At 38.9% G+C, this 72,089-nt stretch overlaps 1 pseudogene; it reads right to left on the reverse strand.

Annotated features, from left to right (window-relative positions):
• Positions 1–5,534: 5,534 nt before the first annotated feature.
• Positions 5,535–60,494, reverse strand: LOC149250914 (patatin-like protein 2; annotated as a pseudogene).
• Between the last annotated feature and the right edge of the window lie 11,595 nt (positions 60,495–72,089).

Consider the following 72,089-nt stretch of genomic DNA (forward strand, 5'->3'; position numbering starts at 1 on the left):
GCTTCCACCTACATCATGTATATTTCATATTGGAAAGTTATTGGATCTCCACCTCTCAACTAGTCCCCAAACACCTTGAAGGCATTTGATGGCATAGGCTCTTGTCCTTATGGTATTCTCACCAGTTTTCCCATCACTTTGGAAGGGAAGATTGTCGATCTAGAAGCAGAGGTTGTAGATGTGAACCTAAACTATAACCTTCTACTTGGGCGAAGTTGGACCCATGCCATGTTTTGTGTGGTTTCCTCTTTGTTCAAGGTGCTCCATTTCCCTCATGAAGGAAATATCATCACCATCGATCAATTGTCCTTTTTCTCTTCTGGTGCTTCAAATGGAAAATTTCCATATGTAGGAAATACTGATATTCTATATGAGAGCATGGGGGCAGGTCTTTTCAAATATTTTTCTTTAATGGGAACCTTTTCTCTCCCACCTCCGCATGTCACCTCAATCAACATGATCTCTGTTTCTACATACCCATGGATCATTCCTTCCTTGGTGACATTATGCCACTAAATCCTTTGGAACAATCTTATTATGAAATTGTCTTGGCTTCAGCAGCAACTTCAGAAAGTCATGATGTTCTCAATATGTACCTAGATACTTATTCCCAATCTCCTTGGCTTGGTTCTTGGGATTCTTTGGATCTCTTGAACGAGATATTACCCACAGACGAGAGTATTGTTGATGTTATGTCTCTTGATGAAACTCCTTGGAATTTCTTCCATCATAGATCTTCGTTTCTTCCAAGTCTAAGTGTGATTACTTCAGTCTCGAATCTTTTGTTTCTCATAACCCGGTGCACCCACTTCAAAAACCTATTCTGGTGCACGAAGTTTTTTCCGAAGGTAATATGGGAAATATTACTGCAGCCATGCTAATCGACATTTCCATTAAACCTAGAATTGTTGAGAAAATTCACATTAGGGTTTCCTATTCTTCTAATGAGATCAGGGTTTACGCTAACCTTTTCAAATAATTTTGAGATGTCTTCGCTTGGTCATATGAGGAAATGCCTGGTATTGATCCATCTATTGTGGTGCATGAAATACCTATGTATCCTGATGCGGAGCCCATTCATCAATAGCTCTGTCCCGTGCATCCTAGGAAGGTTGTTGCTATTAAGGGAGAAGTTGAAAAACTTCTAAAGGCTGGTTTTATTTACACTATCCCGTTGACAGATTGGGTCTCTAATATCGTACTCGTTACTAAAAAACAGGGAACCATTTGATTTTGTGTTGATTATCGCAACATCAATCGCACATGTCCTAAAGATAACTATCCTACTCCCTTTATTGATCAAATCATTGATGAGTGCGATGGGAGTGAGATATTCTCTTTTATGGATGGTTTTTCTGGTTACAACCAGATTAACTTATTACATGTTGATCAACAAGAGATGGCTTTCATCTATCCATGGGGGACTTTTGCTTATAAGAAGCTCCCTTTCGGTCTTAAAAATGTTGGTGCTACCTTCCAAAGAGCAATGTCATATGCTTTTCATGATATTAAACATATTGTTCAACATTATCTAGACGAATTACCAGATCATTCTGCTAAGTGTCGTCACCATCCAGACCACCTTCGAGCAATATTTTTGTGTTGTCGACACTATAATATCCGTCTCAATCCACATAAATGTGTCTTCTACGTAGAATCTAGTCAGTTCTTAGGTTTTTTTGTGTCCAAATAAGGTATCTAAATCAATCCTCTGAAAGTTGAGGCAATTGTAAATCTACCCTCTCTTTCATCGTTGCACCAATTACAGAGTTTGCAAGGAAAGGCTAATTTTATTCTTCACTTTATCCTGAATTACATTGAGCTTGCCAAGGGATTTACTCGCTTGCTCAAAAATGGGATCTCATTCGTGTGGGATGAAATTTACCAAAATTCTTTCGATTCTCTAAAGAAGATGCTCATCAATGCTCCTTTATTGCATCCCCCTAACTATCATCGCAGTTATTTCATATACTTGGTCGCGGCTGACAGTACCATTGATATGGTGCTGGTCCAAGATTACGAAGATGGAAATGAACATGTGGTTTATTATTTGAGTTGAAATCTCATTGACACTGAAACTTGATATGCTCATGTCGAGAAACTTTCCTTGGCAATAGTCCATGTTGTTCAAATATTTCACCATTACATTCTTCTCCGGAAGACCACACTGATTTCTGATTATAACCCCATGACTTATATTTTGACTCGTAAATTTCTTGGGGGGGAATAATATAAATGGATTGTTATCCTGTAAGAGTTTGATTTGGAGTTTACTGCCACCAAATCAAATAAATCACCCGTCTTTTCCGAATTAATATGCGCCCTTCCTTCCGTAAACACCTCCATTGATTTTACTAAGTAGATTCCTAATGAAACTTTGTTTCTTATCATCACTCTCGACCCATGGTATGGAGATATCATTTTTTATCTTCATAACCAAACCTTCTGATATGAGTTGTCTCAATCTGACTGACACGACATCCGACATCAATTTCAACCCTATCAGATTATTGGCGATACGTTGTACCGAGTCAGTGTTGATTTTGTCCTTTGCAGATGTCTAACACTTGAAGAGGTTGAATGAGTCTTGAATGACTGCCACTTTGGGGCATGTGGTGGTCACATGTTAGGCTATGCCACTGCTCAGAATATCCTTCACGCTGTTTATTTATGGCCTTCCATCTTCAAATATTGTATTCTAGCCATCCAAAAGTGCCATGAATGTCAGATTTCTAATAGCAAACAATGCACCCCGCCAGCACACTTACACCCAGTCATTACCATTCACCCATTTGCTAAATGGGGCATGGATTTCATGACATGTAACCCTCGCTCGACCGAGGGGCATGGATATATCATCGTCATCGTCAACTACTTCATTAAATGGGTCGAGGTGATGCCTACATATAATGCTGACAGTATCACTGCTGATCAGTTCCTCTTTAACCATATCATAGCCCATTTTGACATCCCTTAAGCCACTATTACGGATCACGAATCACATTTTCGTCAATACATGATGGCAAAGCTAACTAGTCAATTAGGTCTTCACCATGATAGCTTGACTCCTTACTACCCACAGGCCAATGGCCAAGTTGAAGCAATTAACAAATTTTTGATTACTATGCTTCAACGAACCATTGGGAAACATAAAAAGGATTGGCATCTCATGCTATTCTCATCTCTTTGGGCTTACTGGACATCAGATATGACAGCCACTCTATTCGCTCCATTCCGACTAGTTTATGGTTTATAGGCGTCATCCCGATCGAATGTGAAATTACTTCGTTAAAATTAGCTATCGAGCTACTCCCCGATACCTCACCTAAAGAGTAACAGTTACTTTATCTTGAGAGACTTGATGAGACCCATTGTATTGCTGCGATGCTGATCAAGGCATAGAAAAAACGAGTTAAAGCTCATTTTGATCAAACTATTTCTCCACACATTTTCATTGAAGGTGACTTGGTCTTGTTGTATGACCAAGCCAACAATAAGTTGGGAGCTGGTAAGTTCGAACCTATTTGGCATGGGCCATATATCATTAAACTTGTCTTGCAAAAGGGTGCATATGAGCTAGTTGATTACGAAGGTAATGCATTATCACAACCCCGTAACGGGCTTTATCTTAAAAAGTATTATGTGTGAATTTTGTGTAATTACTTTTGTACATTAGTGTGTGAATTCATTGCTGTGCATTTTTTATTTTTTGTGGGATTTTTTGCTTTGCATACATGTTCCTTATGCTTACCTTGTGTTCCACCCGATTTGCTGACATCGTCAAACCATTATGTTGGTTTTGTTGATGGTGCTTGTCATAATACACAGAACTAATCTTCCGTAGCTTGGGCACTTTATGCCCCTGATGGCAAGTTGATCGATTTACAAGGTATTTTCTTGGGACGAACAACTAATAATATTTATGAGTACAGTGTAGTTATTGAACTGCTAACAGAAGCAGTTGCTCTTGGCATTAGAAATTTAGTTGTTAAGTTGGATTCACAACTCGTTGTATTACAATTAAATAATCATTATTCAGTAAGAAATCCACAAATTTTCCGTATGTATCTACATGTTCGATTACTGGAAAGAAATTTTAATTATATCACATATCAACACATTCCATAGAATTTGAATACATTATCATATGCATAAGAAAATTATGTTCTTGATAGACATTTGTGTAACTTATAAAACTGATCACATCATCATCATACACGAACACATAAGTAGAAGATAAAACATGCATATGTATATATATGTATATATATATATATATAGATAGATAGATATCTCATGTCTGTCAAAGTATGTTCATCAAAATCTCAAAAAATAAGTGTTATGGGACACATGGCTTTCAAATCCTACAACAATGTAAAAAACATGACTATAAAAGGCTATTCACCCGCATGATGGTATCAATAGCATGAGAATGCTATGATCACTCTGCCTAAAAGCTGACGCAGTCTCACAGACACTCCTATTGTATGCCTCTGGTATCATAGTGGCACGTCATCTATAGTCGTGTATTTTGGAATCCCTCGAGTGATCACTTCCATATTTAGTTCCATATCCACAATAGGATCTACTCCTTCCTCATAAGGGGCATCTTCTCTCTGACGTGCTACCCATCGTGCTATTGGAAACATTCCAGGAGGCCTTTCAGTTCCCACATCTGCACATTTATCACAAGTAAAATCTCATATTCACTTTAATAAAAACTCATAAAACTTGAAAAAAATCCAAAAAACAAGTTTTACCTGCATCAATCCACTGTTCACCTGGTGGTAGAGGTAGATTTGGATCCCATCTGAAGTCTGTGCCTACATAGGCATAGTCATCTACAATGATTAGTTGTCGATGCAACCAACTGAAGAACTGTGGAGGAAAATGCATCCGCTGACCCCCTCCTCCACGAGGCATGAACTCACTCCATCTAACCAGCCTCGAATCTTGTGGAGCTGGATATGGCACCTCTGTCCACTAATACCAAAATAGGGGCATGTGCTCCAAAAAGAAAGTGACCAAAATCAAACCAAAGTCGAATTGCTTTAAGTTTCCCCGCTTGCCTTTGGTTAGTTGCTTCTTCATGTTGGCCAACAGTCCCTCGCACTAGTTGAACACTCTTGGAGTAAGGTAGTCTACTGCATACTGGAATTGATATTTTGAAACCTCATGCAAAGCCTACGAACTAGCTATACAGGCCATGGTGTTCAGAGCTTTCCTCAAGGGAAGATTGTCAACGGTCAATATCTTCACCTTCTCACTCATTTTTGTCTCTGCACCTAGGCAATGGCTTTCTATTACGGCATGGGTGCTCTCACCTCTAGCACAAATTCTGAAGAGTTGAATCCTTTCCCCTCTTCTAGACAATCCAGTAATGAAGTAAATTTTTGTCGTTTCTAGCTCCAATTCTTGGTCTCCAATGAGGAAGACCTCTCGATCAACATCCCATAAACTGATCAGATAGTGTAGAAGCTCATTTTGGGCTCTGAGTCTTCTGGTTCAAAATAATTTTAGTAGCCCGAAGTTCCTCAAAGAATTGATGCATTCAGGATCTTGGGCAACTTGGTGATCTTCTGCCTCATGGCCTCTTTCCTTCCATTCGATGACCATGTTGTCGAAATTTCCTGCAAAATAACCATTAACAATGATTAAATGCTTTTTTCATGGGATAAAAACTCAGAAATCTCACTCAAGAGTGAAGATTTCTCTTCAATTTTTCGCCCTATGGCTAGTGCGACTTTTTTAATTAATCGCGCGCTAGCAGTGTGGGAGCCTTTTAGGCTCAGGGGCGATCAGTGCGAACCCGATGAGCAAAACCATGTTGATCGCCCCCAATTTAAAATTTTGAAATCCTCCCTTCTAGATGATAAAAACCCTCAGAAATGGCATGAAATTAGAATGAAAAGCAGGGAAAAAGGAAGATCTCTTACCTGCAGCTGATGGTTCGCTAAATAATGACCTGGGTCTCCCACACTGCTTGCCTGAAGAAACAAGGAAAATAGGGCAAAATGTGCTCTCCAATTTACTCCAAGTGAAAATGGTAAAAATGTTTTTACTTTTAGTCTATTTATAAGTTTTAAATAAATTTTTACCAATATTTTATTATTTTCCTCGATATCAGTGATGTGTGGTTGTCATTGTGCAGTTATAGGTCCTTTCTGGTAATTATAGTGATTATTTTTTACTGATTCAACGAGTTTTTGTTTTATCTCTTTTTCAGACTCGTTAAAATAAACAAAAAAGGAACCCTCTGGAGTCATCTTTAAGCTCTTTTTTGACTCTCTAAATATGAAAATATTGTCAGGCACTTGTCTTTTTGAACTCATTAAATTAAATGAATTGATGTCAACTCAGTATATGTTTACCCCTTTTTTGAGCTGGGATTGGCTGTTTACGATTAAGATACACCTTGATCGACATGGTCTAGAGGTTATCTCGAATATTGTTTTCTACCTTTTCGTATTCGAGAGACAAATTACGAAAAGGGACATGATGGAGTTTTCTCTTTTGTCTCTTTTTCAGACTCTCTAAATATGAAAAAGATACCGAGTTATTCTTCCGTTGGACTTGTTAAAAATTAAACGGCGGAAGACTTGTCACCACGACGAGTTTGACTTTCTCCTTCCTAGGACTCGTAAAACTTAGTAGGATGGATTCATTCGAAGAATGAACTTATACGACAAGCATTTGTTATCCCCTTCAAGCTTGTGATTAAAAATAATTGGGGTAATCGCTAGAAATAGTGGGGAAAAATGAAACTGAAACATCCTTGTATAGGCAACATGTCGCTCTTGAACATGACACTCATTTGCATCTCATGTCAGGCTTGGGATATCCTCACTTAGTCACTTGTCTTTCTGGGTTTTGGTGATACAATGTGCCTCTCATCTTACTATTCTACTTCGTCATCATGACCCATGGTCCTATGTTGAGTCAAATGCTTCCACATTCCGGAGTCGTGTCACCGATATGTTCAAGAAAAGTCCTATTTGCAGTTTGTTACCTATACATTCTCTGACCTTTTTCTACAGTCTTGATAATACTCATTCATTTCAATTTATTCCTTGTTTCTTATCGATGATGGGGGAATCATCATGGCACTCCTTCGACGGTTCACTTCCTGCTGACTTCAGCTCATTATCTAGGAAGATGACTTAGAAACTCCCTTTCAGTACCTTAGAGCTTGCATGCCTTAATGGTAGGTTCTTTGCATCCGATAACAGGTTTCCATTATTGACCTTCAATTCGGTGATTCCATGAGTGTTCGACATCAACTTCATTTTCACATTCACAGATTGTATTGTCGTACCTTGAGGACCATTGTCATTATTGGTGGTTCCTCTCATGCCTAATAATGGTCCACATCATTGGCTGGTAATCAAGTGGTTTTATAGCATGTTCAACTTCGACACATTCATTTGCATGTTAGAATTTGTACTTTTATCGGGTTGGGATGGAGCGCAAGACCCTGAGTTTTGTCTGATATGACTGAGGCTGCGTGGAGTTATGCATTGTTCATTATTGTACGCATGTTTCTTCTATACGGATGGTTGTGACCATACCATGGGACTTTATATTTATGATGATGATCCTTCTATACTGGATGGTTGTGTCCATGCCTTGGATCTTAGATTTACAGATGATCCTTTTCATTTTGGATGGTTGTGCCCATACCATGAATCTTTTCGCATAGTCCTTTCTATTTGGATGGCTTCATCCATACCGTGGATTCATGTTTTTATATCATACATGTATATGTATATGTGTCCTTGATTTGCCGGTCTCCTAATAGTGTTCTTTCTCTTCCTTGAAAAAGCTCATAAAGCATCTTAGCCATCACTCCCTGTTTTGCCTTCATGCTTTAAGGGGCATCTGTTACACAGTATTTTGTCATGCCTCCTACACTTTCCTGTGTCATACCTCGAAGTGATTGAAACTTGGAAATCATGTAGTGTACCCATCCTGCTATATAGATCAAATCCTCCCTTAAACATTATTGGAAACATGCCTTGATCCTTCCCTGAAGAAGCAAGCTCTAAAACCCTAATTTCAAGACCAGTGTGACCCTGTCACTCGAAACTAGTGTTGATTGCTAGTTGCACTATATTAGCCTTGCGCTACCAGTGCACTTTTTGTTTGGATACCTGCATTGATCCCTAAAAGGCAAGTTTTCCGAAAGAGGACAAGAAGCTTCGTGATCTAGAGGTTTCCAGAACGACGTGTTGGAGGTTGTTCGGTGTGGATGTGGTCAAATTATCTCAATATTTCCCTTTGATCTTATCCCTATGAGCTACCTTCTTGAGATGAGGGCCTTCTCCTATATTTGGAGAGATCCTAATTCCCTTTCCCTATCTATATTTTCATCCTCTCGCATTCCCAAATGGTTGGTCTTTGGCTATTTGCACCCTTATGCTGAGATAGTGCCTACATGCTACTCATTTGGCTTGGAGGAGTGCTTGGAGAGGTTGAGCTTGGACTTGGACATTCACTGAAGGAGAGCTTATTGACATCAAGGCTTGGTTGTATGCTTCCTCCTTTATTTTATTAATATATACAATTGTTGGTTCACTTTCCATAAATATTTGTATTAATGCATCATTTATCTTAATGCTCCTTGATCTGTTAATTGGATTACTTTCAATTATGTTATGTGTACTTGTATGATTTGTTGTCTTTGATCCCTTGTGCAAGTATCTAAATGTTGTGCACAGTAAAGATGAGCTTGAGGCATAGGTGATTCGAGGTCTTCAACGAAGGAGTACATTATAACATCTGAACGAGGTAGGCCATCTTCCTTTTCTCTCATTTCGATTGTAATTTAGGAAAGTGTCCTTGTAGATTGTCACATGGTTTCTAGTCCCAATCATTGGGCTAGAGGGATCGTCTTTATCCACAGAGAGGATTTCCTAGACAGCAGGTTCGGCTTAGGTTCAGTGTGTGCAGTACTATTTGGGGCTACCCAACCTATCTAGTGCTCAGTACTGGTAACTAACTACCAAGAAGCTAAAGACTTGACTACTCACATGGGATGAAGGTATCTTAGTGGCCCAAATTAGGCCATCCAACTACTAAAGACTCAACTGATCACATAGGACGAAGGTATCATAGTGGCCCAAACTAGGCTCCTTCATGCATCATTTCCCAATTAAATATGGGTTGATCCTCTTGGGAATTGCGTAAGGAAATAGGGGCTTGGAGAGCAACAAAAGAGGCTAAGGTTTGGCTTGAGCTAGCTCTTGAGCAGAGATTTGATTATACTTGTGCAGGGATTGTTCTAGTGAGAACAAACATTGTATTTTAATCTTGGATTTATGATTAATGGAATATAGATAGTAGGGGTTTTGAGTTGTGGATTTCCCCGAATAAATATTGTGTTATGTGTCATTGATTATCTTCCTCTTTTTTATTATTGTTTTCATCAATCTCTATGTGCTTCCACTGTAAAGAGTAGATTAGATTCTTGTCTTGTGTTTTAGGAAATTACATGAGATGTGAATCTACAGGAAAATGTACATGGTGTCAGAGATGATTACAGTATAGTAGAGGAGATTTCCAGTTTGGGGTTACTGGTTTCGAATTTGAAATTCACTCTTCAGGGTCGAAAAGGGATTTCTATGGTTTGAGACTTGAGTATGCCTTGGATGGAAGCTTGAATTACATAGCCTAGAAGGAAAAGATGGAGGTAGTTTTGAAGGATAATGGCCTCAAGGAATTCATTGATCAAGACATTCCTAAGACACCAGCATCGGATGCAAAATATCTCGCTGAATTGAAGAAGTGAGTGGCAAGGGCAAGGTTAATTATCCTTGAGAGAGTTCGAGACAACATTGTCTCAAGTCTCCATGGTAAGGAAACTCTATATGCTATGTGGAAAGCATTAGCGGACCTGTTTCAAAATAGCAGTGACCATAGGAAGTTTGCACTGAAGGACAAACTTTGAAAAATCAAGATGGAGGCAGGTGACTCAATTCCAAATTACTTGAACAAGTTCACCCATTGTCGAGATGAGCTTGGAAATGTTGGAATCATTACTTCCGATGATGATATAGTGAGCCTAGCTCTTATAGGACTTCCCAAGAGTTGGCATAGTTGTCAGGACTCTATCAATGGGAGGGAGAAGCTACCAGATTAGGAACGACTGTGGTCGGATTTGGTACAAGAGGAGTTTCGATAGAACACCAGAGATAGGACCTTGTGGTGCAAGTAAATTATTAGTGTGGACACAAACAATTTCTCTAGCCCGAGAGAGCAGGTCTAGCCACAAACAAACAATCTATGGAAAATATCCTTAATCTAGAATCAATTAAGAGGGCCTACCTCTTAGAACGATATTCTGCTTGGTGATGATCCTGCTTCCTTACTAGCTATATTTCATTTTCTTCTTTCGAATACCTAAAACAAGTAAACAACAACAACAACAAATGTGATAATATACAATATTGTATTCAGTGTACTTAACAAGTCAAGGAACATTAAGCCATAAAGATGTAAAATAACGCTTCATGTAGGAAATCAATCAATAGTTGTATTCATATAAATCAGAAAGAGATTACAACCGATGCCTTGACATTGTCAGTCTCCTCTGACGTAACTGGGTTCCCACACTTCTACTAGCACTTCATGGATGTCCCCAACAATAGAAATTTTAATGCCTCTTCCCTCTAGTCTCAAACCAAACCAAAACACAATATTCTCCCTCAAACATACACTAGAAAGCTACAAGCTATAGATGACTTGTTGATCATTCAAACTCACTCTAAAACTAGTTTAGCTTGGGAAAAGAGAGGTTTATATAACCTGGATGGATGGGAGATGGTTCCTCTCATCATGGGAGAAGGTCTTATCTCTTGAGTTTGTTCCATCCTAACAAGGAGCCCAAACTCACTTCCTCGGCTCCATTTGGCCCAACCATCTACCAGCCTTCCGTTACAAAGCTTCTAGACATGGAAGCTTTGGCTCCATATTTAAAAAACCTTCCAAAATAGGATCGACGCGACTGGAAAAGGGCTCAGTCACTCCATATGGCACGAGGGCTAATTTTAATCCCTGAAAATCGGCACGAGGAGGAAATTGGTTAGTAGTTCCAGTCTTGTAAACTAGGATAAAAGGAAGATTCTTGGGAAATGATGCAAAGGGGAATTATTCTACTCATGAAGAGGGACATACTGGGAGTTTCTTCATGATGGGAAAGCATGTCAGGTTCATTGTAGAGGTCCTCCAGGATCATGGGTAGGGAGTACAGGGATAGTGGAAAAATGTTGTGTAACAGACCTCTTCCAAAGAAGTGGAAGAGGACTTTTCCATAGCGAGTAAGGAAAATAAGGTGAAGGGAAATAAGTCCCAAGGAAAGGTGGGTGGCAAGAAGATGGACTTATCCAAAGTCAAGTGTTTTCACTATCACAAGCACGGGTTCTATGCCACGAATTTCCCACATAATAAAGAAAGTAGTTGCAGCAGGTGAAGTTCTAGCTTCACAATTCGAACTTGATTTCACTCTCATTACATACATGGCCAACACTATCATCGGAGGCATGTGGTATCTTGACAGTGGTGTCTCATTCCATATGACGGAGAACATAGATCTCTTTAGTGATTTTGAGGAGAAAGACCTCAAGCAGAGCATATAGTTGGAGATGACGGGAGGTATAGAGCTAGTGGGATCAGCACAGTTACCTTTCATAGGGAGTCTGGCTCCCCTCTCATAATAAAAAATGTGATGTATGTTCCAGGACTAAAGAAGACTTTTGTTTTAGACGTGGTGTTGGAATTGTGACTATGAAGTGATTTTTAGTAAGGGAAAGTTTTTCGTTAGACACATCACCACGGGATAGGTCAAACATATAGATGCACGAGTCAAGAACCTGTATACTCTTGAGGTACAAGATGAACATAAAGCCTTGAGGAGAAAGGAAAAGGTTAGAGACTTGGTGGCTGAGAGGGAGAATAAATTACCTATCAACATGCAGCCCCAGAAGAAGCCTAAGAAGCAGCTTCAGGAAATTTTGGAGCAGCCATAATTGGAGAAGCAGAGAGGAGACCGAGTGGAGGCATCTACTCAAGCAGAGACCTCTAGTAGGGGGGAATTTTGAGCCAAGTGGGCAGAGGGAGCACATGCAGCCATACCTCTAGGTGTGAGGTGGGGTGATGTGAAGTGAAAGTCCCAAGAGGGAAGAAATTGGGCAAGGTCCATTGAGAGTTTTTGTCTCATGAATCGTACCTTGCTACAGGAGCCCAAAATACATAGTAGTAGGAGGAATCAGTGGTGGTTGATGCAGTCAGAGATCAGAGTGATATAAGCTAGAGCATCTAGATATTGAAGAGCCTAGAGAAGATTTGACAATAATGCATAAAGGCGGAGTCAGCAAAAGTGATGATCTTTCAGTCAACAGAGGCAGTAGCAGTCAGAGACTTTGATGACAGATGCATCATACTGATTCAGGTTGGATGTTTTTTTTGTTCAGTTTCAAAAGTTTTTGTAGCAAAAACACTAGAGAGAATTGTTTCATGTAGAACATTCCAAAGTGTTAGGATCAAGATAGAGTTGAATTCCTTTCTTGTTGAGAGAGAGTGTTGAAAATAGCAACAAGAAATGTTAAAAATGGCATGTAGAAATTCCAATTTAATTTGTCCTTGAATTAAATTGTAATTATTTTCTCATAGCAGCTTGTAATAGTTTACTAAGTTAAGTTGACTTAGTTAACTTAGGAATTTTGAGTTGGAAGTCTTTTTGTAGTCATGTTGTTGGAGAGGTAAATCCCCTCTGCGGACAGAGGCGATCCCACTAGCCCAAAATGGGTCTAGCAACAATCAATCCCGCTATTATGCAAGTTCCTAGTTGTAAATCGAAAGTGGATAAGAAGAACCAACCTGGAATCCAACGCTATTGTCGTAGATGAGTCGATATCTCCATTCTCCAGCTCCGGCAGGTCACAATCCTAGCGATCTCCGCGTATGGACACCTGCACATGCAAAGAACGAAGCGAATACAAGCATAAAATCCACGATATACAACTATATATCAGTCAGAAAGAACATAAATCAAACATCATCATCATGAACAGTAAGATTGGAACCATAATAATAGTCGTTTATTAACGAACAAACAGAGAAAATTACAACCAATTTTCTAACGTTGAATCTCTCCTCTGGCTGGGCAAGCAGCTACATATGCCTTGCAATAGATCCTTCTCTCTCTCTTTACTTGTGGATACACAGTTCAGACTTCTGGCAGCATAACCTCACTATAATCAATACTAGCACCAATACATCAGAACTCAAGAACTCCAGCACTTCGGAACTAGCTTGTCAAGTGCATGAGGATGGGCTTTTATAGATGGAGAAGGGAAGAAGATACAATGCATCCAGACACTCATTGTGGATTGACATTATCCCCAAAAAGCTGCTGTGGATAGATGATGAGTCTCGACATCTTTAAAGCCAGCTTTATTCCAAAAAGACTGATGACAATAAAAGGAAAAAAACATCCGGTGCGCGTTTGTCAAAAATCTTTCCCAAATTTGGTTGGCGCGAGTGTTGTTCTAAAACAGAGCGCCAATGGTCGCACCCTCTTTTGAGGATCTCACTTATTGGCGCGGGTAAGACATTGTGAACCCGCGCTAATGGAAAAAGGGCACTTTTCAGGGATATTTTGCAGAAAGTGTCTTCAGGGAACATGAAGTACATACTCAGGGGAACATAATGCAAGTGTTTTTAGGTTATGTCACTGCTCACAGGTCCCGGAATGCGTCCTCCAACGTGCGGAAACAGGGGTAACAGGGATGGTGACAAATTACTGTGTAACACATGTATATGTTCTCCCTAAATTTTAGGGGTCCAGGATGAGTTTATTTGAGTTGTAATTAGATAAATCAGTTTGACTAAGTTATAGATAGTTAAACTAGTTGTAACTATTTGTGGAAATAGTTGAGGATTAGTAGTGAATTCATGCATTGGTGCATCCTTGGGTGCTACTCTAGCTAACTAAAGATTCGCTCATGTGAAATTCATTCATGTTAGTTCAGAGGAAGACCAAGTTGAGACTAGAGTGCAGGGGCAGTGTACTATCAGTTGTATGATTTTCCGAGTTGTACAGATCATGCATGCAATCAGTTATGGACCTTAGTTTGGATTGCATAGTTTTGGAAGCATGACTTCCCAATTAAATATGGGTTGATCCTCTTTGGAATTTCACAAGGAAATAGGGGCTTGGACAGAAGAAACAGAGGCTAAGGTTTGGCTTGAGCTAGCTTGTGAGAAGAGAGTTGACTATAGTTGTGCGGGGATTGTTCTAGTGAGAACAATCATTGTATTTTCATCTTGGATTTATGATTAACAGAATTTAGATAGTAGGGTTTTTGAGTTGTAGCTTTCCCTAGATAAATATTTTGTTATGTTCCATTGATTATATTCCCCTTGTAAATTATTTTTTTAATCGATCTTTATGTGCTTCCGTTGTAAAGAGTAGAGTAGATTCTTATCTTGTGTTTTAGGAAATTACATGAGTTGTGAATCTACAGGAAATTCTACATTGCACATGGATAGAATTGGCCACCCATGCCCACCGAGCTCCCTTTAGACATTCCAAAATTCAAAGGGAAATAAGGAGAATACCCAGAAAAAACAATGTCATGACCTTTCACCTTTGGTGTTCATCCAATAATATTACAGAAGATATTATTTATCTACGGTTGTTTCAACACACCCTTACAGGGCCTGCAACAAAGTGGTACATAGACCAACCTTTTGGGTCACATGGAAACTTCAATTCCCTAGCCACAACATTCCTTACATTCTTCCAACTCTCAATCCACTGAGACTCGACACTGAACTCCTAACTCATTTCAAAAAAAAATCTGCTAGGCACATATCAAACCATATCCATGAGTGGCAGAAACATCGTAGTTTTTGAAAATCTCATCTAGAGGCCAAACTCCTCCTAGACCTCTTTCTGAGATCTCTTACGTTAGAAATCTCAAAAGATGTGGCAAACTCCTCCCAAAAAAACTAGGAAGAGGCCATCACCAAAGCTCAATAATTAAAGCTCATATACATGCAATATGGATATCTCTACCATGTGCTTCCAAATGCACCTTGCCTACAAACCTTTAAATATAAGTTACTAGGTGCATCTAATGTTGTAGAAGGATTAATTTGGACCATAAACCCAAAATCAACCAGGAAACACCTTGCGTTACTCTGGGAATACACACAACGGCCAACCATATGGCTCCATGCATGCTGCAACCCCACCTAAAAACATAGGATATTACCCCAACCAACCTACCCATCTACAAAACCGAGTTATGCGGGTAGGGCCATACCCTCCCACACAGGATAGCCAATATCCCCCTACACAAGGTATCCAATACTCTCCCCCACAGGGAAACACATATCCCCCTAATACCATGGAAGCAGTTTCCACTTACCAAAGCACATATGCTAACCAAGGACAAGGGAACCTAAAGTTCCTTTTTCCACCACCTCAACAGAATAACCCACCAACATAAAATAATGCAGCGGTTAATTTTGTGCAACCTTCTCTCCCTCAACAACAACAATCATTTAAACAGCTAAACTTGAATAATTCCCCTAAAGATGCTAAGAAGAATGGAAAGAACAAGCCCAAGGTTGAGCTTACATGGGGGGCAATAATCAACAATAACCCCAGAAGGCACCAGCTAGGGGCAACCCAAACTGAAACCAAAATCAAGGACAAACCAATAACAACCCACCAAGGAAAAACAAGAACTTGAGTCTATGGACTAATCATGCTTGTGCCATTTGTGGGGAATACAGTCATTATACCCATCATTGCCCACAACTCCCTGAGTTGAAGAGGATGAAAGATAGTGGGGGCAAAGGGGGGAAAACCTAAGAAACTGCAATAATGTAGCATCCCTTCCTCCATCAAAGATTTTTCAATACCCAGCATGAACCCTCCCAACAACACTATAAAAATCCTCCTGGAGGAAGTTCCCAAAGTAGCTCAAGCCATGACATTTTCATGGCAAGGGAATAAGTTCTCTTACAAATGCGCAACCGAGAGTACGAAACTCCACCAAAAACCAACCCTTCCACCTCAACTACTGCAGCACCTACAACACCTTTGATAATCCCTCAATATGCCATAGAGTCCATCGCAAAGATGGTTAAAGGACCTTTACGGCGAACTAGACAAAACTCAAAGGTTGCTCACAGCTATAACATAATTGATGACTTAGCTCAAATTCCTTTAGTGATGTCAACATTAGAAGCTTTCTAATCATGCCTGTCCAATTAAAAAGCCTTACTTTCAACATTAGGAGCAATCGACCGTGTTGATTCTCGTTCAATGGTCTCTGATTTGGATAAAGCTACCCCACATCTACCATTGGCCGTCGCTTTTAAAATTCTAATCTCAATCTAGAATATCACCATCCACCACTACATAGTCGATGAGGGAGCATCCACATGTATTATGTCCAAAACAGTTTGGAAAAAAATTGGATCTCCTAAACTCAAACCATCTGACATCACTCTTAGAGCAAATGACAGTTGCCCTTCTGCTCCCATAGACCCATACCAAGGTGTTCCAGTACAACATGTCGGTAAAATGGTACTCATTGACATGGAAGTCCTAGATGCAAAGTTGGATTACAATATCCTTCTTCGTCGAAGTTACATGTATGAGATGAAAGCAGTGGCATCCTCCATATTCAGAGTAATGATGTTCCCTCATGACAGGAAAATTGTTACAATTTACCAACTCATATACTATGAGAAGAAGACATTAACTTCCCCTAATGGTGTGCTACCTTTTAATGGATTTTCTCCCGAGTTGATCACAACCTATACTGAATTCATACATGGACAACTTAAACCATCAATTCTCCACTGGACATACCCAAGAGACCCACCTGTGTTGGAGGATACTCCTCCAGCCACAGGAGCCCCGGTGTGCATGATGAGTTCATCAAGCACCCATCAAGATCAGGAACCAGTTCCAGAGACCAATAGCAATGCAATTGCTTATTCTACATTCTTACTATATGTTATCACCCAAACACCCTTCTTATTCCCTCCACCTTATTTTGTCTCACACCAAGTCATCTCAATACTCACATTTCCCAATATGGATTTGGTGATACTAGTATGTTATCTAGCCCCTCAAGCCATGTCGTCAAACTCAAGTATCACCTCAACGTGCATCACTCTTGTAACCCCTCAGGATAACACCCCACAATAAGCAATGTTTGCGTCAACACCAGCCGGTGCCGAAAAAAGGGATAAGAAAAAAGGAAACAGGGTGGAAGCTCCAAACGCTTCCTCCTTCAGGGAACCTCCACCATGTTCTTTGTGTGAAGTAGTTGGGCACCCTACCAATATGTGCCATGACTTAGACTAGTTAAAATCTCTTATGCATGCCCCAAAAGCACCAGTGAACCCTCCTCCACCTGCTGGAGAAAATACCACACCTACACATAATAAGGCATTGTGCACCAACTATGCATTCACCATATGCATGGAATATGGGCATTACACTTATCATTTCACCAAAATCCCTCAATATTGAGATGCTTTAGGTGCACTTTCCCAAGCCAATACCATGACCCCATCACTACCAGCCACACCAATGGCAGATGATGGATCTAAAAGAATTTTTTATGTTATGAGGGAAGAATCTTCATGCTCATATCCCTCTTCTAGTCACTCAACATCCTGCCATATGCAAAGACAACCAAAATCAGTGACAACCCAACATACCTCCTTTTCTGCTTTATGTGACAAACTAGACCATTTCATAAACTAATGTCCCGAGTTACGGGCATTTAGGAGTTATTTCCCTACTTTACACATCACCCTGAGAAAACAACCCAGATGCGGGTGTCATAGTTGTCAAATTTATGCAGGGAACCATCATACTTGGTGTTTCCCACACCTCCCCCAATTCTGTGAAACATTGGATTTCATGTGATGATTCATCATTAAGAACTCAACATTAGTCGAACTAGATACCCAATCCCCTTATAACACCACACCAATGGGGGATGATGGATCTAGGTCCATCTTGTGTGTATTTGAGAATAAAACATCGCCTGAGACACAGCCAAGCACCAACAAACATGTTAACTCCCACCACCATCAGTCAAGATCTAGAAAAAAGACAAAATGGCCTCAAGCCGCATTATCAAAATCACCCCACACGTGCACCATATGCGATAGACCCAACCACCTGGTAAACCAATGTTGGGAAAGATTTGAGATGTCTTTCGCTTTTTGGTCCATATTCCATGACCTAACCGCGATAGACACTTGCACCATCAGTGTCACATCTGATCTCAAGCACACCATATGCGGAATTGTTAGTACCTTCCACATTTTCGAACAATGAGAGAAGCATTGAGGCAACCTAACATTGGAAAGACACCTCACGATGATACTAAGATCAAGAGGCTGCCAGCACCCAGGAATCCCCCACCTCATGACACTAACCAGGAATTATTGTCTCACACTATGGATGATATTGACACAGACACCATTTATTGTGTTAGCACTAGTTCTATGTGCAGTATTTGCACGAGTAACTCTCATAGTTTTGAGACATGTCCTATGTTACAAACATTTTGACATCTTAGAATTTAGCACTAGTCTCACATAGAGGAAGATATGTTGGCTCCTAGGACACTAATAGTATTGCAAGAACCTACTCCCACTCACCATCAGTCCACCGTTATGGAAATTTTACCACCACGTAATTCTGACGACATGAAACATCACATACGATTCATTTCCTCTTATGTAGGAACTGTGATTCGTGCTGTTTACTCATCATTTTTTGGTGTCGAGACTGCTAAACCCACCAAAACGAGGTACCATCACCAACTGTGTAGCCCCATCCCATCTGCACCTTTTCAACATCGCTAGGTTCTATGGAATCAACCACTGAATCATCGCATTGCTCATCCTTCAGTACAGCAAAGATGGAACTCCTCCCTCATGACCTCACACAGCCTGTTTCAACATTAGATTATCTTTTTCACTCAGAAGAAGACATTCTAGAGGCCATGATGAATCTTGAGTGTCCTTGGGATGCCATGCATCACTACTCTTTCTTCCTACCTGAAAAAACCTTTGTGCCTCTCGATGCACAAACACACGATGTTTGCACCATAAAGTCAAAGGATTTGTTTCCACTAGGACAGGTAGATTGATTTAAAAATCCCATCCCTACACCAAGCACATTTGAGGAAGGGAACATGTATAATATCTCACCTACCACTAAGGTCAATATTTAATTGAAACCTAGTATTGTTGAAGAAATCTCATTGTGGGCATCATACTCCCCAAACGAGGTAACCTCATACAAAGCCCTATTTCAATAATATAGGGATATCTTCACATGGACCTATTCTGAGATGCCAGGCATCAATCCCACCATAATGGGGCACCATATTGACACATGGCTTGATGTTCACCCCATCCAAAAAAAAAACGTCAGCTCCACCCTTCTAAAGCCAAAGCGATTAAGCAAGAAATTGATAAGCTACATAAAGTTGGTTTCATCTATCCTATCGCTTACACCTCTTGGGTTTCTAACCCTATACCCATCAGAAAAAATACGGAACCATTCACATTTGTACTAATTTTAGATATCTAAACAAAGCTTGTCCCAAGGAAAATTATGCTACACCATTCATTGACCAAGTGATTGATACTTGTGCCAATCACGAGGCCCTATCCTTCATGGATAGGTTCCCTGGGTATAATCAAATGCATATTCACAATACATATCAATATAAAACTGCCTTCACAACCCCATGGGGCACATTCACATACTAATTCATGCCCTTTGGTCTTAAAAATGTTGGCACCACCTTCCAGTGGGCCATGAATTGTAACTTCCATGATTTGTCTCACCTCACCTATTTGGACGACCTTATTGTATGATCCAAAAAGTGTGACGATCATTTGGAGGACCTTCGCCTAGTCTTTTAGATATGTCGACAATACAACCAACACTTGAATCCTCTCACTTGTGTCTTCTATGTCAACCATGAAGACAACTGAGATTCATTATTTCCCAACAAGGTATTACATTTGACCCTCTCAAAGTCTAAGCCATCCAGGAAGTACCTCCTCCAAAAAAATTAAAGTAGTTACAAAGCTTGTAAGGTAAGGCCAATTTCCTATGTCACTTTGTACTCAACTACACCACTTGTGCGCATGGCTTCTTGCACCTCCTTTATTTGGACATTCCCTTCCACTAGGATGAATAGGCACAAAAATCATTCGAAGCCCTAAAAGATGCATTATCCCAAGCTTTATTGATTAGCCCACCTGACCACAATCAGGACTACACTCTTTACCTCTCTGCATATGGTGTTGCCATTGTTGGGGTATTAGTTCAAGAAGGACCTAATAATAGAGAACATGTAATTTATTACATCAACAAGAACCTCTCTGGGCATGCCTTAAAGTAAGAGTTAGCCAAAAAAATGCCTTATCCCTAGTACACTTGGTACAAAAGCTTCGGCATTACATTATCCTACAGACACCCACCATACTAGAAAATATCAATCCCATGCAATACTTGCTCACGCATCGTATGATGAACCACAAATATGTCCAATGGGCAGTTATTTTGTGGTGAGCTCCAGTATTGCAGCAATGATGCTGCAACTCCTGGGACTCCCTACTTTACTTTTATCAAACCGGTAGTTCGTAACAAACTTGGAAGCGACGGTGCTATATGCACAAGTACTAGCTCTTACTACAGGTTGTCACTTCATCAGCTGGCATAAGTTCACTAGGAGCTTAAGCCAACTTCTATGAGTTCTTAGAAGAAGCTTTTAACTATGATGGATGAAATCTAACTCAGAAGAGGCTAGTCTACTTGTAGAAAGAAGATGAAAGCTGAAAGGAAATGCAAACCCTAGATGGATGAAATCTAACTCAAAAGAGGCTAGTCTACTTGTAGAAAGAAGATGAAAGCTGAAAGGAAATGCAAACCCTAGTTTTACCGACTAACCCTACTTGTGCAAGAAAATAGATGTACAACTACTTAAATGGATGCCATGGACTATTTTAGAGGTAAAATACAGGTGTTTAAGCTACTTCTAAAGGAAAATATGGAAAAATCATCTTTTTTGTATTTTTGAGCAATTTTATGCAGAATTATTATGCATGTGTTTTAACTATTTTTGAATGTGCAAAGGTTTATTGGCGAAAGGAAATGGAGTGGGGGTTTGTAGGAGGTTGGGAAGGTATGGAGAGGACATAAGGGATCCATAGCACCCTTTTGGAGATTTCCACCACGCTCAGATCTCGAAAAATCTCTCGCATTATCTTCTACAGGCAGCTGCAGGGGATCTATAGGAAATTCTACAGGAAGTTCTACAGGAACAGGCCGAAAGTGGTTTTTAGAGGATTTATGGTGGAAAAACGGTGGGAAAGTGGAAATGAAGGGTGGACAAGGGTGTTAAGAGGTGTAGGACCTGGTAAGTGAAGCTCAGGAGTGATGAAGATGGTTGGATTTGTTCAAGGATGAAGAAAGCAATGTTGCACAAAAATGTAGAAATTAGAGCAAGTTGGGAAAGTGTGGCGAATGAAGGAAAGAAATCTTGAGTGAGGGGCTGGAGCAAGTTGTATGAAGGAGGAAGGGTAGGTAGGAATTTCTTACAGGTGCTCTGCACGCTACTTTCCAAAACTGATCCAAACAAAGACTAAAAAAACCAGAGATTTATCTATTTTGACCTAATCTACCCTAAAAACTAGAAATATGATGAACAGAAGTTTATAGATAGAAAATCATGCAAGAGAGCTATGGAAACTGAGCAAGAATAGATCTAAACATGAAAACACAACTGATATCAACTTTTCCAACTCAAAATCTAACACTAGCAATTGCATTGGAAGGCAAAAACAGTGTTTTTGTGGCAACAAGTGTGCCTTGGTCTCAATTCATGGTCCCAAGGAGGGAGAAATGAGATCAAGGACTGCTTGGTAGCCTTTTTGTGGATATTTTCTATTACCAAACTGTCAAATCAACCTGAAGCATGAACAACTATCTTAATCATCAAAAACAACCTAAGTAATAAAGCAAGATTTTAACCTAAATAACAGAAATTATTCTATGAATGCAAGAAAAACACATAAAAGTACATAAAGGAGGTACTGGGCACTTGGGTTGGGCCCAACCCCAAGAGCTACAGCCTCCTAAGAAAGCTCAGAGCTGGTTCAAAGCTGGATTCATCTTCATTGATCAAAAAATAATAGTTACATCACAAAAACTGTCTGCAAGAAGAAGCTCAAAAATGTGTTGATACAGGGCTGCACTAAAGTGCGAAAATAGACTAACAAATGACTAAACTACTAAGGCTTGAAGCCTTCCTACTTATGCAAATGAGGAACCCCAACAATCCTCCTTAACTTTAGGAGCTTGGCTGCCCAAAACTGCAGTTAATCAGCCACTTCACTAGACCTGCTCGCCTCCCCCTTGAAATCATCTTTGGTGGGCTGTAGAACTCTGAATTGATGGTGGAGAACTCGAGGAAGGGGTCATTTAGTGCAGGAGACACCCCTCCTACAAATCCTCAGCCTTGTTTTTTCGTATTTTGCTGCCAATCTGCTCATAAATGCCTGATCTTGGTCCAAAAAATGTTCAAAAATCTGCAATTAAGCACATATTAGACTTTGTGGTAAAGTGACTATTCCCATTCACACAATTAACATAAATATATTCAAAAGCATGCATAAAACTATGGAGAATTGTGGATTAAATGAGAATAATAGGCAAAATGAGGCCATATAATTACCCATTTCCGAGGCTCATCATCACCCCCTTGTTGAATGTGTTGCTCATGCTCTGAGCAACTAATCCAGTTCATCATCTTTAATTGCTTTGACTGCCTCTCTGACATCCCAGGCCTCTGAGGTGATGTCCTCTTCCCTATCATCGAAACCTGCCTTTCTGTCTACTTCCTCCCATTGTCTTTGCTCATCTTCTTCCTTGACCCATTCTAATAGCCCTAGTAGTAGTGGAGGGCCGAACTTAAGGCCAATCCAATTGGCTTTCAAGTTCTGCATTGATTGTTTGTATAGGGGTACTCTTCTCATAGCCTCCCTCATTCTAGTTGGGGAGTGGTACTCTCTTATTTTCAGACTATGGGACAATGTGTTCCATCTCCTTATGCAAGCATGAATGCAATTATCACCAAATAGTCTTTCCATATCTTCAAAGTGAGCAATGGCCTGAGCTTGCCTTTCAACATAGTCAGGTGCGATGTGAGGGTTATCTGCAAGGTACCGATGGAAATATATAAGAGTTGAGGGATCTTCTAGTTCTGCCCTGATCATGAGTGGCTCACTTAGTTCCCTGGCCATAATCTTCTAAATCTCTACTGCCCTCTTTTCCTCATGGCTTAACCAAGAAGCCATGGTCATGAGTTTCAGATCTCCTAATACAGTGTTTGGGTCCCATAGATTCATGTTAGGAGGTGCCAAATTGTGTAAAGAGAATTCTGCTAACTTGGCCTTATCTTCAGCTAAGCTATTATCACACAATTGCAGAAACTGATTGTAATTCTGAAATGGAGTGGTGCCCCTTTGGGCCAATGTGTTAATTTGAAATTGCAACCATTGGTATTTAAGATATAATGCATAGGATTTAGCAGGTTGCCTACATTGTAAGGCTTCTACTGCCCAACTGGCCATGCAGGCCATTTGGGCTTCTTTTTCTTGCAACTATTGTTTTAAAACTTGTATTTCTTTTGCTGCCTGAGACTCTTGTTCTTGCAGCAGTTTTGTTAGCATCTCCACATTAGCTTGTAGCTCTCCTTCTTTTTATTGTTTCTCGGTTGTTTCCTTGTCTGCTAGAGGTCCTTCCTGCTACTGCTGCCCTCCCAAAATGGACAGCCTATCTTCCTTATGGACTTCCTGTAACTGCAACTGCTTTTTCAGCAGCGCATTCTCCTCCTGTAGTTGGGCTCTTTTACATCTTTCTATGTGCCTCACCATGGCAAATTCCTCTCTTAATTCTTTTATCTTATCCTCCATGTGGCCTATGTCCTCAACTCCTTTAGATTTGGCGATTTGAATCCATGTGTGTGTTCTGATCCTCTCTTTCTCTAATTCGAAAAATAACGGTATAGAAAATTTCTATGGGATGATTTTCCCACCCTCCAACAGATTGTAATATGAGCCCAAATTAGGCTAAGGGGTAGGTTCAGGTATTTCTTCAACCTTGCTCTCCCCCTGTGACTATTTAGTTGCCTTCTCCTCCAATTTCTCAGTCTATTTTAACTTGGCTAGAGTTTCTTGTAGAGATGTTTCAGTTTCCTGTAGAACTGCCTTTGAGTCCATCAACTTAATTCTCTCTTTCCATGTGGAGGTTTTTGGGCTTCCTCTTTCATAGGTGATAGATATCCTGGAAGGAGACTCTTCCTTCCTTTTAGTGGATGATTCCTCAGTGACAAATGGTTCCTTGGATGGTGGCTGAGATTTGCCCACTTTGATCCTTGTGCTTTTTCTGGCTTTAAAGTACATGGAGGTCTACCTTTTTCTTTTCCCTTTTTGTTTTGTAGGTGTGCTTAATGCAACAAGCACAACTGTTGCTTCCCTTGCCAACATTTCAGGGGATTTCTCTTTCTGTTGTTCTTTTCCTTCACTTCCTGTAGAAATCTCTATGCCCCCTGTTTCTGCTTGTGTCACTAATATCTCAGGGTGTGTCTTTTCTTTCTCTTGCGGGGTGCCTGCCTTGGCTGTGGCAGTCTTCTTTTGGGCCTTCTTGGCCTTTTTCTTTCCAATCTTTGTCCCTTTTCCCTTCTCTGTTTTTGTTGTTTTCTCCTTTTCTGTCTTAGGTTCAGCAGTCTTGTCAAATTCCTCCTTTTCTTTCTGTTCTTCCTCTGTTTTGCCCTCTGCTTGAATGTCCTATGCTCCCTCTTCAATTTTCTTCTTAATTTCTTCAGTTTGCTCCCCCTCATCACTGCTAGATGGGCTGATTTTCTCAGCCAAAGTTCTGATGTTATCATCCCTGGACATATTTCTGAAGATTTCCCAAGCTATGGAGACAGTATAGGTGTGTAAATCATCTTCCACCAATAGTTTGATGAGTCCATGGTGGGCTAACTAATCTGGGACTCCTGCATTTAGCTTTGTACCACATTCAATTAAAGACTGAAGGAGGAAATATGGGATGCTCAGTTTCTTAGCTGGAGGCAAGTCCATCCCATACCTCAATTCATGTAGTAACCTGAAATGATAACCATAAATGATGTTAAACCTCCCCTCACATGTGATATACTTCATTATTTGATAACTGACTTCACTCTAGAGAGGAGGCAAGCTTGTCCTCTGACCCCGTTTTTGTCTTCTACGGGATGCTCCTTAGGCAGAAAAAATGTTTTCTTAGCCACTTGTCCCAATGATTTCTCCTCTTTGCTCCAAGGGAGCCCCAATGGTAGACCGGTAATTCTACTGATGGAATCAAGGGTAAGATCTAGGGTCAAACCCCTAAAACTAATTGTGGCATGTGTCTTTGAATGTGGTCTTAGGGACATCAAAAACTCTTCAATCACCTCCTCATCATAACCCTGAATTCTATCAAAGAAGGATATCCAATTTTCCCTAGTGAAAAGGTCCACCACCTCAGGGTGCTCATACAATTTGCTAGAGTTTAAGGGTTCTTTCCTCATGAATCCTCCTGGCATGGTGTTGAGTTTGTGTTTTAACCAGAAAAGAAAATGCTCAGGTGGGAAAAAAACAGTCAATCACTGAAACAGAGGATAGTTGAATTCGGTTTTTTTTTTAACCCAAGAAGGAATTTCCTGTGTGCTTCCTTACAACATCAAATGGCAATAATTCCCCTGTTTTAAACTGTTGTCACCCTGAATTTGACTGTCTATTTATGAAAAGGAAAAAGAAAAATTTACAGAACAAAGCATAAGGACACAGGTTCTTTTCTCAACAGATATATAGATATGTAAATTCTATTTTTTTTTCACACTCACACAAGCTGGCCTCTACTGCTGCATGTATCTTCCTTACAGGAGAATTTAAAAATGATGAGGAGATTTCGGATGCAGAGAAAAAAACTGGGTAAACTCAGTGAAATATGCAGGCAGACTTTTACTCTCGTTTTTCAATCTAATGTCATGTTCAATTCACCGCCTTACACAAACAAATCATGCACAGAGAAGTTTTCCTGAGCCTACCTCATTTTGAGCTTGAAATTCGACGAAAATCTTGGGTTTTCTTTCTGCAGAACTGTTCTCTGCCTTTCCTGTAGAACCCTTCCTATAGAAGTCACCCGGCTCTTGTAGAATGAAACTGTGCTTCCTGTAGAGTTCGATAGGTGGGAGATTTTCAAAAAACAGGTAGAAATCTGGTGAAGGATGACTGGTTAGCTGCTCTGGAAGTGGTAGATGCATACTCCAGTCGAGAACATTGTGAGTGCAGAATGAACAAAGGGTGGTGAATGTCTTAACTGAGTTGTTTTTTATCTACGGGCGTGATTCGTGGTGAGGAGATGATTTGGCCGGACTGGACCATTGATCCTACGTCACGGTCATAATGTTTTTGCATGTTGTCTGACCACCATCACCTCCCTTACTCCCGTTATCCACCGCCACCACTACCAGTCCCGAATATTTCTTCCTGAATGGACATTCCACACGTGCTGGCTGCATATCTGATTGGAAGTTTTTAATTTGACGGGGCTTGTTTGGATTTCACGAGGTCGTGTAACTGACCGAGGGTGGCTAGTTAACTGGCCACTGATTCCATTCAATCTGAACCATTCCCATAGTCACACAGCCTTGAAATATGATTCATGTAATTGAGGAATAGGTTTAGGCACTTACCTGTGCAGTCACGGCCTTTTTATGCACATTTTGAATTTTGGAACCCATTTCTTCATTGTTGTTGCTGCTTGCGCTCTGCATGCTCGACCTCGGGGCTTTTGCTGATGTTCAAACCTTCAAACAAAGCTCCATGCATGCTTCATGTGCTATACTTTGTTGTCCCTGCCTCTGTAGTGTGTTTTTTAGAGGGATCAGCTACTATAGGAATCCTGTAGGATTTCCTGTAGCTGCTTCTCCTTTTGAAATTCAAGCTGAAATGAGTAGGGATAAAACTACTGAGGAGGGTCTCGGTTGACAAGGAATCACAGATGGAGGGTATCAGGTATGGTGAGTAGAAAAAAACTGTTGCTTTGATTTGTCATTAAAATTTTGTTTGCAGCATGAAAAAACAAGATTTTTTAGTGTGATTGTGTAGGGACATAAAAATGAGTGTAATGGAGGTGTACAGAGATGGAAAAGGGTGACATATAGTGAGGAATGGAGGCAGGAAGGTTCATAAACCTCATAGACATATTTCAAACCCTTGGGTCCTCTTTTGAGATCAATTTTGGCTTGTCTGTAGTTTCTACATGATCCTCTTGTAGAAGATACAGAGCTTCCTATAGGATGTGGAATTTCGGACCAAATGAGACCAGATCTTGGGAAAGGGTAACGATGATGGAGGAATGGGTTGTGAGGGATGCGTGCATCCTGGTCATGTCCTTTGTCTTTGTCTTACACAATCCTCCCAAAACCTGCAATGACCTTCCTGCAACCTGCAATTTATTCAACAGAAATTAGGTTTATTTTTCTCTTCTTTTTTTTTCCTGAGATAGCTAGGGTGCCTCCAGGAGGTTTTCACCCTCACTGTCTACCCTGGGCACCTCCAAGAGGTTTTCACCAAAGATATTTTATTCCTTTTTTTCCTTTTTTTGTTTTTTTCTTTTTTTTCTCTTTTTTTCTCTTTTTTTTTTCATGGTGTAGGTGGAGTGGAGACAAGGACCTGCTCCACTACCAATACTGATTTGCCAAGAGTCTCAATGAACTCCTGCTTGGAAAGGGGCTTCCTGTAGATTTTCAATCTATGCCCATTGAGGAGCATGGGGATGGCTTCTTCATCAATGGTCTGAATAAGGACTGAACCATTGTTATTGCATGTTTCCACTATATATGGACCCAGCCATCTTCTCCTCAGCTTGCCCTTGAAATCCTTATATCTTGAATCATATAGCAGCATCCAATCCCCTGGCTGAAATTGCTTTTCTTTGAGGTGTTGGTCATGCCATATCTTTCTTTGAAGTTGGACTACCTCTGAGTGGAGAAGGGCCTGCATTCTCTGTTCATCTAATCCATTCAGCTGAAGCAATATTTCCTGTTGTGCATGGCTGAGATCTAGGTCCAGCTGAGCTGCCAACCTCAATGTGTTATATTCAAATTCTATGGACAGCAAAGCCTTCTTCCCGTAGACCAACTCATAGGGTGTGAAACCTGTTGTAGTTTTCCAAGTAGTGTTATAGGCCCAGGTGGTCTCAACCAAACGATCTGCCCAATCTTTTCTGCTACTGCTCACTACCTTAGTCAAAATCCCTTCCAAAGCTCTGTTAGTAACTTCCACCTGTCCATTTGCTTGCGGATGATAAGGGGTGGAAGTTCTATGCTTAATCTTGTGATGAGTGAGCAGGTCTTCAATCAGGTTAGAGGTAAACTGACTTCCTTGATCTATGACTAATTCTCTTGGGTAGCCAAACTTGTAGAAGATATTTTCCCTCAAAAACTTAGCTACCTTTTCTTCTATTGCTGCTTTGATTGCCTTTGTTTCCACCCACTTTGTCAAGTAATCTGTGCACACAATGATGTAGGACTTCTGTTTTGAAGGAGGGTTGATAGGACCCACAAAGTCCATGCCCCACTTCTCAAATGGCTCGAAAGTCACCTGAGGCTGCAAGGGCATCTCATCCTTTGGAGTAGGTTTCCCCATCCTTTGACATCTGTCACATTGGCTGATGTATCTCCTGACATCTTGATGAAGAGTGGGCCAATAGTATCCTACCTGTAGAATTTTGAAGGCGGTTCTCTTTGCTGCAAAGTGGCCTCCACAGGGCCCATCATGACAGGTTAGGAGGATGTCAAAAACTTCCTCCTCCCTGACACACCGCCTCAAAATCTAATTTGGACCAAGTTTAAAAAGATTGCCCCCAATCCAAGTGAATGGAGCACTTTTCCTCACGATCTTGCTCTTCTCTTTTGAGGACAAGTATGGCGGAAAATGTGCTGAAACCAAATAATTTGCTATAGCAGCAAACCATGGCAAGAGTATTGAAATAGAAAATAGGTGTTCATCTGGCATTTGATCATCCACCATCCCTTCTTCACCGGCAGGCAAATCTAGTCTAGACAGAAAATCAGCAACAACATTTTCCTTCCCTGGCTTATCAACAATGGTCAAATCAAATTGCTGCAATAAAAGTAACCATATAATGATACGAGTGTTTACATCAGGTTTGTTCATCAAATACCTAATTACAGCATGATCAATATGCACGAATTTTTGATAGCCAGTGATGTAGTGTCTGAAGTTGTTTAGGGAATGGACTACAGCCAGGAGCTCTTTCTCGGTTACAATATAGTTTAACTCTGCCTTGGACAGGTTTTTACTAACAAAATATATGGCATATGGTAGCTTCTCTTCAACTTGTCCTAAGGCTGCTCCTATGGCTTTGTTCGAGGCATCAGCGTGAATATGGAAAGGTAGAGCCCAGTTTGGACCTCTCAAGATTGGGGCAGTTATCAGCTTACCTTTTAAATCATCCAGAGCCTCTTGACAGTTGTCAGTCCATATGAACTCAACATCTTTTCCCAAAATACCAAACAATGGAGAGGCTAGCTTACTGAAATATTTAATGAATCTTCTATAATATCCTGCTAAGCCTAGAAAACTCCAAACATCTCTTACTTTTTGAGGAGGCGGGACCCTTTGGATGATAGCAATCTTGTTGGGATCCACCTGTAAATCTTGTTGGGATGATAGCAATCTTGTTGGGATCCACCTGTAAATCTTGTTGGGATGATACCAATCTTGTTGGGATCCACCTGTAAATCTTGCTGAGAAATTGTATGACCTAGCACGGTTCCTTCAGTCATTAGGAATTCACATCTATCTGGACTGAGGGACAGGTTCATCTCAATACACTTGGCTAAAACTTTCCTCAGGTTAGTCAGAGCTTCTTGGAAGTTAGAACCATAAGGGGTAAAGTCATCCATATAGATTTCTACTGAATCATGAACCAACTCAGCGAATATACTCAATACTACTCTCTAAAAGGTGGCAGGAGCATTGCACAACCCACAGGGAAGGACCTGGTAGGCAAAGGTACCCCATGGACAAGTGAAAGTGGTCTTATCTTGGTCTTCCAGGATGATTTGGATCTGATTGTACCCACTAAACCCATCTAGGAAGGAAAAGAACTTCTTCCCTACCAGGCCATCTAACACTTAATCTATGAAGGGCAAAGGGAAATGGTCCTTCTTGATGGCTTTGTTAAGTTCTCGATAATCTACACAGATTCTCCACTTCCCGTTTTTCTTGGGCACGAGCACCAAAGGAGAAACCCACTCACTGTCAGAGATGGGGTAGATGAATCTTACATCCAGCAACTTTTGCAGTTCTTCTTTGACAATTTCCTTAAGGGCTAGATTCATCCTCCTTTGAGGCTGCCTAACTGGTTTACAATCCTCTTTAATGTAGATGTGATGGGTGTAGACTAAATGGTGGACTCCCTTCATCTCCTTATAGCTCCAAGCAAAAGCATCCAAATGGTTGTTCAATAAGCTACACAGCTCTTTCTCCTGAGAGGTGGATAGGGATGAGTTGATCTTCAAGGTTCTTTCAAGGCCAAATTCCACATTCTTAACTCGGAGAGAGGTCGGATCAGCCACACAGAGATCAACTAAAGCACTGGCTTGGGTTTCTTCCACCAACTCTTCTAATGGCAGCACACTGGGGGGTGGATTTTGAATCAAATTCTCAATAAGATCATCCTCGGTTTGAGGACCTCCCCTGGTGGCTTCCACTGTGCACAATGGGGCAGAGTAGACTTCATCCTCATCTTCCTCCTCCAACCAGAGAGGTAAGTCATGTTCTAGCAGAGGTTGGGCAGGAGGATATAGGACTAGTTGTTTGGACATATGCCCATTCTTGATGGTCATGCTCCCAGCTTGACAACTGATGTAAGCATCTGCAGTAGCTAACCAAGGCCTTCCCAAGATGAGGGGATACCTAGTGAGTTTTGCCTTTGGCTGAAGGACCAAGAAGTCAGCAGGGTACTCCCAGGAATCAATGGAGACCATGACATCTTCCACAATCCCCTCAGGAGTCACAGTGGAGCGGTCTGCCAACTGCAGTACTGTTGAGGTCTTTCTTAGGGAACTCTGAAGGTTGAGTTTGAGCATAGTGTCCTTAGTCATTACGTTAATGACAACCCCTAGATCAATCAAAGTGTGGGGGATTATGGTGCCATTGATGTGGACATTGACTACAGGACTCCCAGGGTCCAGATATTTTGGACAGATTACTTGTCCCAATATCAGGTCAGACAGTTGTCCTATGACATTGATAGTTGGGGCATCTGTCTTGTGCTTGCCTAGGTGCCTGAAACACTTCTCTTTGATCAACTTATTGTAGATTGGTACATCTTTTATGGCCTGGAGAAGTGGTATTTTCACACATAACTATTTAAGTTCTCCCAGAAGTTCAGTTTCTTCTGGGTTTGGTTGCGTGGTTCTAGTTAGTCTCTCAAGAAAGGGTGGAATGGCTTTGGGTTCACTTTCTTGTTTCTCTTCCTCATCCTCCTTAGGAGGAGGTTGGCTATCTAGGAGGACCTTCCTAGATCATAGGTTGATCTCCTGAATCTCCACAGCATAGGTAGGGCATGTCGTTTCTCCAATATATACCTGTTGGGCATGTCTGTTGTTGGGGTTCAGGTTCGGTTGAGCAGGTATCTGGGGTTGTCTTAGAGGAGCAGGAGCTAATGGTTGTGGTTGAGTAGGTGGTGGAGGCAAAAGAGCAGGAGGAGAGTTGTATTGTGGCCTCCACCCCTGATGGGGGGCATTCCACTGAGGTTGTGGCTGAGTGTGAGAATGAAACAAGTGAGAAACTGGTTGAGTATGGTATTGAGGAGGATACAACCAAGGAGGGGGTGTGGACCAGGAAGGATGAGCAAGGGGACCCCAAGAAGGCATGGAAGTGGCTTGATTGGGGTTGTAATAAGTATGGGATGTCCCTTGCATTCCCTGTTGATAGGGTCTAGGTCCATGTGGCCTCCCTTGGTTCATGAAGTAGAGTGGTTCAATGGCTCCTTCAACCCCTTGGTACATAGCTTTAAATCTGGGCAAGGATGGGCACTGATTTGTAAGATGGTCTTCTTCACAGACAAAACACACTTCTACAGAGTGCAATGGACATTCATTCCTAGGATGCTTTCTGATGCACCTGGGACAAAAGATGGCCAAAGCCCTCTCGGTTTCCTCTTGCTTCTTTTGGATTCGCAAGGTATCCATTTGCATGGCAATGGTATGTCTCATCTCGCTTTTTAAATCTTCCATCTGATTTGCAAACTCATTTTTAAGGAATGAAATAGATAAGGGGGTACTGGCTATGAGTTGACTTCCCCTACCTCTATTTCTGGCTGTGCTATAATGGTTTCTAAACACAGTCTTTATGCCATCATAAGGTAGCTAGTAGATGTCTCCCCCGGCCAGCAAATGGAGGGTATCTAGAAGGTCTTCAAGGACTCCTCTAAGCATAACCAACTTCAAAGATTCAGGGTCAAGTGTGCTCCTAGCCCTTTTATAACTGAGTTGAAACCTCTCTTCATAGTCTTCTAAAGATTCATCACTTCCCATGGTCATTCGAAAGATTTCTTTGTTTGTATCCTTTGACCTACAGTAGTCCCGATATTTTTTGTTAAAGGCTTGCTGCATTTGAGCCCCAGTTGTGATACTGTTTCCAGGTAACCCCATGAACCAGCGAAGTGCTACATCCTTGAGGGTAGAAGGAAAGAGTTTCAACTTTTTCTCGTCTTCTGCATAGTCATAAGTTCGACAAAGGACAACAAACTCAAACAAGAAGGTATCAGGGTCTTCAGTAGTCAATCCATGGAAGTGAGGTAAGGCTGAGGGACTTATGTTTTTCATTTTTGTGTCCCCATTGGTCTCTCGGATGGGAAAGGTACCTTCTACTCTCTCCCCATTTCCTCTACCGTTTCTATTTTCAGCCATGGTCTCAGGAGGAATGGTTTCTTGCTCTTCTTCTGTTATAGGATCTTCGTATATCTCTGGAGGTTCACCTATAGGTTCTTCAGGATCACTGCCACCAAAGAAGAGAGAAGGGTGACTCAGTGATGTGGTGGGGGTGTTGGGTAGGAATTTCCCTGAATTGTCTCTGTTCCTACGAGGCATGAAATGAAATCTCTTTTTTGGGTGATTTTTGTTGTTTTTTCTTCTGCTTGTACCTGCAAAAACTGAAATATATTGAACTGCAACTAACTAAAATCTACCTTGCTGAAATGGAAATGCAGAATTAAAATGAAAGCAGGAAATGATTAATCTATTTTACTGAAATGAAATTGCAGAATTGAAATGAAAGCAGGAAAGGACTAATCTATTTTGCTGAAATGAAATTGCATAATTGAAATGAAAGTAGGAAAGGACTAATCTATTTCGCTAAAATGAAATTGCAGAATTGAAATGAAAATAGGAAATGGTCTAATCTACTTTTGCATAATTGAAACTGCAGAATTGAAATGAAACAACTACTCTACTCTTGCTGAAATAAACTACTTAGTAGAAGGTTGCAGTAGAAAATAGAAGAAAAGCAGTAATCACAAAATACTATGATGCTTCCACGGAAATGGAACCAAAAATATGGTGAGCTCCAGTATTGCAGCAATGATTCTGCAACTCCTAGGACTCCCTATTTTACTTTTATCAACCCGGTAGTTCGTAACAAACTTGGAAGCGATGGTGCTATATACACAAGTACTAGCTCTTACTGCAGACTGTCACTTGATCAGCTGGCACAAGTTCGCTAGGAGCTTAAGCCAACTTCTATGAGTTCTTAGAAGAAGCTTTTAACTGTGATGGATGAAAGCTAACTCCAAAAAATCTAGTCTACTTGCAGAAAGAAGATGAAAGCTAAAAGGAAATGCAAACCCTAGTTTTACCGACTAAACCTACTTGTGCAAGAAAAGAGATGTACAACTACTGAAATGGATGTCATGGACTATTTCAGAGGTAAAATACATGTTTTTAAGCTACTTCTGAAAGAAAATATGGAAAAATCATCTTTTTGTATTTTTGAGCAATTTTATGCAGAATTATTATGCATGTGTTTTAACTATTTTTACTGTGCAGAGGTTTATTGGAGAAAGGAAATGGAGTGGGAGTTTGCAGGAGGTTGGGAAGGTATAGAGAGGACCTAAGGGGTCCCTAGCACCCTTCTAGATATTTCCACTGCGCTCAGATCTCGAAAAATCGCTTGCGTTTTCTTCTACAGGAGGCTGCACGGGATCTACAGGAAGTTCTACAGGAACAAGCTGAAAGTGGTTTTTAGAGGATTGATGGTGGAAAAACGGTGGGAAAGTGGAAATGAAGGGTGGATAATGGTGTTAAGAGGTGTAGGACCTGGTAAGTGAAGCTCAGGAGTAATGAAGATGGTTGGATTTGTTCAAGGATGAAGAAAGCAATGTTGCACAAAAATGTAGAAATTAGGGCAAGTTGGGAAAGTGTGGCGAATGAAGGAAAGAAATATTGAGTGAGGGGCTGGAGAAAGTTGTATGACAGAGGAAGGGTAGGTAGGAATGTCTTACAGGTGCTCTGCACGCTACTTTCCAAAACTGATCCAAACAAAGACTAAGAAAAACAGAGATTTATCTATTTTGACCTAATCTACCCTAAAAACCAGAAATATGATGAACAAAAGTTTATAGACAGAAAATCATGCAAGAGAGCTATGGAAACTGAGAAGGAACAGATATAAACATGAAAACACAACTGATATCAACTTTTCCAACTCAAAATCTAACACTAGCAATTGCATTAGAAGGCAAAAATAGTGTTTTTGTGGCAGCGAGTGTGCCTTGGTCTCAATTCATGGTCCCAAGGAGGGAGAAATGAGATCAATGACTGCTTGGTAGCCTTTTTGTGGATCTTTTATGTTACTAAACTATCAAATCAACCTGAAGCATGAACAACTATCTTAATCATAAAAAACAACCTAAGTAATAAAGCAAGATTTTAACCTAAATAACAGAAATTATTCTATGAATGCAAGAAAAACACATAAAAGTACACAAAGGAGGTATTGGGCACTTGGTTTGGGCCCAACCCCAAGAGCTACAGCCTCCTAAGAAAGCTCAGAGCTGGCTCAAAGCTAGATTCATCTTCATTGATCAAAAAATAATAGCTACATCACAAAAACTGTCTACAAGAAGAAGCTCGAAAATGCGTTGATACAGGGCTGCACTAAAGTGCGAAAATAGACTAACAAATGACTAAACTACTAAGGCTTGAAGCCTTCCTACTTATGCAAATGAGGACCCCCAACAGTCCTCCTTAACTTTAGGAGCTTGGCTGCCCAAAACTGCAGTTAATCAGCCACTTCACTAGACCTGCTCGGCTGCCCGTTGAAATCATCTTTGGTGGGTTGTAGAAGTCCGAGCTGATGGTGGAGAAATCGAGGAAGGGGTCATTTAGTGTAGGAGACACCCCTCCTACAGATCCTCAACCTTTTTTCTTCGTATTTGGTTGCCAATCTACTCATAAATGCCTGATCTTGGTCCAAAAAATGTCCAAAAATTTGCAATAAGCACGTATTAGACTTTGTGGTAAAGTGATTATTCCCATTCACACAATTAACATAAATATATTCAAAAGCATGCTTAAAACTATGGAGAATGGTGGATTAAATGAGAATAATAGGCAAAATGAGCCCATATAGTTACCCATTTCCAGGGCTCATCATTTTGCAAGAATCTGAACTACAATTTGCTTCCCCTAAAATAAAGAAGGTGCTTATCCTTGTCAAGTTCATCACTTATCTCCCCTTGTTAGGTCCCTGTAATACTAGTGATTCCCCCATTACCATTGTCGTTGTATCCCTTATTGTTATTGTTGTGCCCCTATTTTCCCCATATTGTTATTATTGTTCCCCATAGAATCCCTCTATTGTTATTTTTGTGCCTTTATATTATTATTGTTAAGTCAGCTTGGTTATATTATGACCCCTTAGAGTCCTATATATAGAAAGGAGGTTTTTTCATTTGAATCATCCAAGAATTATTCATTTGTTTAATGTAAAGGAGGTTTCCCCCTCAAAGAGGCTTATTTCTAAGCGTTGATCTATATTTTCTATCTTTTTGTGAGCTGGTTTCATAGCATTCGCTATCAAAGGTTTGGATTCTAGGGTTTTGCTACTCCAAACAGGTCATTGTGACATTTTCGCTATAACTTTTTTTCTGTGACATTTCAGAAGCTAAAAAAAAAATCCATTTGAAAAGAAAACACACTGAACCTCGAGTCCGAATTTCATATCTTGTCTCGCTATGTTTTCGGAGATATGATCTGAGGAAGTTAGGGCTTTTGCAAGCTCCAAAATTTCATCTAAAAAATATCATCGTAGAATTTGTGCTATAACTCTTTTGCCACAAAGTTTCCGAAGCTAAAAAAAAACTCATCTGAGAAGAAGTCGATCTGAACCTCGGCTCTGAATTTCAGGCCTTGTTTCGCTATATTTTCTGAGATATAATTTGAGGAAGTTAGGGTTTTTGAAGACCCCCGAATTACATTCCAAACATGTCACCTCGGGAAAATCGTCATAACTTTCTCTTTGAAAATCAGATTGAATTTTCGTAAGAAGTTACAGAAAAGGGATGGACTGTAGTTTTTTGGGTACCATTTTTAGATCCTAAGGTTGAAACAGTGTCGTACAAGTTCGCTCTACTAAACAAGTCTATACCCAAGTCATCGTGGGCGATTTTGCATAACTCTTCATTGGAGAATCCAATCTTGATCAAAATTGCAGAGTTAGAAATATTACTCAGAGGGTTACTACAGGAAGAAATTTCAGACCTTGGAGATCTAAAATGATAAAAATACATCAGATTCAATATCAAGCTCCTACAAAGTAAAAAAAAAAAAGTGTGTAGTGTTTTTTTTTTTTTCATCAGCTTGGTTTGAAAAATTAGTTTGAAGGAATTAAAAGGGCATAGTGAAGCATTATTATCGGTAATTGATGCCTTGAAGAAAGAAAATGGAAACATCTAGTAAGCAACCTTAAAACTATAGCATGACTCATGAAGAAGAGGAAGAAATGCAACATGATATATCAAAATTACAAGACCAAGTGCAACAAATGTCACTCACACAAAAAGTAACAAAATCTAAGATGGATGGTTTAAATAAAGACGTAGAAGCTAAGATGGATGGTTTAAAGAAAGGCATGGAAGCTGAGATGGATGGTTTAAAGAAAGGCGTAGAAGCTAAGATGCATGGCGTGGAAGCTAAGATGGACACTTTGAAGACAGATTTGAATACAGGCATGGAATATTTGAAGGCAGATTTGATAAAGTTTCTACAAAAAATGCTTACTAATGGTGAAAGGGTATTAAAGGAAACTCATGATGAGAAAAAAATAAATGTTAATCATGATTTCATAGACTCTAACGTTGGATCGAAGAACCACCATGTTCCAAAGATCGATATGAGGAAGTTTGATGGCAAAGATCCCGGAACATGGATACTACAGATGGAGCAATTTTTCGATCTCCATAATGTGCAAAACACACAAAAGGTACGCATTGCAACTTTATATTTGGAACCAAATCAATTTGTATGGTATTGATGGCTTTTCTCTCGTAAACAAATTATCACTTGGGCTATTTTTACAGATGAAATGACAGCACATTATGAGGATACAAAAAGAAACACTTTTTTTAGCCAATTGATAAATATCAAACAAAAGGGTTCAATGATGGAGCACATTGAGGACTTCCAAAAATTGAATATAGGGGTAAAAGATATTCCAGAGGAGCATAGGATTGATGTTTTCATAGGGACTTTAAAAGATAACACCCAACATGAGGTTCACCTTTGGGAACCAGATTCATTGGAGAAGGCATTCAGTTTGGCAAGAAAAATTATGGCAACAAGGAAGCCTACCACTCACAATTGTAAAGATGGAAGTGTTACTGCCCCTATCCATCCACAACCTACAAGGTTGACACCACAACAATTGGAAGAAAAAAGAGAAAAAGGGCTTTGTTACAGTTGTGATAACAAATACATTAAAGGTCATAAGTGTGCCGAGAAGAAATTATTTTACATAGATTGTGAAGAGAAGGAAGAAAAGGAACAAAAAACGTCAAAAGAAGAGGATATACACCAAGAAAAAACCTTCGAAAAAGAAAAAATGAATCCAACCATATCTTCTAATGCATTGGCTGGAATTACCACTCCTCAAACTATTAAGATAGAAGGGAATTTCAAGAAAAAAAAGGTAATAGTGTTGATTGATTCGGGAAGTACCCATAATTTTATTCATTGTAAGATAACCAAGGAATTGAATTGCTTCCTATATCCAGCACCAGAGTGTCAAGTGATGGTTGCAAGTGGAGGAACCATAAATTGCTCAGGAAAGTGCCATAATATCAAGCTATCCATGGGAGAATATGTATTGAATAGCCCAATGCTTTCCATTCCAATGGGTGGCACTGATGTTGTACTAGGAGTTCAATGGCTACAATCCTTGGGTACAATAGCTTTTAATTTTCAAGAACTTTTCATGAAATTCTCTTTAGAAGGAAAGGAAGTTGAATTAAGGGGTATCGCAGGGAAACCGGGAAAGATAATCAGCTCTAACGGAATGACAAAGCTTCTAAAGAAAGAACAACGAGGCATAATTGCACAATTATGTTCACTAGAGGTTCCCACATCGAAATCATCCATTTCTCTAGATCTCCAAAAAGTATTGGACAATCATTCCAAGGTATTTGAGACTCCCAAAGGCCTCCCACCTATTCGTGATCATGATCATGCTATTAATTTGATTCCAGGAAGTGTTCCTCCAAACATCAAGCCTTACAGATATCCCTATGTCCAAAAGAGTGAAATTGAATGTATGGTTGCAGAAATGCTAGAGGCTGGTATAATTCAACCTAATCAAAGTTCTTTCTCTGCTCCAGTAGTATTGGTTCACAAGAAGGATGGATCATGGCACATGTGTCCAAAATATAGGGAGCTCAAAAAGCTCACTATTAAAGATAAATTTCCCATTCCTGTCATTGATGAATTATTGGATGAATTACATGGATCAATTTACTTCACCAAGTTGGATCTTCGTTTAGGATATCATCAAATCAAAATGAAGACTAAAGACATTCCAAAAATATCATTTAGAACTTATGAGGGTCATTATGAATTTTTGGTCATGCCTTTTGGCCTTACTAATGCACCTTCTACATATCAAGGTTTGATGAATTCCATTTTCAAACCCTTCCTTAGAAAATTTGTTTTAGTATTTTTTGATAACATACTAATCTACAGTAAGTCTTGGAAGGATCATGTCCAACATGTTGACATGGTGCTCGAACTATTGGAGGATAAACAATTATATTCAAAAATCTCCAAATGTTTCTTTAAAGTACAAGAGGTGGAATATCTGGGTCATATTGTATCTCATGAAGGTGTTAATGTAGACCCTAGAAAAATTAAAACCATTAAGGAATGGAAAATCCCCACATCCATAAAACATCTACGAGGATTTCTCGAGTTGACAGGGTATTATCGCAAGTTTGTTAAGAATTATGGGAGAATAGTACCACCTCTAACAACATTATTGAAGAAAGATGCATTTTCATGGACTTCAGAAGCAACGAAAGCCTTTGAACATCTTAAAGAGGTAATGTGCCAAGCACCATTCTTAGCTACACCGGACTTCATAAAACCTTTATTGTGGAATGTGATGCCTCAGGAATTGAATTGGTGTTGTTTTAATGGAAGAAGAAAGACCCATTTCTTTCGAAAGTCATCCAATCAAAGAAAAGTATTTGCACAAAGCTATTTATGAGAAGGAAATGTCGGAAATACTACATGCACTTAAAAAATGGCAACCCTACCTAATGGGAAGTCACTTCAAGGTAAAAACAAATAATGATAGTCTTAAATACTTTTTAGAACAAAGATTATCTTTAGAAGAGCAACAAAAATGGGTCACAAGGATGTCGGGTTATGACTTTGAAATTGTCTACAAAAAAGGGAAGCAAAATGTTGTGGTAGATGCACTCTCAAGAAAGGATGAGGATGTGGAAGCATTTCTTTGTGCCATTTCTATTATCCAACCAGATTGGATAAACGAAGCAAGGGATGAATGGAAGAATGACGAGGAAGTGTGGGCACTCATTCAAAAGATACAACAAGATCCCAGTACATCTTATACATTTAGCTAGAAAAATGATTCATTATGGTACAAGGATCGGTTATACCTATGTAAGAATTCCCAACTCAAACAAAAGATTCTTAGGGAATTGCGCACCTCTCCCTTAGGAGGGCACTCAGGATTTCTAAAAACCTACTACAGGTTTAAGAAGGATATTTTTGGGATGGCCTAAAATGGGATATTTAAAAGTTTGTGGCGGAATGTTTAGTTTGCCAACAAAATAAAGTTGAAACAATTAAGACCCCAGGACTATTACAACCTTTATCCATTCCAAGCCAATGTTGGGAGGAGGTTTCAATGGATTTTATCACAGGTTTACCCAAGTCTGAAGGAAAGAGTGTTATCATGGTGGTAGTTGACAGACTTACCAAGTATGCATACTTTTGTGCATTATCTCATCCATTTAAAGCGAGTACAGTTTCTATTGCATTTATGGAAACAATTCAAAAGCTACATGGAAACCCAAAGATTATTGTAAGTGACAGAGATCCCATTTTCACTGGAAATTTTTGGATAGAATTATTTTCTTGTCTTAGTACTCAGTTATCTCATAGCTCATCTTATCATCCTCAATCTGATGGGAAAACTAAGATAGTAAACAAATGTTTGGAAGGATATCTTTGTTGCTTTGTATCTGATAAACAAACACAATGGGTCAAATGGTTGCCTCTGGTTGAATGGTGGTATAACACTTCCTTCCATACTGCAACAAAAACGACCCCATTTATGGCACTTTATGGATATCATCCACCATCCATAACATCATATTTAAGAGAAAATTCTAAGGTTCAAGCAGTGGAAGATCACATCAAGCATCAGCAACAAGTTCTCCGAATCTTAAAGGATAACCTCACCTTAGCGCAGAATAGAATGAAACAGCAGGTAAATCAACATCGCAGCGAAAGAATTTTTGATGTAGGTGATTGGGTATTCCTACAACTACAATCATATAAAAAAATGTCGCTCAAGCAAGCTAAGAAGGATAATAAATTATCACCAAAGTATTATGGTCCGTACAAGGTGTTGCAAAAGATAGGTCTATGGTGTACAAATTGGAGCTTCCTGCATCTTCCCGAGTGCATCTAGTTTTCCATGTTTCATGCTTAAAGAAGGTTATAGGAGACAAGCTTCTAGTTCAAACAATATTTCCAGAACTTGATGAGGAAGGAAAAATCATATTGGGACCTGAAGAAGTCAAAGAAACAAGAACTCGACAGCTACGAAATCGATCAATTTCAGAATATCTCATCAAGTGGACGAACTTACCCATTGAAGATTCCACATGGGAGGATGAGAATTTTATACAGAAGCATCCAAAACTACTCAAGCGTTGAGGACAACACTTTTTTGAAGGAGAGGTGAATGTTAGGTCCCTATAATACTAGTGATTCCCCCATTACTATTGTTGTTGTATCCCTTATTGTTGTTGTTGTGCCCCTATTGTCCCCATATTGTTATTATTGTGCCCCATAGAATCCCTCTATTGTTCTTTTTGTGCCTTTATACTATTATTGTTAGGTCAGCTTGGTTATGTTGTGACCCCTTAGACTCCTATATATAGAAAGGAGGTTTTGTCATTTGAATCATTTAAGAATTGTTCATTTTTTTAATGTAAAGGAGGTTGTCCCCTCGAAGAGGCTTATTTCTAAGGTGTTGATCTATTTTTTTTTTTATCTTTCTGTGAGTTGGTTTCATAACAGCTTCGGCATTACATTATCTTACAGACACCCACCATAATAGAAAATATCAATCCCATGCAATACTTGCTCACGCATCATATGATGAACCAAAAATATGCCCAATGGGTAGTTATTTTGCAAGAATTTGAAATACAATTTGCTTCCCCTAAAATAAAGAAGGTGCTTATCCTTGTAAATTTCATCACTTATCTCCCCTCATAGACGTAAGGGTCCCTTGTTAATGATGCCTTCCCTGATGAACACCTATTCGTTGTATCAACGGATGACCCCTAGTACGGTGACATCCTCCTCTCTCTATAGACTCAAAAGTTCAAACCTCAACTTACTCGCGACGGTCGAAGGCGCATTCACCACCACCCCCTGTTACCTCCTTATGGGAGATGTCCTTTATCGTTGAGGCATCGACACCATCCTTCATCGATGCCTTACTCTAGAACAAGCTAAGTAGGTCTTAATTGATTTCCATAGTGGAGCCTGCGGCGACCACTTATCAGGGATGGCCACCACTAAGAAAATTCTTTGTGTCGGTTATTTCTAGCCCACCCTATTCCATGACTGCATTCATGCAGTTAAATGATGTGAGTGGTGCCAAAAATATGCTCATAAGACTTGAGCTCCACAATTTCCCCTACACCCAATCATCATTGCAAGCCCCTTCTGTAAATGGGGCATATACTTCATGATATACAACCCTCTAGCTTTAGGTAGCCATATGTACATTATGGTCATCGTTGACTACTTCACCAAATGGGAGAGGCCATACCCACATACAATAACACCGCTAAAAAATGTTGCATGGTTTTTATTTAACCATGTCATAATGCGATTTCGTGTTCCCAAGGAGTTGGTCTCAGATCATGGAAAACACTTTGAGAACGAAATATTTCAGGAACTATCCCAACACCTTCATTTCTCACATGAGTTTTCTTCACCATATTACCATCAATCCAATGGCCAGGCAAAAGTTGTCCACAAAGTCCCCAAAACAATGTTGCAGTGTATAGTGAACAAACATAAAGCAAATTGGCACCCCATGGAATTTTCAGCCTTATGGATGTACCGCACAGCGGTCAAATCATCCATGGGATTCACACCCTTCCATTTAGTCTACGAGGTTGAATTTGTTCTCCCCGTCGAGTGCGAGATTTTGACCTTACACTCAGCCATAAAGCTTCTCACTTGCACCACATATTTAGAGCAAAGGTTGGTGCAACTAGAACACGTTCAAGAAAGTCGGCGAGAATGCCTTCAACATAATGAAGGACACAAAAAATGGACCAAGGCCTCTTTTGACCACACTGTCATGCCTCGATCATTCACCGAAGGGGAGTTAGTCCTTTGCTACAATGTTGCCAAAGAATCTTTAGGACTAGGGAAGTTTGAGATATTATGGAAGGGCCCATATATTATCAAGCACTGCCTCCGCAAGGGGGCATACATATTAGTATATTCGGATGGTACTTTCCTCAAAAATATTGTCAATGGGCTACCTCAAAAGATTATATCCCTAAAAATGTATGCACAATTACTTATTTTTATGATGACCACCTCATCACAGATGTACATTTAAATCACTCTCTCATCCTAAGTCACATATGGATCACCCACCAACCTATCATCATGAGTTCGTCGATGGTGCTTCTCAATGGTTGCAACACCTCACCACAACATCCTGGGCCATACACTCTCCTCACCTGACACCCCTTAACCACAAAGGGATATGTATCAGGTCAGCCACCAATAATAAAGCAGAATACGATGTCATCATAGGCCTTTTGGTTGATGCCTCTCGTCTCGGTATTAGTCACCTGCATGTATTCCTTGATTCCCAACTTGTTGTCTCGTAGTTGAAAAAAGCCTTCAAAGTATTTGATCCATGCCTTTTTTGGAAATACTTACATGAACAAAGGTTAGCTTGTTGTTTTGATCATATTACATTTTCACATATACCAAGAAATAAAAATAATATAGTTGATCACATAGATAATCAAATCCTAGAGTGACATGTATCACATATATACCACCATCAAGAATCATAAACCATAGACATAAAACCCATCAAATAAATGCAGAAATACAACACATGTATAGGATCTACCTCCCTCTCTGGAGGGACCAAGTATCTCCATGCGTCAGTGTTGAGATGGCCTCACAGGGTCCTCCCAAACCCTGTCATCCCTCCATCGTTGCAGCATAGCTGCCGCACGATCTACGCCCAACCACTGAGGATCGTTTCCAACCAGGAAGGCCAACAATCGTCCGCAGGGCCCAACATTTGCAAGAAAACATAAATGATGTTGGCATCATCATAAATATACAACATATATACGTGTAAAAAAGCACAAAGTTGGGGTTATAATATCTTACATGGCTCTCCTCGCGCGCTACCCAGGTGCACAGGCTAACCGCAAAATGAGAAAACAACTCTTGGAATCAATCAGCACTCCAAGAGAAGCAAGTACAAATGAGGTAGCATATGGCCCACTTTGCTTATATATCACCCTTTTTGTCATCTTCTCGAGCCCTGTACAGGATCTTAGGACCTCCATTCTCAAAATCGTCAAATACATAAGGATCAGGACCACGTCATCTTCATCATAGTACCCTTTATACCATTTCAACCCCAAACTCATTTTTTAGGCCCAGTGCATGCTCAGAGTACCCTTTCAGCTGTGCCTTCTCATGGCCTTAAATTCATCTTATTCAACACATTTCCACTAATTATATATGTTTTTATCAAGATGTTTTCACTTGGGGTATTGGTTGTTTAAGTTGCAGGTACTTCAAAAGCTTCCTGCTAGAATTAGTACCCCGTGGTCATCGATAGTAAAGGTATAATTCTCCAACCAACATAATAGGCTTCCTACAAAGCTTTTCATATCCTGACATCATTTCTCCGAAATGCACCATAGCATCCATCACCTCGACCACGTTTACCAATCCCTCCCCTTGCACATGGTAAGCATCCCTGTTGGTCAATAGAACCTTCCCATTCATGGATCACCCCATGTTATAGACCCCTCACACCATTGGATCCATGGCCATCCACTCAGGCACGAGATCCGTTTCACTTACATGCCTTGAAGATTAGCCCCATTCTCCTCTTCTTCACGTATTCCTTACCAACCCCACTCCCAGGCCACCTCCTTTATTTTGTGACAGATCAAGTCAAACACACTACCGCGTTCTACATTTGGCCTATCATCCCTCCATTTGCATAGCCCATTTGTGTCACTTCATCCGCCTCATCAACCCCACACTGAGACCAACCAATGGGGCCCCCTCCCTCCACACAAAACCTTGTACCTTCATCATCATGCAGGTCACCATTTTCATGGGGCACCTATCTCCGTGTTTGTACATCCCAAACCACCTTTAAATTCTTTTAGCAAGTGTACAAATATTTTTTAGGAAAACGGTTCCCACCCATATTTTCATGTCTCATGCCTGGTGAAAGTCCCAATTTGCCCCTGGTTGGAGCTCGCTAACCACCACCCCATCCATTGATCATTCATCACACCAGTCAAAACACACTCACACCTACCCTATATGTCTTACCAACTCCATGGATTTTCCTCCAGAGGAATTTTTTGACTGTCACCACTTGCATTACAGATTTAACCTCGAACAATTGACCATATCCATTCATATTGTTCACTTTCATTATCATGCCTTATTGACCCATCATACTACAGTCATCTTCCTCCATCATGATTCCCCGAATCAACATTTTGGGTGGTTGATGCCTCTTTCCCGTTGACTTCAACACACCTTTTCCAGGATAGAGGAAGTGCCTTGGATTCTCCCCTCCCTTAAGGGACATTCTTGGGTGGAATAGTGGGAATCACTATCTCCCGTTGATGTCAACGGTCCCCCTGACATTCGACACCAACATAAGCTTTAATGTCACGGTGGTATCATACTTCATGGTCGTTGCAGTTCTCTCATTTAATCAAGGACCCATGCATCACTTAGCACCTCTTTCAGTATTTCTTACATTGTGATGCATTGGAGGTACCCACGATCAAAGACCCATACACCCATGAGAACCTCACGCAATAGTGCTTCACTTTTTGATACATGGGGTCACCTGATCCTATCTATTTATCAGAAGCGCCCTTGAGGGCATAAATAGATATCATCATCAGCCACTTCAAACGTTGACTTGACATGAATATTTCCTATATGATTGTAATACTTAGTCACTATTCATCATAATGAGCATGGGACACGCCTGCCTCGTACAGACACTTTTTTCAGAGCATGGTTATCTTTATCCTCAGTGAAGGTTTTTCCTGACTTATCTCTGCAAAAAGTTATTCTCTCTCTCAATAAGTTGATTAGGCTCTCAATTAGAAAAGAAAAATGCGATGTATTTCACCTATACGTCTTCTCCTAACCTCATACATCAGGGGGAAATTGTTAACACTGAAAAATCATACAAGCATTTATACAGTCCAAATGGCACCCAAAGTCGTCTAGCATAGCGTATAGGTGAAGATTTTCCAGCTGAAGACATCATGAAAATTAAAAAAAAAAAAAAAAAAATAAAAAATAAATAAAAAAAAATAAAAAAAAATCTCCAAAGGTCTCATATGTAAAATTGAGTTATGCGACCTATCTAAAGGCAAAAATTGACAACCACGTGACTTTTCCTTCGATAGACGTGTGGTCGAAGAAAAATGTGACTCAATGATTTAGGACCACTTCACACAATTGGAAGATGAGATTATCTGACATGTTCTAGTCAAGGACAGCCGAATTTGAGTCACCCTGAAGATATGTAGCCCCCAATGGGATCCCCTTGTCCTACTCATGGGTCATTTTCTTATTGATGAATCAAGAGAGGGAAAAGGGATTCAAAATTTTGTATACACGGGTCATTAGAGAACCAAAGACAAGGCAACGCTACGCTAGAAAAATTGTTCTCAAACAATCCTGCATCTCATTAGAGCACTATTATGCTGGCAAGGTTTCTTCTTAGCAATCCATCTTTCTAGTTTGGAGAGAATTTCACCATTAAGAGAGCGTTGATACTTCATTGAGAGAGAGAAGAAGCTTGCAAAGAGAGTGAAGAAAGGAAACTCCCTGGTACCTCTTCAGATTCTTGGATGAGTAGCTGGATTTGAGTTTCATGAACACAACAATCTATATTTGAATAGAATGGCCAGGAAATTAAGTGAAGTAGTATCCAATGACAAGTGAGGTTTTGCAAATACCCTGGAGGATAGCAGTGACTCCCATGTAGTGCGCAATATGAATGTTGATGTGTCTGATTGTTTTGTATTGAGTTCTATGTACATTTTTGAAGCATATGATTTGGTCTGCTACCAAGCTTGTGTTACACCTTCTAGTTGGCACTCAACAAACTACGAATTGGTAACATATATGGGTCGTGAATTGAAGTTCATGGTGGAGTCCAAGTTAGGGGGACCCAGTCCTACCCCCCAAGGAAAGATAGAAACAACATATGGGAACAGTAAGGTGAATCAAAGGGTGGAAATTTTCCATGGTGACAAAACAAAAATGGAAAATCCATCCTCTTGGCTTAACACGATGAAAATCATAGGCATTTCCAAATCCCTCGAAACACCCTTCATGTTGCGCAATAAATGAGATGTGTGGAGTGCCATTGAATTCATGACAAGATTGATGGATAGGTGGAGGGTGGGATGGCCATGCCACCCCACTCTATTGAGTAGGGTAGCAATAATGGGCTTACCCCACCCACCCCCCCCCCCACAAATGGCATTTAATGTGAAATCATTCACTTGCTCACCCCGATAAAGGGTTTGAACATCCTTTTGTATAAGCTTTAGACAATTATTCTTCCAATATTAGGATCAGAGAACATCCCAAAAGGAGGAGAGGTTAGAGAATTGGTGATCACAATCTAATTATCCAAAATATTAGCTAGCTTATTGTAGTCTTGCAAATATGAGAGGAGATAATGATTAGGATCTGAGAGAAGAGATGGGATATTTTAGAAATGTAGAACTCAAGTATACAACTAGTAGTAAGCTTATCAATATTATCTCCATTAATAATTTTTTTGTGAGTTGATATGACAAGGGTGTAGTCCCCCTTAGCAATAATCTTTGAGAACCCTTTATGTATAGCCATTTGCAAACCTTCATAAAGAGTGTTAAACTTGGCTTCATTATTGGAAGTTTGGCCTAGGGATCCCGAGAATAGAAAGATGGGTTTTCCTGAGTGATTTTGAAATAAACCATTAAATCATGCATCTCTTGGATTTCCTTTGGAGGCTCTATTAAAGTTGAGCTTGAGAAAATATGGGGGAGGGGGAGACCAAGAGGCTAGGGAAGAGGAATATTGGGTAGGGGTAGAGGAGGGAAGAATGAAAAGAGGGGAGATATTAAGCTTAGTGAGAATAGGGAGGTTTTTAAGGGAGGAGGACTAATCAGACAGAGACTAGGGAGAAGACAAAATTGATTATTTAATATAGAGGAAAACGAGAGACCAAACCTCCTCACTAGAGGAGGAGTTCTTAAACATTCTAGAGTTTGTTTCCTTCCAGATTGACCAAAGAAGAAAGCCAAAAAGTAGGGACAAAGCTTAATTAACAATGGGATTGTGGAAAGAAGAATTATCCCATTCTTCAATGGTGAACAACAAATTTGTTCTATCCCTATTTGTTTTTCCAAAAACATGTTCATTCTGTGTCCATAAAGCTTCAACATAGGGACATAAATTGAATAGATGCCCCATTTTTTCCTCATGAGAATGGAATGTAGAGTAGAGTGATGACCCTTCAAATCCTCTATGAATGATTTTTTTCCCAAGTGAGAGTGTTTTTCCTAGCCAGTAACCACAAAAAGCTTGCCACCTTGGGCAAGAGATTATGAAGCCAAATTGTTTTCTAGGTTGGACAAGAAGGAATGTGCTTGTGTCCAGTTGCTAAGTTGTAAGCCTCATTTATGGTTAAGGTGCTTGTTGGTTTATATCTCCATTGAAGCTTATCCAGTTCTTTGAGAATTGTGATCTTTCTTTCTTGAAGGGATTTTTCAAAATCCTTCCATTCTATTATAGATTTAATTTACCCACTTACAAATTTAATTTAAAATTTTACAGAGAATCACTTTTCTCCGACATTTGTTAAGTTTGCAATGCATATTTTTGTGTCATGAAATTCAACATTTTTAATCCAAGAAACAATTAACGGCCTAATAGGGCATATCTCTCATTGCGAAAGATTTAATAAAAGAAATACAGAGTAACCTTCTATTGTGTGTTTTGGATAGAATAGGATTATAATAAGGCACTTTAATGAGATCCCTTTCAATGAGGATGTTATTGCAGAGACCCAGAATAATGGAGAGGAGCATTGATTTTAACATGACTTACTTACTATTTATCAACAAGCCATCTGAATTGCAGGGGAGTCGTCCAAAAAGCAGGGGAGCAGTCCGAATTGCAGCGAAGTCGTTTGAATTGCAGGGGAAAATTTTGAATTGTGGAGGGATTTTTATTTTTTAGGCCATTGGGGGTGTTTATGGGCATGCTCCATTTGAAAATTGAAATTCGACGGGGATGTCGTGAATGCAGGGGAGGACGGGATGATAGGATGGGGAGGGTGCAGGGAGGGGAGGGTGGCGAAGGGTGTGGGTAGGGGAGGAGGGTAGCGGAGGAGAAGGGGCTCTAGGGAGGCCGCCAATGGCGGGGCCCTCGGGTGACGAGAGGATGAGGAGGAGGGTGGGGCGAGGTTGATAGGACCCGATCGCTGGCGCCAGAGGAGCTATCCCGTCGGGGCCATTCTTTTGCATGAATAATTTGTTCCTATTTTTACTATACCCAAGATACAACTATCAATATTTCTGGAGCTATAACTCCATTAATGCATTGGGGCAGTATATGCCAACCCTTGGATTTAGGCAAGTACAAAATCCAAGGGTTGGCATATACTGCCCCAGTGCATTAATGGAGCTATAGCTCCAGAAATATTGGTTTCCCCAAGATACTAGTATTTGCATTAACAAGAGCCAACGTGGTGGCATACCATTGAATTTTTTTTGTATACATGAATTATGCGTATATAGATTTCTACGTAAATTTGCAAGCTATTGGAATAGCAAATATTCATGACATAATAAATAGTTTAATCATAAAATTTTAGCCTAATTAATAAATGATTTAGTTTCTATTAATTTTACTCCAAATATGGTGGAGGATTTTTAAAACCAGTATAGATCCATTTTAACCACAGATCTACCAAGTGCAAAAAGGCATAAAATTTCAAAATTGAAAAAAGATTTACACATCAAGAGATTTAATCCCTTCTAGTGCTTGGTAAATATGTGATTAAGATAGATCTATAATGATAATTTTTCAATGTTTATATTGTAGTTTTGAATATTTTATCATTATTAATATTTTATATTAAAAAATGAATGAGGCATTATTTTATCTTTAAATACTTTTTCCTTTCGAGCATTGAAATATTTTACTAAGGAAAACATTAATACAAACATAAGAGAGAGAAAGAGAGGGAGTTCATACTGAACTATATTAGTTAATATGGATATTCAAACAATTTATTTAAGTTCTATATTGAGATATTTATAAGAGAAATAGAATTTTTTTTTTTTTAATTACTCTATCTCTATAAAGTTATATAAAATGATATTATTTAAGATAAACATGGAAATATTTTATTTATTACTTGAAGAGTGAGAAAGTAAAATATCAAAGAACCAAGTAGAATGAAGGTGAAATATTGGATTGTAGAATGAGTCTCTGGTCGATTTTTAATTGTTCATTTATATGGTTATTTAATTTTTTTCTTTTTTGGTTGACATTAGTGAAAATTATTTTTATTGTTTTTGAAGACGTGACAAACTTACACATGTCCCTCATACTGGATTGTAGCATGAGTCTCCCAGTTCAATGAGCCTCTCTTCTATTTTTAATTATTTATTTATATGGTTATTTAATTTTTGTTTTGGTTGACATTAACTAAAATTATTTTTATTATTTTTTGAGAACTTATTTATTTATATGGTTATTTTCTTTAATTTTTTATTTTGGTTGACATTAACTAAAATTATTTTTATTATTTTTTAAGATGTGACATACTTAAACATGTCCCTCATACTTACACGTGTCCCTCATACTCATTGTAGAATGAGCCTCTCCATGATTTTTAATTATTTATTTATATGGTTATTTTTTTAATTTTTTTTGGTTGACATTAAAGATTTTTATTATTTTTTTTAGGAAGTGACATACTTACATATCTCCCTCATACTGGATTGTAGAATGAACCTTTCTTCTATTTTTAATTATTTATTTATATGGTTATTTTATTTTTATTTTCCCTCATACTTGATTGTAGAATGAGCTTCTCTTTTATTTTTAATTATTTATTTATATGGTTATTTTTATTTTTATTTTTATTTTTATTTTGGTTTTGGTTCACATTAGCTAAACTTATTTTTATTATTTTTTGAGGACGTGACATACTTACACATGTCCCTCATATTGAAGTGTAGAACCATTATAGATCCATTTTAACCACGGATTTACCAAGAGCTGAGAGGGATCAAGAGATTTAATCCCTTCTCGTGCTTGGTAAATATGTGATTAAGATATATCTATAATGATAATTTTTCATTGTTTATATTGTATTTTTGAATATTTTATCATTATTAATATTTTATATTACATATTGAATGAGTTACACATTTTGCTCTTATTAACAAGTAATTACATTATTTTATCTCTAATTACTTTTTCCTTTGGAGCATTGAAATATTTTACTAAAATAAACATTAATACACACATAATAGAGAGAGATAGTTCATACTCAAATATATTAGTTAATATGGATATTCAAACAATTTATTTAAGTTCTATATTGAAATATTTATAAGAGAAATAGATTTTTTTTAATTACTTTATCTCTATAAAGTTATATAAAATTATATTATTTAAGATAGACATGGAAATATTTTAGTTATTACTTAAAGATTGAAAGTGAAATATCAAAGAACCAAGTAGAATGAAAGTGAAACACTGGATTGTAGAATGAGCCTCTCGTTGATTTTTAATTGTTTATTTATATGGTTATTTAAATTTTGTTTTTTGTTTTCGTTGACATTAGCTAAAATTAATTTTATTATTTTTTGAAGACATGACATACTTACACATGTCCTTCATACTTGATTGTAGAATTAGCTTCTCTTTTATTTTTAATTATTTATGACGATTTTTAATTAGTTATTTATATTGTTATTTAATTTTTGTTTGTTTTTTTTTTGTTGACATTAGTGAAAATTATGTGACATACTTACACATGCCCCTCATAATGGATTATAAAATGAGCCTCTCGCTCAATAAGAATGCCTAGAAAATTCCAAAACATTGATTTTATTTATGCAATCAAAACATTGATTTTATTTATGCATTCAAAACTTCACTAAAACAAATAAAAACTAAGATTCAAAACTTAAGCTAAATAAAGTGCAAAGACTTTCAAGCAAATCAAGGTTCTTCCATATTTAAGGGACGTTGAAGATGCGGCCATGTCAACACATTGTCTAAATATTTTGGATAAAAACATTAATAACAATAAAGTTTAGTAATATTAATGAATACCATGGAAATGCAATTGTATGAATTTGAATTTTTAATTAATGATCTAAAATTTATCTAATGTTATGTAAATTCATTTATAACTTTTATTTTATATCTTAGTAAAGGATTATATATATATATATATATATATATATATATATATATATATATATATATATAACGAAAACTAAATATTATTCTAAATTTTAATAATCTATATTTACGAATGGTTCATGAGGCATAATACTTGCTAAGGTTTTGCAAATGGGGTAGCAAGCTAAGTGGACTTGATTGTCGGGAAAACTCCACAGTTAAGCGCGCTTGAGCCAGAGGCGATCTGCGATGGGTGACCTCCCGGGAAGTCCTGGTTACCGGGTGCAAGCCCCGGAAGTGATGATTGACGCTATGTGATTCATCTCACTAGTTTCAATCCCACTTCTTCACCCCTGTGAGCATCACCCGATGCAATGAGTGCTAAGTGAACTATTAAAAAATCATGAGAAATTAGTCAGTTACGACTACCTCTCATGGAAATGGTCATACGTTAATGACTTACTTAACGCAATTGAATCCCAAAATGATATCTAATTTTATAGTAATGAAGAATTATATGCACTAAAACAATAAAATTGGTCCATGAATATTAAAACATGTCTAACATAAGTGTTAAATTTCTCCAAATCACTAAAAATGTAATTAATGAAATATGCATAAAGCTTCACTTTCCAAGTTACATGTCAAAGGTAACTTAGGTATCAAAGTAAAGGATATATTAATATCGTCTCTAAATGAATTACAACTTAAGCTTAACCATGAGGAAAAAGGAAACTTCTATAAATTTCAGGAATCGAAGTGGTCGACATTAGCTCATGACTTTCTTTCATGTGAAAGTATTTTCGCAAACCTGCCCAATCAATACATTATGTCAAGACAATTCACATGACTCGTTGCTCTGATAACACTTTATTTAGTGATTTATTTGAATTTACATATATTTTCAATAATAAGTACAATGTCCTAGTTAATGCATCTCTGTTGGTCTTCAAGTTTTGTCTTGACATTTTCTCATAGTAGCCCGTCTCGATATTCACACTTGCAACAGACTTGTTCAAAATATTGCTCTATATCACTTTCAAGCCATTTAGATTCTCCTCCATGGATAAATCCAATGAAGTTCTACCATCTCCTAACTGGGGTTCCTATTCACAATGACACATTGTGTAAGATATCTCCAATATAGATTTGTTCTAACAAAACCCATGGGTGAATTAAATATGGAAGGTGCAAGAAAAGGACCTGGATTCTTAGATACATATGCATGTTAATGGCTCTAAACAAGAAGAATTCTTGAATCTCCACCATATCTGCATTTGATTGCATTTAGATATCAATTAAAGGCATTTTATCGTCCTTATTTAACCATCCAAATAAACCCCATTTTGAAGTGTTCGTGGCCTTGTAACCAACTATTTTTTGTCCCGTTCCAAGAGAAAGAGCCAGAAGCTCACTTGAATCGTTCTCTTTCAAATTTGAATCAATACTTGGTTTCCACAGTGGTGGATTCGAATTGCAAGGGATAAATTCTTTCAACACATGGTTTACTCCAAGTAATTTCTACAAGATTATTCTAGACGACAATAAATTCTTTGCACAATATCTCAGACAAAACTGTTACGTGATGACTTTCAAAATTGAAATTTAAACAATAGTTACCAATTTTGAGATAGTGATGGAAAAATATATCCACATGACTCACCGGATTGTTAGCTGCAACTTCTTCGTCTATTAAATTGAATTTTCTAGGATTTCCCCGGGAGTCTTGTGTTTTGTAGGAATAAGCAGGAAGATATGTTGGAGCTACCGAGGTCCCAATACAAACATTAGACAAAAATGCATCTTTCAACTCATTTTTCCTAGACTATACAAAGATTTGGTATATTAGATTTGTTAATCTAGAATTAGAATTGATTGCAAGATTAGAGTGCTCAGATCAGACAAAAATTACCTCAGAAAATGAGAAGATTATTTGTTGTTGTAAATCTATATAATATGTAGGAATTACAATTTCTGTTAGAGTTTCACTTAACCTTCTATCCCCGCATATTCTTTTTATGGTGTTGTGGAAGAAATCCCTAGAATATTTGGGCCTGTCAAAGCCCTATATTGTTCCCATAACCATCCAAAAAATCCTCTATCAATAATTCATTTAAATTGTTCCCATAACCATCCAAAAAATCCCCTATCAATAATTCATTTAAATTGATTCAGCTTTCTGTGGGCATATTGAACATAGAGGTTGTAACATTAAAACCCTAAAAATATTGCAAATACTAACTTCTTTGGCGATGGAAAAATGGAAGGATAGTTGTCCAAATAGAGATTATTGTATGTTTTGTAGTAAACAATGGGTGTTTGTTTTCATTTGGAAGAGTCAACATAGCAGTGATTAATCCTCCAATCCTTCTCCCCGTGATGAGGTCGAACTAATCAGTTATTCTAATGTATGTATCGTCAATTTATTGGCATGAAAATTACTCGAAAATTGTATTTAGCATAGTTGATAAATATCCTAAAAATAAAAGCTCAAGCACAAACTTTTAGAATTGGAATCGTTGAGATTCAAATTGAGTATAGTATTACGTGAATCTCTCTCTCCAAGAACTAAATGATAGTCGCTGGGATGATCCCACGAACCCCCCCGTTAATGCTTAAAAGTGTTTTCATTATTTCAATTAATTGCAAACACTCAACGAAGAAAGAACAACAATAACGCAATGGAAGAACATGCAAAAAATTAAGGAGAGCTAAACAATAAGTTTTCTCCAGCAACAAATGTCATAGATTGACGCCATGGTTGAAATAAGAAAGTCAAAGTTAACCGATTATTCTTCTCTCCGGAATAACTAAAACATGCAACAACCTACGAAGTAGATGAAAATAAAAATAGAATTGCAAAGCCCTAGCACCAGGATAGCATGAACAAAATAGATAATAATAAAAAAACATGCCTGAGAGGTAAATGCAAGGAGGTGATTCTGATGGATTCGAGCATACCTAGATTAGGACAGTGGCCATGTGGCATTTTGAATGGCTCATGTACAACAAGATTTGAATGGCTCACGTACGACAAGATTTAAGTGAACTCATGCGACTATCGCCATGGCGAAGAGCATGCGAATACAAAGAAGGTATGTGGAAGCGAAACGAGTTGTAGCTCTGCTTATATGACCTACGCCACCCCTTCAAGAATGGTCCAGGCAGGCATGCGGCAGCGCCATGATGTAAGCACATCGGAAAACCCAAAATCTAATGTTAACATTATCCAAACACAAAAAATTCCTCTAATTTTTAGTACGACTCTGAATAATACCCTAAGCCAATACTAGATGTCGCTGCTATGCAGTGACATAACAAGATATGTTGATGTTATCAAAAATGAAGTTCTTAAGGTCCGTGAAACAACATGGCATATTAGAGTTACTTCCATTAATATACATTTAAAACTATTTTATTTGGAAATAGTTTCCTTTAAACTTCAATCAATTCGCCCAAATACATAAATAGTACACATGGCCTATTTACATGTGTTGTGCAATTCTCAAAGGAAATTCACTAATGATAGTCATTTTCTCTTGGCTAGGCTCTATAGATGAGAGGGTATTATGTGTTCAAAATAACCCAAGACTTGCACCTAAGACAAATTAGTTATGTTAGGTTCATGCTCTAACATGCAAGTGTTGAATTGCCTACTAAACTAGGATCTTATTGGCACATTTTGTTAACTCATTTATGAAAAAGTAGTGCCATGGGTTCCCAACGATTTGTACCTTATCTAAAAATCAAGATCATGGGCATACAATTGCAAATCTATGCCAAATTAACATTAATTATCTCTAAAATATTCAGTTAAAGATCTAATAGTATTGCTCTCAAACCATGGGGCTAGTCATGGTTATGCATCCATTCACAATCTCCTGGGGACCCCACCTAATGCCTAACTACACTCCACAAAATTATGGTCTCAAACTTTGGGATGAGGCATGCATATACATACTTTGATGCATTAATTTTCTAAGTAAACTATGGCATGGAGAATCTCCTACATGTGGGGCATTTTCAAATCTCATTTTTACAATTGTCATATTTATTTTGAGGGTTCATACAAATGCCTTAGTTTTCATGCCCAACTAAATTCCATAAATAAACAACATATGAAATTATGTTGGATTGAACAAAGTTGATTCTTGACAAATTCATGGGTAAACTTGCTATCATCATAGCTCTCAAATCATGATGCTAGTCTAAGTTTTGTCTTCTCCCCCATGTTGATTACTAGGTACTATATCATCACATAAATCTCATTTTTCATTTACTCATGATAGGAATACAACAAAGTGCTTTATAATTGTGCTAACCTCACATGCAATATTTAAAAGTTTGACAGCTTTTCCAAGCAAACAAGGGCTTGGATTATGTCCTAGACTGCAACATGTAGCTCTCAATGCTCTTTTCAATGGCATGATTATTTTTAAATCGGCTTGAGCATTGCATTCCCTCTCATTTTGTAGTGCAATGGTGCAGCTTGTGTTGGATGGCATTTAAAGGGAAAATTTGCAAGTTGTGTTGTTGGCAAAGCATGAGGTTAATCTGAGTTTCATCTTGGTCGACACTTTTGTTTCTAGAGAGCTGAAATTTGTCGAGACTTGTATTGTCCAATTCTGCTCCATGTAGTTACAATGGCGAGATTTGTGATCATGTTATTATTCCAAACACTTAACAACTTTTGTCAACTGAACAAGGGATCACATATCTATTGTCTCCATTCATTTTTCTTTTACCTAATTTGATTACCTATTGTCTTAATTGTTGACCATCCTATCTTTTATATTCCAAAACTTAGGGAATGGGAAGCTTCCCTTAATGCTTTGCAATGTGATATAGGAAGTACAGATTATAAATGTACAATGTAATACATGATCCACTTTGAACTCCGCTAATATGTTCTTAAGGTGCCCCAAACAACAAGGCATTTTAGAGTTCCTTCCATTAATATACATTTGAAAATATTTTTTTGGAAAGTGTTCCTCTTAAACTTCAACCAATCCACCCAAATACATCAGGGGGTACATGTGGACTATTTACATGTGTTGTGCAACCTTCAAAGTAAAATCACTAGTGACAATCATTTTCCTTTGGCTAAGTTATATTGACGATAATCTATTATGCATTCAAAATCAACCATGTATTATGAATTCAAAATCAACAAATACTTGCACCTAGGTTGAACTAGATAGGTTTTTCTTCGGAGATCCACAACCCAACATGTAATGGACAAAGTGAATATTGAAATAAGATCCCATTAGCACATTTTGTTGAGAGTGGTGTCATGAATTCTGGAAAATTTGTACCTTATCACAAAATTGAAGTAAAAGACACAGTTGCAAAACTTAGCCAAACTAACATAAATTATCTCTAAAATACATAAGGTTGAAAGGACAATTGGATTACTCTCAAACAATGAAACTAATCTTGGTTATGTATCCATACTTGACATCCTAAAATAAAAATTTACAACTACATAATATCCTAAATTAAAAATTAAATTAAATTTAAAAAAATAATAATAACAAGAGTTGGAAGGTTAGACATAAAAAAAAATTCTACAACTGGATCGGCTCTGCAACTCCTCTAGGGTTCGCATCAGGCACTCGTGGCGGTGCTTAGCCCTCTCTCGTGCAGTGTTGGCTGGCAGCAGCACATCGGTTCTGCTGGAGGTTGCATTGTCCTCGCTTGGGGGCTCCGTTTGCAGCCTAGCATCGGTTGGTTTCCTCCTCGAGGGCGACCTTCTTCGCCATGGATCATGGCGACAGTTTTGAAGACTTTCCTTCACCACCTCCTGAGCTGGAAGCGTTTAGGTCTCTTGTTGCAGCCACTGGAAAACGACAGCCCTCTGGACCTCAGCTCAGGTTCGTCAAAAAACTGGGAAGCATTCCAACGATGTCTTTGTTGGTGGAAGACACTTGCAGATCAGCACTAAATCTCGCCAAAAGTGGACTAATTGGTCAGTTTACAGGGTTATGGCCCTCCCCAAAAGCTGTTGAAGATTGGGTAAAGCATAACTGGATCCCCCTAGTCAAAGAAGGAATAAAAAGTTATTTCGTGGGCAAGAGTTTTTTTGTGTTCGTGTTAAAAAACGCGGAAGATATAAGTCTGATTTTCAGAAATGGGCCATACTTTATGGGCCCTTAAGGACTCTATTTAAATAAATGTTCCCCCGACTTTGATCCAGCTCAAGATGTGCCCACGACGATGCTAGTCTGGGTGCGCCTTCCCCACCTCCCCCTCCATTGTTGGAGTCAGAACTCGCTGCAATCCATCGGAAATGCTCTTGGCAGATATATAGACCAGGTGCCAAGGAAGGACCAATACTCCTGTGCGTGAATCTGCGTAGAGGTCGATCTAGAAATCGGGCTTCCTGAAGCCATTAAGCTCTCGGTGGTGGACTGGATGCATATCCAAGAGCTCGACTATGAGCAGCTTCCCTTCAAATGTCGATACTGCCACAAATACGGACACTTCGCAAGATACTGTAAGAAGAAAAATGAGGAAACTACAGAGAGAGAAAAAGGAGAGCAATGGAAGCAAGTAAAGAAAGCAGCAAACAATAGGCAGAACAACAAAAACAAAGGCAAGGAGACAGGGAATAAATCAGGGCAAGAAACCAAAAGTCATCAAAACGCCGGGAACAAGGAAGTCATCAGCACAGTGGAGGACAAAAACCCCTTCGAATCTCTCACACCTCCCTCAGAGCCTCTGGAGACAGAACAAGAAGATCCTCCCCAGCTAAACAACATCGACTTTCAAGCTCCAGGTAACACATCAAATCCGAACCCAAGTAATAACTCTTCCCCTTCATATGCTGATATAATTAAACAAAAGAAGAAGAAGATAGAAAATGTTGGCTCCTCGGATGATGAGACCTTTGAAAGGCCATTCAAGCGAGCCGGAAGGAGATCAAACAAGGAAGCTAGGGAAGAAGAATTAGAAAGGCAAAAAACCCTCGGAAGTCAAGCTACTATTGAAATGACACTTGGAAGGAATACCAGACCAAGGGCTCCCAAGGGAGGAGGTCCCACACCAACAAGTTGTAAATGATGAATCTGGTCTCTTGGAACTGCAGGGGTTTGGGAAATCCCACTAAGGCAGAGGCCATCAAAGATCTAATGAAAATGGAACCCATAGACATACTCATGCTCCAAGAGACAAAAATAGAAGGGGAGATCCTTCTTAACACCAGCAATACCAAATGGAAATTTGATTCGGGGAAGGTAATCAGTGCAAGAGGCTCGGCTGAAGGAATAGGCACATTCTGGTCTAGGAATTTATTCACTCTAGGCAGATTTTATGAGTCCCAACATTGGATATATACAGAACTGTGGCACACAGCAAGTAATACTAAACTAGACTTGTTTAACATGTACGTCCCGGTGCATTATGAAGAAAAAAAAGAGTGCTGGAAGACACTATCAGACTACTTAGAGCATCTTAACCCTACGAATATTGTAATAGGAGGAGACCTGAATATAATCCTAGATCCTAAAGAAAAGCGAGGCGGATCCTCTACAAGAGATCCCTTCCTCTCCACTGTGGAAAACCTCATTCAGTTATGGGACTTAGTAGACTTTAAGCCGGTGAAAGGAGCATACACTTGGACAAATAATAGAACAGGGGAACATCATATCTCAGCAAGGCTAGACAGATTCCTCGCCAATAGCTCTATCATGATGGACAACAGAATAGTTTTCTCCAAGATCCTTCCTAAACTAACTTCGGATCACAAGCCAATCCTTCTGCGCATAAAGGTGGAAGAAGATCTCGGTCCTCTCCCATTTAGATTCAGTCCTCTCTAGGTCGAAAGGGAGGGGCTCCTTGAAATTGTACAAACAGCATGGAAAACAGATGTCTTAAGCTCCCCAAGCTTTGTATGGGAGCAAAAAATGAAGAACACCAAGAAGGCACTTAAAGAATGGATAAAGAAAGCCGCTAACACCCCCACCAACCAGAGGAAAGAAGCAACAAATCAGTTGGAAGAACTTCAATTTGCACTGGAAGAGAAAGACATTTCAACCATGGATCTAGACAAAGAAAAATACGCCAAAAGGAAAGCATACAACTCCTTTAGAAATGAGGAAGAATACTGGCAATTAAAGTCCCACATTTTGTGGCTCAAAGCAGGGGACAGAAATACTACATATTTCCATAGACAATACAGGGCTCGGCTTTCACGAAATCACATTGCAGAAATTACTACATCTAGTGGACAGGTATGCAGAGGATTTGAACAAATTAAGGAAGCCGCCGTTAAGCATTTCCAAAACCTTCTTAGTGCTGGAAAAGATGGGAGCGAGGAGGATATAGAAGAATTCCTCACAAACATCCCCCAACTAGTTAGTTCAGATGACAATGATACCCTTCTAAGCCCAGTCTCGGAAGAAGAAATATCAAACATAGTCTGGTCCATGGAGCCAGATAAAGCTCCCGGGCCCGATGGATTTTCAATTCACTTTTATAGAATATGCTGGGAGATAATCAAATTTGATCTTCTGAGAATGGTTCAAGGTTTCATGAGGAAGGCAAAGGTCAGAGGCGGCATAAATTCCACTTTTCTCGCACTAATTCCAAAGGAAGCAAATCCAGGTTCATTCGATAGATACAGACCTATCTCATTATGTAACTCATCCTACAAGATAGTGGCCAAGTTGTTGGCAAATAGAATCAAACCATTACTACAAAAATTAATTTCTCCTGCTCAAGGTGGTTTTGTGAAAGGGCGACACATTCTGGATAACGTCATCCAAGTACAGGAAGCTCTGCACTCCAGTCAGTTGCGAAAAGAACAAGGTATGCTAATCAAACTGGATATGTGTAATGCCTTTGATAGAGTTAATCGATCTTTTTTGTACAGGGTTCTATTATCTTTCGGTTTCAACCAGGACTTCATCGACTTAATCAAAGCTTGCCTAGAGAAGATATGGATAGCACCAATGATAAATGGCAGACCTGCAAATTTCTTCTTAGCCACCAAGGGCTTGAGACAGGGCTGTCCCCTTTCACCCTTTCTCTACATCCTGATGGCAGATTCTTTAAGTAGAAAGTTGACTTTGGAAAAACAAAAAGGCAGTATACCAGGGATCAGAATCGAGAAAGGTATAGAACCAGTGAATCATGCACTTTTTGCTGACGACTCGCTCTTGCTGGGGGGGGCTCTTCAAGAATAACAATTACCTTCAGAACCATTTTACAGAAATTCTGCAGCATCACGGGTGCACTGGTAAGTGAGAAGAAAAGCGCGGTCTATGGTTGGAATACAGACCAACATTCAATTGGGAAAATTGCAGAAGACCTGGGATATACAAGGCACGTAGAATGGGAAAAAATCAAATATTTGGGTCTCCCTATAACGCTGGACTCCAATAGAAATCACCTGTGGGAGGAAGTAATCTCAAAATTCAAGAAGAAGATAGCAGCGTGGGGAGGCTTCTAGTTATCTACAGGCAGTAAACTCACGCTAATTAAATCTGTCCTCTCGGCTTTGCCCACATTTCAAGCTTCTCTTATGATGGCTCCTAAATTCATTTCAGAACAAATTTCCAGATACATATGCAACTTCCTATGGAACGGTGGGCGCGGGAACACCAATAGATTCCACCTAATTTGTTGGGAAACTGTGAAAACACCGTTGGCGGAAGGAGGTCTTCAAATTCGTGATCCCGTGCACGCAAACTTGGCTCTGGGTTGCAAATTGCTATGGCAGCTTTGCGCTGAGCCTAATCATCCAGTAAGCCAGATCTTCAAGCAGAAATACCTCAAGAACCAGACTATATGACTTACAAGCCAGAGAAACATCCAAAAGGCACGTAGGCCTAGAAATTGTGCTTCAAAGGTATAGAGTTTTTCAAAAGCCATTTATATCGCATTCCTGGGAATGGGAAAAAAACCAAACTATGGAAAGACTGTATGATGGGACACCGCCCTCTTATCGAAAACATGGAGATCGCTGAGATCAGAGACTGGCTCCGAGCAAAAGGCATCAGGAAAATCGAGGACTTATCAGAATGGGACAGTAATGGCAATTGGCAGAGATGGAATTTCCCCAGAATTCCAGAACAATTAAAAGCTCAGCTGGCTGCCCTCAACGACGCAATCTCTGACTTTGCTCCAGTTCACATTGACGATGAAGACATTTGGGGCTGGGGCAAGAATGGAGTGTACACAGCAAGCCAAGGATACTATCAAATGCAAAGCAAACAAGATTCACCATACCAGGAAACCATGTGGAAGCAGATTTGGGACAGCTTCAGCATCCCTAAAATCAACTTCTTTTTTTGGACATTATTCCACAACAAAATTCTTACGGGAGAAAATTTGTGGCAAAAGGAGTATAGCAGAGCCACACAGATGCACCCTCTGCAAAAGACATCTGGAAACTGCAAATCATATGTTCATAGTGTGTGATTTTGCGAAGGAGGTATGGTCCATCTTCTTCTCCGGACTGAATGTGAGCCCCCTACTCAAAGCACGATAGCCTCCATGTTTACATCCTAGAATGCCAGCTATCCCCACCGTACTGTCAGCAAATCAATTTGGCACAAAGTGTGGATAGCTGCTCCAAAATATGTTTGCTGGAAAATTTGGTTAGCCCGGAACGAGATTATTTTCAATAACATTGAGCTGTCCGCAGTAAAAGTGGTGGAACAGGCAAAGAAGCTCCTCTTAGAAACTCTCAATCACTCTACAGCAAAGGAAGACAACTCCCTAAGAAGTGAAGAAAGAGCGTGGTTGGAAGAATACACAGGAAAATCCAGACATTCAGCAAATAAGCACCCAATCCACAAGGAAAGATGGCAGATCCATGAATCTGAGGACAACTTCCACAAGTGGTGGAAATCCCAGGACAAGTGTACCATTTTCTTTGATGGAGCCTCAAAAGGCAACCCAGGGAGGTCAGGAGCAGGAGGTGTGATCTTCTTTCAGAATGGGAAAAAAGACGAATTCAGCTGGGGCCTTGGACTGAAAACTAACAATCAAGATGAAATTCTCAGTCTTTGGAAAGCTTGCCAAATTGCCCGAAAAGAAAACCCAAATGAAATGCTAATCATAGGTGATTCAGAATTGCTGATAAAAACAATGGTAAAAAAGAAAAGACTCAAGGATCTGGCACTGAATAAACAGCTAGCAAGAGTAAACAGAATTCTCAAAGACCTCCATTCGGTTCAAATATGCCATATTCTCAGAGGACTAAACAAAGACGCGGACAGATTGGCAAATATTGGATGCTCTCTACAAGAAGGAATGATCAGCATAAATGCAGAACCTCCGATCAAGGCAAACATTCCTTAAGTGGAAAGAGTGCTTTAGTCATTATTGGAGATTGTAATGGTCGTTTAGGCTATGCCTGATCAACTTTCTATCAATAAAACTTAACCGTTTAAGTTAAAAATAATAATAATAATAATAATAATAACAACAAAAAGTAATTTAATAATATAATAATAATACACATATCAACCAGCGTAGGATCCTAAATAAGTTGAATACTGGAAGTTTGCAAATCAGTTACCATTTTGTCAATTTAAAGTTATAATTAAATGAATTTACACTGGCCAATAGAATAACCAAAAGGAGACTATTAATTTTATGTTATGAAACTAGCTCACAAAAAGATAGAAAAGATAGACCAACGCATTAGAAATAAGCCTCTTCGAGGGGGCAACCTCCTTTACATTACACAAATGAACAATTCTTTGATGATTCAAATGAAAAAACCTCCTTTCTATATATAGGAGTCTAAGGTGTCACAATATAACCAAAGCCAACCTAACAATAATAATATAAAGGCACAAAAATAACAATAGTGGGATTTTATGGGGCACAATAATAACAATATGAGGACAATAGGGGCACAACAATGACAATAAGGGATACAACGACAATAGTAATGGGGAATCACTAGTATTATAGGGACCTAACATGCCCTTCTCCTTCAAAAAAGTGTTGTCCTCAATGCTTGAGTAGTTATAGATGCTTTTGTATAAAATTCTCGTCCTCCCATGTGGAATCTTCAACGGGTAAGTTCTTCCACTTGATGATATACTCTGAAATTGATCAATTTCATAGCTGTCGAGTTCTTGTTTCTTTGACTGCTTCAGGTTCCAATATGATTTTTCCTTCCTCATCAAGTTCTGGTAATATTGTTTGAACTAGAAGCTTGTCACCTATAACCTTCTTTAAGCATGAAACATGGAAAATTGGGTGCACTCGGGAAGCTGCAGGAAGCTCCAATTTGTATGCCATAGTATCTATCTTTTGCAACACCTTGTACGGACCATAATACTTCGGTGATAATTTATTATCCTTCTTAGCTTGCTTGAGGGACATTTTTTTATATGGTTGTAGCCGTAGGAATACCCAATCACCTACATCAAAACTTCTTTCGCTGCGATGTTGATCTACCTGTTGTTTCATTCTATTCTGCGCCAAGGTGAGGTTATCCTTTAAGAGTTGGAAAACTTGTTGTTGATGCTCGATGTGATCTTCCACTACTTGAACCTTAGAATTTTCTCTTAAATATGATGTGATGGATGGCGAATGATATCCATAAAGTGGCATAAATGGGGTCATTTTTGTTGCAGATGGAAGGAAGTGTTATACCACCTTTCAGCCAGAGGCAATCATTTGACCCATTGTGTCTGTTTATCAGATACAAAGCAATGAAGATATCCTTCCAAACATTTGTTTACTATCTCAGTTTGCCGATCAGATTGAGGACGATAAGATGAGCTATGAGCTAACTGAGTACCAAGACAAGAAAATAATTATGTCCAAAAATTTCCAGTGAAAATGGGATCTTTGTCGCTTACAATAATCTTTGGGTTTCTATGTATCTTTTGAATTGTTTCCATAAATGCAGTAGAAACTGTACTCACTTTAAATGGATGAGATAATGCACAAAAGTGTGCATACTTGGTAAGTCTGTCAACTACCACCATGATAACACTCTTTCCTTTGGACTTGGGTAAACCTGTGATAAAACCCATTGAAACCTCCTCCCAATGTTGGCTTGGAATGGATAAAGGTTGTAATAGTCATGGGGTCTTAATTGTTTCAACTTTATTTTGTTGGTAAACCAACATTCTGCCACAAACTTTTGAATATCCGATTTAAGGCCATCCCAAAAAAAATCCTTCTTAACCATGTGGTAGGTTTTTAGAAATCCTGAGTGCCCTCCTAAGGGAGAGGTGTGCAATTCCCTAAGAATCTTTTGTTTGATTTGGGAATTCTTACATAGGTATAATCGATCCTTGTACCATAACGAATCATTTTTCCAACTAAATGTATTAGATGTACTGGGATCTTGTTGTATCTTTTGAATGAGTGCCCACTCTTCCTCGTCATTCTTCCATTCGTCCCTTGCTTCGTTTATCCAATCTGGTTGGATAATAGAAATGGCGCAAAGAAATGCTTCCACATCCTCATCCTTTCTTGAGAGTGCATTTGCCACAACATTTTGCTTTCCTTTTTTGTAAATGATTTCAAAGTCATAATCCAACATCTTTGTGACCCATTTCTGCTACTCTTCTGAAGATAATCTTTGTTCTAAAAAGTATTTAAGACTATCATGATCTGTTTTTACCTTGAAGTGTCTTCCCATTAGGTAGGGTTGTCATTTCTTAAGTGCATGTAGTATTGCCGACATTTCCTTCTCATAAATAGCTTTGTGTAAATACTTTCCTTTGATTGGACGAGTTTCGAAAGCAATGGGTCTTTCTTCTTGCATTAAAACAACACCAATTCCATTTCCTAAGGAATCACATTCCACAATAAAGGTTTTTGTGAAGTCCAGTGTAGCTAAGACTGGTGCTTGGCACATTGCCTCTTTAAGATGTTCAAAGGCCTTCATTGCTTCTGGAGTCCATGAAAATGCATCTTTCTTCAATAATGTTGTTATAGGTGCTGCTATTCTCCCATAATTCTTAACAAATTTGCGATAATACCCTGTAAACCCGAGAAATCCTCATAGATGCTTTATGGATGTGGGGATTTTCCATTCCTTAATGGTTTTAATTTTGCTAGGATCTACCTTAACACCTTCAGGAGATACAATATGACCTAGATATTCCACCTCTTATACTCCAAAGAAACATTTGGAGATTTTTGCATATAATTGTTTCTCCTCCAATAGTTTGAGCACCATGTCAACATGTTGGACATGATCCTTCCAAGACTTGTTGTAGATTAATATATCATCAAAAAATATTAACACAAATTTTCTAAGGAAGGGTTTGAAAATGGAATTCATCAAACCTTGAAATGTAGAAGGTGCATTAGTAAGGCCAAAAGTCATGACCAAAAATTCATAATGACCCTCATGAGTTCTAAATGTTGTTTTTGGAATGTCTTCAGTCTTCATTCTGATTTGATGATATCCTGAATGAAGATCCAACTTAGTAAAGTAAATTGATCCATGAAATTCATCCAATAATTCATCAATGACAGGAATGATAAATTTATCTTTAATAGTGAGCTTGTTGAGCTCCCTATAATCTGGACACATGCGCCATGATCCATCCTTCTTGTGAACCAATACTACTAGAGCAGAGAAAGAACTTTGACTAGGTTGAATTATACCAGCCTCTAGCATTTCTGCAACCATACGTTCAATTTCACTCTTTTGGACATAAGGATATCTGTAAGGCCTGATGTTTGGAGGAACACTTCCTGGAATCAAATTAATAGCATGATCATGATCAAGAATATGTGGGAGGCCTTTGGGAGTCTCAAATACCTTGGAATGATTGTCCAATACTTTTTGGAGATCTGGAGAAATGGATGATTTTGATGTGGGAACCTCTAGTGAGCATAATTGTGTAATTATGCCTCGTTGTTCTTTCTTTAGAAGCTTTATCATTTCGTTAGAGCTTATTATCTTTCTCGATTTCCTTGCGATACCCCTTAATTCAAATTCCTTTCCTTCTGAAGGGAATTTCATGAAAATTTCTTGAAAATTAAAAGCTATTGTACCCAAGGATTGTAGCCAGTAGACTCCTAGTACAACATCAACACCACCCATTGGAATGGAAAGCATTGGGCTTTTCAATACATATTCTCCCATGGATAGCTTGATATTATGGCGCCTTCCATAGCAATTTATTGTTCCTCCATTTGCAATCATCACTTGACACTCTGGTGCTGGATATAGGAAGCAATTCAATTCCTTGGCTATCTAAAAATGAATAAAATTATGGTTACTTCTCGAATCAATCAACACTATTACCTTTTTCTTCTTGATATGCCCTTCTATCTTGATAGTTTGAGGAGTGGTAATTCCAGGCAATGCATTACAAGATATGGTCAGATTCATTTCTTCTTTTTCTAGGGTTTGTTCCTCGTGTATATCCTCTTCTTTTGACGTTTCTTGTTCCTTTTCTTCCTCCTCTTCACAATCTATGTAAAATAATTTCTTCTCGACATACTTATGACCTTTAGTGTATTTTCTATCACAATTGTAACAAAGCCCTTTTTCTTTTTTTTTTCTTCCAATTGTTTTGGTGCCAACATTGTAGGTTGTGGATGGCTAGGGGCAACGACACTTCCATCTTTATGATTGTGAGTGGTAGGCTTCCTTGTTGCCATAATTTTTCTTTCCATTTTTCTTGCCAACCTGAATGCCTTCTCCAATGAATCTGGTTCCCAAATGTGAACCTCATGTTGGATGTTATCTTTTAAAGTCCCTATGAACACATCAATCCTATGCTCCTCTAGAATATCTTTTACCTTTCTATTCAATTTTTGGAAGTCCTCAATGTGCTCCATCATTAAACCCTTTTGTTTGAGATTTATCAATTGGCTAAAAAGAGTGTTGCTTTTTGTATCCTCATAATGTGCTACCATTTCCTCCGTAAAAATAGCCCAAGTGACAATTTGTTTACGAGAACAAAGCCATTGATACCATACAAACTAATTTGGTTCCAGATATAAAGTTGCAATGCGTACCTTTTGTGTGTTTTGCACATTATGGAGATGGAAAAATTGCTCCATCTGTAGTATCCTTGCCATCAAACTTCCTCATATCGATCTTTGGAACATGGTGGTTCTTGGATCCAACTTTAGAGTCTATGAAATCATGATTAACATTTATTTTGTTCTCATCATGAGTTTCCTTTACTACCCTTTTGCCATTAGTAAGCATTTCTTGTAGAAACTTTGTCAATTTTGTCTTCAAATCTATCTTCAAATCTTCCATGTCTTTCTTTAAATCCTCCATCTTAGCTTACACGCCATCCATCTTAGCTTCCACGTCATCCATCTTAGCTTCCACATCATTCATATTTGCTTCTACGCCTTTCTTTAAACCATCCATCTTAGCTTCCACGCCATACATCTTAGTTTCTACATCTTTCTTTAAACCATCCAGCTTAGCTTCTGTTACTTTTTTTGCGAGTGAAATTTGTTGCACTTGGTCTTGTAACTTTGATATATCATGTTGCATTTCTTCCTCTTCTTCACTGGTCATGCTAGAGCTTTCAGGTTGCTTACTAGGTGTTTCCATTTTCTTTCTTCGGGGCATCAATTACCGATAATAATGCTTCAATATGCCCTTTGAATTCCTTTAAACTAATTTTTCAAACCAAGCTTATGCAAAAATTTTAAAAAACTACACACCTTTTTTCACTTTGTAGGAGATCATTATTGAATCTGATGTATCTCTGTAATTTTGGATCTCCAACGTTTGAAATTTCTTCATGCGATAACCCTCTGAGTAATCTTTCTAACCCCGCAAGTCTAATCAAGATTGGATTCTCTAATGAAGAGTTATGTCAAGTCTCCCATGATGACCTGAGTATAGACTGGTTCAGTAGAGAGAACTTAACGATATGCCGCGGGTCATTGTTTCAACCTTAGGTTTTGAAAATGATACAAAAAAACTATAGTCCATCCTCTTTTGTAACTTCTGATGAAAATTCAATCTGATGCTCAGAGTGAAAGTTATGACGATTTTCCCAAGGTCACCTGTTTGGAATGTAATTCGGGGGTCTGCAAAAACCCTAACTTCCTTAGATTATATCTCCAAAAATATAGCGAGACAAGATTTGAAATTTGGGCCCGAGGTTTAGACCGATTCCGTCTCAAATGGGTTTTTTTTAGCTTTTGAAACTTTGTAGTGAAAAAGTTATAGCGAAAATGCCACGATGACCTGTTTGGAGCAGCGAAACCCTAGAATCCAAAGCTCTGATACCAAATGTTATGAAACCAGCTCACAAAAAGATAGAAAAGATAGATCAATGCCTTAGAAATAAGCCTCTTCGAGGGGGAAACCTCCTTTACATTACACAAATGAAAAATTCTTCGATGATTCAAATGACAAAACCTCCTTTCTATATATAGGAGTCTAAGGGGTCACAATATAACCAAAGCCGACCTAACAATAGTAATATAAAGGCACTAAAATAACAATAGTGGGATTTGATGGGGCCCAAAAATAACAATATGGGGACAATAGGGGCACAATAATAACAATAAGGGATACAACAACAAAAGTGATGGGGGAATCACTATTATTATAGGGACCTAACATTTTAGTAAGAAACAAAGACAAGTTTGTGATAGGAGTCGAAATAATGGAAAGTCATGTGGTTTCATAAGGATATGTACACCTAACAATTCATTTTGAAAACAATAGTGAGAAAATAGGAGTAACAATAATAGACATAATTGAAAAAGCTGCTTGCTATTGAGAATTAAACTGTAAAAGTAACTTGCAATTAAGTTTTGAAAAGCTATTGAGAATTCTGTGTCCCCGCCAAGCAATTAATTAAAATAAATGCCAGTTGTGGAGAATTGAACTATTATAATGCTCAACAATTAATTAAGTTGAAATAAAACTATTCTCTGTAGCTCAACGCTCTATTGAATCTACGCAGACTTTGATGTACAACCTGTAGAACAAGTCCTAATCAAGGAAGGTCCTATGTAAGGGATACCTAGTGCCCCTGTTATATACGCCTTCTTTCTTTCTTCACAAAACACATGTGGGGAAAACAATATAAAACAATATTTTGCACTATCGGAACAATTATCCTTAATTCCATTCTCATCCTTAACTTCTCTTCTTCCATTCTAATTCTATTCTTGCTTGTGTCTTCCGTCAATCGATTCACTTCGTCCTCCCACATTTATTCTTCTACCCACTCCCATTAATATTCCATCCATACACCCCACCACTTATTTAAATTCAAATTAATTTCTCCCCATTCTTCAATCTTCTCTCCTCCTCAAAACTTAACTAATCTTCTTTCATTCTATTATTAATAAATTTAGTTTCCTTCCCTATCACTCGCTTGCCATTTATTAATAAATCCATTCCCCAAAACTTAGCTAATCTTTCCTTTATTCTATTAATAAATTAGATGTGTTTTTGTAATACTTACGACTGATCCATTAATAAATTCATTCTGCAGTCACTCACGACTTATCATATGTGTTCTTCTTGCCATCGATTTCACAACTTCACTGTGAATACCCAATGTAACCATGAGGAGATTGGACAAAAATTTGGGCAAAAAATAATGAGTCTGTCATAAAATGCCCTTATGGCGGCCCTTCCACCATACATGCAGATGCAAACACCATCCAGATGCACTAACGAGAAGGGATACCTGGAGCGACTCGCCATCCACCGGAAGTCACCATTTCACATCCCTGTCCGCTGGTAAAGACTATGACAATGTTGTTTACATGCATGTCATGGCTCTACCCTGTTTCATCGCACAATCCATAATAGAGCTAGAGATATTTTAATTGGAACATGATGGTCAGTTTGCTCGCTTCAGTTGCCTTGATGTTTCTCCTTTAGAGTAAACAAGGTCTCGTACCCATGAAGAAAGCTTTGCTCTCAACAACTTATTGGTTTTAGGTTGAATAAGCGTCTATTTTTTGCATCTTCGCGTCCATTGGCATTTGGGTTTTCGCTTTCGCACCTGCCTTTATTTTGGTTCAAGTCTTCCTGGAGTTGGACTTTTCTTCAATGTTGGATTATTCGTGGCTATATATCGTACCCTAATCCCAAATAACCAATCTATGACAAATCAAATCAAGTATAATTGAAATGTTTCCTCCTAGTCATTGAGGTAGTCTTTACCAGTAGATAGGGATGTGAAATGGTGACTTCCTGCAGATTGCAGGTCCCTCTAGGCATCCCATCTTGTCAGCGCATCCGAATGGTGTTTGCATCTACATGTATAGTGGAAGGGCCGCCATAAGGGCATTAAATTCCCTATGGCAAGCTGGTTATTTGTCGCTAAAAATTTGATCTCGCTACCACTTAATTATATAATAAATTTATCAACCTTTTCCTTTATCATTTTACAGTAACGACATACACATATCAATCCCTTTTTTATCATGAAAACTTTTGGATGGAAGACA

Source organism: Pinus tabuliformis, chromosome 7, assembly GCF_031772625.1.
Source record: "Pinus tabuliformis cultivar Carrire ecotype Pingquan chromosome 7, CPIR1, whole genome shotgun sequence".
NCBI classification, from domain to species: domain Eukaryota; kingdom Viridiplantae; phylum Streptophyta; class Pinopsida; order Pinales; family Pinaceae; genus Pinus; species Pinus tabuliformis.